The 52,500-nt window shown below is 41.8% G+C and overlaps 2 protein-coding genes across 3 annotated transcripts; one reads left to right on the top strand and one right to left on the bottom strand.

Annotated features, from left to right (window-relative positions):
• The first annotated feature begins 1,870 nt into the window (after positions 1–1,870).
• On the top strand, positions 1,871–8,579 carry LOC146574012 (twist-related protein 2-like). The gene is made up of 2 exons (XM_085273546.1): positions 1,871–3,021; positions 7,506–8,579. The coding sequence occupies exon 1, from the start codon at positions 2,141–2,143 to the stop codon at positions 2,711–2,713; it is 573 nt and encodes a 190-aa protein (XP_085129672.1). The 5' UTR covers positions 1,871–2,140; the 3' UTR covers positions 2,714–3,021; positions 7,506–8,579.
• Positions 8,580–8,664: 85 nt separating this feature from the next.
• Positions 8,665–52,215, bottom strand: LOC146574011 (histone deacetylase 7-like). Of its 2 annotated transcripts, none has more exons than XM_085273541.1 (25): positions 51,823–52,215; positions 31,637–31,821; positions 30,968–31,055; positions 30,409–30,523; positions 30,210–30,280; positions 29,191–29,304; positions 28,883–28,980; positions 28,335–28,433; positions 27,715–27,868; positions 26,223–26,449; positions 25,809–26,015; positions 25,095–25,293; positions 24,814–24,947; positions 24,603–24,723; positions 24,454–24,503; positions 21,789–21,896; positions 21,527–21,582; positions 20,326–20,413; positions 19,355–19,474; positions 16,853–16,950; positions 13,918–14,036; positions 12,646–12,779; positions 12,468–12,552; positions 10,904–11,051; positions 8,665–10,806 (listed from the first exon to the last, which is right to left on the bottom strand). In XM_085273541.1, the coding sequence occupies exons 1-25, from the start codon at positions 51,839–51,841 to the stop codon at positions 10,788–10,790; spliced, it is 2,856 nt and encodes a 951-aa protein (XP_085129667.1). In that variant the 5' UTR covers positions 51,842–52,215; the 3' UTR covers positions 8,665–10,787. The 2 variants fall into 2 exon arrangements, with proteins under 2 accessions (XP_085129667.1, XP_085129669.1); XM_085273543.1 differs by lacking the exon at positions 51,823–52,215 and adding an exon at positions 40,774–41,202.
• Between the last annotated feature and the right edge of the window lie 285 nt (positions 52,216–52,500).

Raw genomic sequence — 52,500 nt, 5'->3', positions numbered from 1 at the left:
TCTTCTCCCATTCTCTCCTTCTTTTTTCCGCCTCTTCTATGCGCCACGACATTCTTGTAGGCCTACCCGCTTATGTTTGCTCATTTTTTCCATGATGGTGGCACAGAGCCACGGCTTCGCTAAAGGTAAGCAGCAGCTTCCGAGATTAGCCTGAGCAACGATGACTTTCCTGTCCTTCCTTTGGCTCCACCAGAGGTCCCAGCAGGCCTCAGTTTTAATACCAGTTAATCCTTAAGTTGACTTGGCCGCTTATGTAAATGCAACCTCATATAATTCCCCGTTTCTGTCCACAGCCTTTTGCTTTGATGACCAGATGAGGTTTTTTTTTGTTTTTCTCTCTGTTTCTCTCTCTCTCTTCCAAGTTGATTGAACCCAACTGGGATTGAGCTACTTTCCGCTCTCTGTGAATGAAATGTAAACCAGTGCAATCATGGGGCTCATCAAAAATCTTCTGAACCACTCTCTTCGCATTCGATCCTTCAAATACCGCGCCAATCACATCCAAATTGTTGGCTTGAGGCTGTCGGGCAGCATATAGAAACTGATACGAGGTTTTAGTTACGATCCATAAAACCAGTGTTTGTAAATAATACCAGTTTCTGAGTGTCTTTACGCAAAGTTTCTGAAGCTTCAGAAACATCAAAGATGTAACCAGCTTTATGGAGATGGAGGTGTTGAAATGTAAAGGCTGTCGCTGAGCATGCTGTCATCAAAAAGTACAACATTTCTACAGCTCAGAGCGGCAGAAAACTCCCCGCAAGACTTCTCAGCAGTGATCCACAGATGAGTCACTCCAGTCATGACGCATGAAGGTATAAATGGTTTTAGCTGTTGTTGGGAAACTGACAGAGATTCAGAGGTAGATTTGCGCAAGATTTAGTGATGTGTCCAAATTGTAGGTTGCACACAGTGTACAACCTGTTGTCATTTTCTCACGCAGGGCCTACCTGCTGTGTCACGACTGCCAACGTGTGGAAAATGCATTTTAAGTGGCTGCAGACCCAGATGGGTTCGCGCTGTGGAGGAACATGTGTCGATCCCTGCCCCGAAGCCATGGATGGCACAATTAGGTGCTCCCTCACCTCTGCAGACTGAGGTCGCTGGGCCACTCAGGTCAGGGGGTTATTTAGGGTCCTGGCAGTCCTCCCTTCCCAACCTGACAACTGATGTCGGCAGCGATATTAATAAGCTGCGCTTATTTGTTTAGAACTTTTCCATCGATGTGTCACATTTGGAGGGAAAAGGAAGTTTGCAGAGGCTGGTATGCAGATTTTAACTTGCTGGCTGACAAAAAACATCTTTCTGAAAAATACCGCTGTACCTTTTGGCCTGTCATGGCAATGGGCATGATTTATAAACATAAATTCCACATCATAAAGTACATTATTATACCGATAAATTCTCTGCGGTTCTCTAATCCATTTGTTTTTTTAGCGAGCGTCTCATTGTCAGGATAATAAAGAACATGACCGACACATGCTTAGGTGAACTCTCTCACGTTTGAGTTTTAAAGGGAAATAAAGAGTTAAGCTTAAAGCGCCACTATAATCATAAAAGTATTAAAACGTTAAAGCTTACACGTGGTGACTGTCAGAGATGCAAGGTTTGTGTAGACACGAGGATGCAGGCGCTCTAACAGTCCAGCCCAAATCTGGAACCCATAAAGCCTCAGACATCTCTGCAACATTAGACACAGCACTTCTTATTGGCTAAGCGAACCACTTACCCCCTTTTCTCTATCACCCGCCCAGCTAATGCACACTTCCTGCTTTCCTGCCTGTTTCATACCCGGCCACACCCTCTGGAAAACATTCGAGCCAATAAGAGCTGCCCGCAGGCTCCGGGTTGGCGTTTGGGTATAAAAGAGGTGGAGGTGGACCTGCCTGTCAGATGGTTTGTTGTTGTTCTGTCTGGCAGGTTGAGAGGGGAATGTGAAAGTGAGAATTTTAACAAGGTAACCAGGAAACAGGACGACAAGGCGTCCAATCCGATGGAGCTTCAGCAGTCGTGACTTACACAAGCTTGTCAAGCTGAGGGTTTTTTTTGTTTTCTTTTTTGAAGCTGTAAGCTCAAGCGATAAAGAACCGCACGAAATCCAGTTTTTGTGTTGGTGGCTGGAAGGTTATTAGTGGACAGGAGAATGAGAGAAGAGGTGTCCTGCACCAACTCCCCTGAAGGAGGACTGGGGGCCAGCGAGGAAGAGCTGGAGAGAGGATCAAAAAAGACCCTTCAACCAGGAAATCGAAAACGCTCCCCTTATCCCAAAAAGGACAGCCTCAGTCAGGCAGAGGAGAGCAGCACAGGCAGCTCCAGCAGCCTGCTACCGTCTGGGCCAAAGAGGATGAAGAAAAGCCCCTCAACGGTCGTGTCATTGGCCCCGACGACTTTGGGCCCCAGGCCCGAGGCGCCCTTCGAGGAGCTCCACTCTCAGCGCGTCATCGCCAACGTGCGGGAGCGTCAGCGCACTCAATCCCTGAACGACGCTTTTGCCTCTCTGCGCAAGATCATTCCCACACTACCTTCGGACAAGCTGAGCAAGATCCAGATCCTGAAGCTGGCCTCACGCTACATCGACTTCCTCTACCAGGTGCTGCAGAGCGATGAGATGGACGCCAAGCTGGCCAGCTGCAACTACCTGGCCCATGAAAGACTCAGCTACGCCTTCTCCGTCTGGAGGATGGAGGGGGCCTGGGCCATGTCTACCAGCCACTAGGACCCCACTGAACTTCTCTTGTACACCCTCTCGTGTCCACATCTTCCCTCCCTCCCCAGCTCTGTCCGTGTCTGCACTCATTTCCTGACCTTTAAGCCTCCTTCTCCCCTCATGGTCTGATCTTAACCTTCTCATAAACCTCTGCAGTCCTTTCTCGTCTCACTCCACCTCCATAGTTGAACACGCTTTAAGTTACTGAAATCTCCAAAACCTAACCCTGTTCCCCTCCACTCTTTCCACCTCTTTCTCCCTTATCTGTCCCACAGTTTTTTCCCAGGGCTATGATTCGCTCCACTGCAGCCCTTCAGGTATGGATGAAATATGCACACACACACACACACACACACACACACACACACACACACACACACACACACACACACACACACACACACACACACACACACACACACACACATTCGTGCAGAGAATAGTGTCGAACATGTATGTATACACACACATGTGTACAGGCAGTTTGTGGCTCAACATTTAGACTAAGATTTCAGTGTAAGTGTGCTCTCTTCAATCGAAAAACACAAACTCGATGAAAACAAAATGAATAAAAATGGTTTGTTAATTTGATCAAAGAAGGAATAAATGATGTGGACATGATCTAAATTTTGAGAATGCGATGCACGCCACACAAAGGTGACGAAAACTCTTCTTTCGGAGTTTTATTATCGGAGAATTTAACACTTTTGCTTCATATAGTAAATGCAATCAGGAAGACAGGAATTGAATAAACAGCTTTTAATATATGAATCAAAATGTTACAGTGTAAATGTGAAGAGCTAAAATGTGTGTATGTCAAAACACGACAGAAAACGTATTTTCCGTCATGTGAAAAAATACAGTAGGACCAAAAGCGAAGAAAACTTTGCTTTACTTGTTTTAAATCGTAATTTCTATCAAAACATAGAAAAATGAATTCAAGAGCATGCTTTAAAAATGTCTGACAAAATAAGCTGCAGTGTTATTTTTCATGTAACTGTGATATCAGTCTTTGATTTCAGTGTGCATGTGTTTTCTTTAAACCTCAAATCTTAACTTAATTTTTATTAGCTAATCATCAAAACAACTTACCAGTTAGTATTTTTTCTTTGTTTGTTTCATTTTTAATTCATATTTTAAAAAGAGTAATACACTGTCAGTTATGATCTGTTGTTTTGTGTATAAATATTTGTCACACACACAAGAAATTCAAATACAACTCAATCCCACGTTGGTTTTGTGTAAACGGATCAGAAACTTTGGAGTAGGACTCTTAAAAAAAATACATTAATTTAATAATAGACAAAATATAAATTTAAAATAATGTAAAGTACAAACGTATGTAAAGGTAAAGTTATGCAAAAAGGAAAGTAGATAAAAGGAAAAAAAATTCTAAATTTAAAAATAGTTTAATTGGTTAAAAATTTATTTTCTATTTTCTTCTTCTAACACATTCAGTCACAAACAAAAATGTCTGCCCACCTCTTTATAATTTTTTTCTCTTTTCAGTGTAGTTGTCATTAACCACCCTCCATGCGTTTTCAAAATTACCATAAAAACACTTTCCAGCAGATAAGGTGAGGACGATTAGTGCACAGACTTAAATAAAACACAATCAGGGGCAGAGCGTTAATTTCAAAGAAAGAGGTCCTTTGAGCATCCTGGTTGCTTCGCTTTATAAACCAAAAATCAGCTAAAAGCACATTATCATCATCATCAACACTCCAGTGTTTGACATTCCTCTGATGAATGTAAGACAAATGTTTTCCTCTGCAGTCTCCAGGGCTTTTTTAAAAAAGACAAAAAAACCCCCCAAAAAACATTTTAAACAGACACCAGATTCCTGCACAGGTACAGCAAGGGGGTGGGGGAGAAAGGGAGAGTGGGTGGGTGGGTGGGGGGGAGTGAAGGCACATCACTCTCTCTCTCTTTCTCTCTCTCTCTCCCTTGCAGCCTTGCCCTCTCTCCTCAGGATCTTATATCGTGCAATCAGGCCTCGCTGGGGCCCAGACAAGCAGGAACCTTTAGATTGGAAACAGTTGTGAGGTATTAGGAAGGTGTGTCTACCGGGGTTAGGGTCAGCCGCACGGGGCTGTGTATGTCAGCACATGTTTGTGTGTGCTTGCTGTGTCTGTGTGGTTGTAGTGAGTTTTAATTAGCTGTGCAGCAGTGTGTGTGTGTGTGTGTGTTTGTGTGCAAACATGTGCATATAAGTAAACAGGAATACATTTGCAGATGTTGTTTCAGTGATTTTTATCTCTCCCATCTTCTGGTTTCAGTTTGGTCAGACTTAGTTATATTTCTTCCAAAAAAAAAAAAAAGGCCATGAAGGTCTTTGACAACATCAAAGGATTTATTTTAAAAAAAAAGATAGGCGGGTGAAGACATTGTGAGGAGCAAAGGCCGAGCAGAGATTAATCTGGGTTTCAGTGCAACATGCTTTTCTAACAGCTAGATCGCAGGTCAAGGTGAACACACACACTGCAAACAGGCACAGACACGGTTCTCTGATCAGGCCTTTAAATGATTACAAACATATGCAGCATTCATCCCGAATCACAAATGATACTACAGGTACTGCTGCACATGGGCTTCATACAACCCGTGCTTATACACATATATATTACACTGTCCAGACACACACATGCAGCTGCTGCTATGTGCACACCGCAGGTGTTCCACTCTGAGCTAACTCACCAGACATCATGGAGTGGAGCGGGGGGTTGGGGAGGGCTCCAATCAGCGGAAAGCCAAGGCCCCTGCTCGTGGACACGACTGTCCTTGAACGCATCGTTGTAGTTATTACCTACCACTTTGACTGCTCTGCCTGTTATCATCAGCTCTGCAGGGGCCGCCACAGAAAGTGCTGCAAACTCAAGGCCTGCGCCTGCATGACCAAAACATGCAATTTTAGGAAAGAGCTGAGGTTAGAAAGGGTCAGGACACTTCAAAGGCGGAGCGTGCACGTATGCGTGCACGGGTCCTAAAACAGTCTCTGTGTGTGTGTTGATGAGGCCATGTGTACTTGTTTTACTTGGTGTTGGACAAAATAACCCAAACAACTGACATCACATGACGTGCTTGTAATGTTCCCTTGTTTAAGGCTGTTTATGGTGTGGTATCAGATATCAGTGAATAATTGTTACATCCTTTATTTAAAGATGTTGAACAACATCAGTGCCTCTTCTTTAAGAATGACCAGTGTACAAAAATGGTTTATAGAGTTGGAGAGCAGACGGACAGTTAATACATAAACAGATAGTACATATGTAATTCATACATTATTCAGAAATTCAAAATTCCATACACGTACATTTAAGGCTTTAAAATATTCTAGAGGACTGCATAGTGTTCCTGCTTTTTTTCCTACCTCAGATTTTTTCAAAGAAATCACATAGTTGTTTATTTATTTATTTGTTCAATTGATGAGTATATTGCAACAAAAGCAAAAAAAAAAGCAAAGAAATAAAAAAACAAAAAGTTTATAAAATTCACTGCTTTTGGTGTAAAAGAACATTTTATATTTTATTTGGAAGCCCGCAGCATGTACACACGAACACGAATCGGCGCAGACATTTTTGTGCATTTTCATGAGCACGATTTTGAAGATGTGTGGGTGTCTGGCTCAGCGTGAGATGTTCAGAATGAAGCGATTGTTCAGTCTGAGTTGGAACAAACAAGACTCTCCCCTCTGTTTATACTATAATCACAATGCCTGTCACTGCTTTCCTGTGCCGGAACCCCTGGCTCTGCTGCATCTGTGCACATATGTGTGTGTGCGTATGTGTGTGTGGTGTTTTACAATTTGGACTGACCAGCTGTTGGACGCTCTTCTGCACATATTAAATATCTGGCTTTCGCTGTTGGCTGATCTGGGACCAGATGTAAAGTCCTCTGCGGCTCATCTGCGTTTTTAAAAGCCTCATCCAGAAGTCGTGGCTTCTGAGAGTCATCTTTATTTTTAGAGATCCAAACTAAGAGCTGAGTGCAGGTGGGAGGATTGTGTGTGTGTGTGCGTGTGTGTACATTTGACTGCTCCACGCATATGCGCTCGAGCGTGCATTCGAACGTGTGCTGGTCAGACAGCTGCAGGGATAGAGGAAGGTCTTCTGGTTTGACACGTAGGCAGCAAAGAACCACATAACACAAGCCCAGAGTGTATCAGAATCTGCACGCTTACACAATATAACGAAACAGAAATCGTTCAGTCATTTAAAAACATTAATAAGGACCGACCCCCACACGAAAACCTTTACATGTGCTTTCTTTAACAAATAAAGTTGGCTTGAATCCAGTGCAGGTGTACCAATAAAAACTATTTTCCAGAGACGTTACATAAATTAATCAAATACAAAAAAAGTGTGCATTTAAATACTGACCGGGCATGAAAATGTGAGGCAGGGTGTTTAATGGCTTTCCAGCACAAAAGAGGTGGCCCCACGCTCTGTGACTTGAAAAACAAAGCACCTTTTGGATGGGAATATGCACGCGGCATGCTTTCGGGGTACGATCAAAGTCATGTGACCCTAGCCCTAACACACACATACATCCGGCTTCCGCTCGCAAGACTTCTCGTGGTATCGCGGAAGGGCACGCTATAATTAGGGAAAGCTGAAAATGATCCAGATGAAATGTTTGCCTGTTAAAAGGAGAAGCTGAAGAGCTGTGGGGATTTTTCCGTTTTTGCTTGTCTGCGCTCACATGTTGTATCCTCAACACATTCACCCGGTCTTTAATTTGTGTGAAATGCTATAAAATGCCCATAATGCTAACTTGCCTTTTATGTTTCTTCTCCCTGCAGAAAACTGACAAATGGAAACTTCACTACACTCGAAGAAATTGGTTCCTGCCTTGACAAATATCTCCACTTTAAAAAACAAAAAAACAAAACAAAAAAAAAAAAGGAAAAGAAAACTTTCTCTTTCTCTGGACAAGTCTGGCCTCCGTGCCGTCGCCCGGCCTTCACCGAGTGTTCCCGAAACTCTGATGAAGATCCCTCGACGGCCCGACGAAGAGCTGAACACTTTGAACGATGAAACTGAAATGAACTTTTTAAAAAAATTAAAAATAAACAAAGATCAACGAACAGCTGGCCTGCGGTGACAATGAAACAAAATGGCTGCTGGTTCGAGTGCCTTCGGTTACACGGCGATAACCACCACGGCGAGATCCACCCAAGTCTTCACAGTGGATGACTCACTGCCAGACAGACATTAAGATGACTAATGATAATGGCACAGTGATGGTTAGAGGGCGGTCACAGCCAATGAATGTTTACAGCTAAAATGCTAATAAGCTAATCGCTCTGGCTCTGAAGACCCCGTCTTGAGGGAAGAGGAAGAGCACGAGGAATTTGGCGCAGATCTTCGACTTTGTAATAACTGGATCGCTTTCTGTGTATTTTGTGGGTTTTAGAGTGTATGTGAATCGGTATACGCACACTGTATTACTTTAAACTCTGCTTATCCTTTGCTCTCGCCTTTAAGGGAAAAAAAAGGAAAAAGTCTTGATACCACCACTGATCCCAGTTCAGCCCCCTCTGTTTTTCATTTTACTCTTTTCTAGTAGAAAGCTGCATTTTGTATTGCAAGAAAATCTCATTTAAGTAGTTTTTTTCTTTGTTTGTTTTAATTACAGCAGCTTTAAAATATCTTTGCAAGCTTATTTTCATTGAAAAAAACGCAAAAATAAAACAGCGGAAATTTTCGTATAAAATGTGCCAAAGTGGCGACAAAGTGATTTGAGCCACAACAGATTCATTTGTAACCATGTGGTTTAAAAGTGTTGCTTTTGTACTGCTTTGAATTTGCTTATGATCATCTCTCTTGTGTGATATCCTGTGGAAATAAATTTTTTTCCTCATGGCTGTACATAAGTACAATATTGTATTTTTGAAGGAGAATGGAGAATGGTGGGAAAAGAAAATGACCAAACAAAGAGAAAAAAAAAGTAAAATAGGAAAAAAGAAACAACTGATCTTTCTTAAAATGTACATAATTTACCTTTATTAGGTTTTTTTGGGTGAAAATAGTAGAAAAAGGCAAAAGTAAGACAACAAAACCAATGTCGCTATGTACACTGTACAGAAAAAAAAATCAAGACAGTCAGTTATAAAGAAAACTGGACTTGACCTAAAGTAAAAATTCCAGTTTGTTAAGGCTACCTTTACACAGGTTGGTCAGAACAATCCTTCGACTGATAATTTGGTCTCCGAGTATGCACAGGGTTCATTATTTGGGCTCAAATAAAAAAATAGATCATTTACACTGATTAAGACACGTGATATATCAGGTCGCTGTCGTGAACGTTCTTAAAAAACAAACAACGACTGAAAGCTACGCTCCTCCATCAGGATGTCCTACAGGATGTCTTTCGTTTTTCACATTTTCGTAACATCAACAAATGTCGGAAAGGCCGTGAGTTACATACAGAGTGCAACGTAAAATACAAACAAACTAAAAATAAAAAACAAACAATCAGACATACTGTATTAGCACCATCACAATCATGTTAGACATGCAAAGAGCACTTCAAAGACACAGAATCTGAATATATAAATAGGAGTCATGTCGAATTGATTTGCGTATATAAATGTCCTGCGTTTTTTTTTTGGTGCTTTTTGACTGTTTGGATTGAGAAAAGAAACATTCGCAAAGTCTTCAAAGTCTTTGAAGTTCTTCAGGCCATGCCAGTCCAGGGACAACACATTGTTCTCATAAGCTTTGGTTGTACTTAACCTGTGTCCAATTGCACTGTGTGGATGTTTAACTATCTCAGTATTGCTTCATCCTAACTAAACCACTATCATGCCATTGTTTGGTCCGGGGAGCGTAACATCTCCGAGGATGACAGTAAATAGACTGGCGCTACGTAGGGGATGAACAGAAGACAGATCAGATTAAAAAAAAAAAAAAAAATAATAATAATAGAAAAAAAAACATGTAACAAATACAGCAGGAATGCTCATCCACAGGTAGAAACATCAAAGTTCAGATTTTGAGACCCGAGTCGCTCTGACCCTCGTTTCCGAGGGCGAGATAAGTGCACTTTGTGTGAGTGAGTGTTTGGATGCGAGTCTCATCCAAAATGTTAAAAACTGATGTGCATTGTCACTTGTACAATCATTACTGAGTGGTTACACTGCATTGAGGCATCATGGGTGATTCTGTCTTATCTGACAGGCTTATTATCCCCCCTTCCCCCGAATATCAATACCACAGCGACTGGAGGTATCAGCTCTTCATTGTGACTAATGCTACCACCACTAACTACAGCATATCTACATATTTAAGATGCACTTCAGAGGAGCGATACAAATAACTGCAGCAATCCGAGGTCTTGCTACACGCGCTCGCCCTGGGTACGCCAAGAAAGAAATGATGAAAACGCTGAAAAAAAATATGTATGTCAGACCTCATTGTAGCTTCACTCATGATTCTTAAAAAACAATGTCATCCCCCCCCAAAAAAAGTGTTCCTCCGGTCAGATGAACTGATGATGAGAACAAACGTGCAGTGCAGGATGATCAGAAAAACCCGCTCGATCGCGGTCGCACGCAGACGAATGACATCGCGGCCGAGGGATACGTCTGCGCTCCATCACTCGCACGTACTTTTGGGGACGACTCCTTCTTCTCAAACTGAGTGGCTTCGATAAGCTGAGGCGACCTTTGACCCTTCCTTCTAACAGTCTTGGGGCTCTTGCTCAGAGTTGTGCTGGAGTCATTTTAATTCAGTCTGCAAATGTGCAGAGATGTGTTTTTCTCTCAAGGTGTATATGCTACATCACGTTGTTGCAAAACCCTTCATTAATCTGCACCTGGGTGTCTCTTTTAGCTTTAGCTCTCATTGCAGCGAGGGATGAGAGTGAGAACGCGGCCCAGATGATTGCCGGTCGTCGATGTGTGTGTGTGTGTTTGGATCAGATGGGTCAGAATTCAGCCAGTAGTAATACAGGTGGAGTTTTTGTGAAGTGACATCTGCTTCCAGTGACGATCCAAAGCGCTGCTTTGCGTGTTTGTGTGCGTGTGTGTGGAGTGTGTAGAGGCTTGAGTCTTTCTTCAGGGAGAATCACCTTTTCTCCATCATTTCTCAGACGGTTTCCTTGATGACAAAGAGAAAGATAAGGGTTAAACGTGCATAAAGTACAACATTATGGCAGTGCTAAAGCAGAAGATATGAAACACAGAGCTGCCCCTACCTGTCAGATGCAAGAGACCCCATCGACAGAGAGGCGATGGCGCTGACAGCCTCGCTGTCCGAGTCTCGTCTCAGTCTTCGTCTCTGCGCCTGCAAGTAGGACATATCCACTGTGGAGGCCGAATCCTTCAAACTCTGCCAGTACTCACCTGCGGGAAGCGAAGAATGGAAAAAAGATGGAGAGGAGGGAGGAAAACAGGAGAGAGAAAAGATTAATGGCCGCATTCATTGGTATTTCAGAGCTGTTTTCATCCTGAATTGTTCCTTGAGGGAAGGCGTCTCCATTATTAAAGAGCACTGCACGGTGTTTGATCCGCTAGTTGTAGCCGTTTGATCTGAATATAAGCAATGACTGTGACATAAACAGCCCGTGGTCTAAATATCCATGTTGATAATTTCACGAATGTAAACTCAAATTCAATCTGTTCTCTCAGGGCCTCGAGTCCCGTGTCACACAGCGAAAGGAAAAAAAATTTGAGTTTGCAAATGTGCTCATCTCTGAGCGTGTGTGTTCTGGCTGCGAATGCAACTCACATATATTTCACCCCGGGCCTAAATTATGGGCTTAACATTCTTGTGGCTATTCAAATATTTTTAATTAATCTAATTTGGTTGGGATAACATTTGTGTGCAATCAGAAGGGGATGTTGCGAAGGTCGTGTGCCAGAGAAGTGTTTGAAGATAATTGGAGCCAGGGCGGCTGTGTGTGTGCGTATGTGTGTGTGTCTGTCTGTCTGTGTGTGGGACGGCTGGAGGGAGAGATGGGGAGACAGGGGTGTAAAGGAGGAGAGGTGGTCGGACAGTAGGGGCGATGTGAGAAGACTTAGTGATGGAAAAAAATAGACATGTTTTATTTTAGCTTGACGAAAACGTTTTTAATGGAGCCGAAAAATATTTTGATGAAATTCCTTTCAAATAAAAATGCTAAATTGCTCTACAGTCATTAGAATTAGTAGCGTTGATGTAATTTCACTCTTCCTCCTCTGTTGCTCATCTTGAAGTGTTTCTTTTTATCCGCGGAGAGAGGATGCTGTAGCCGCACGGTGTGATTTTTGGGCCAATATTAAAACAATCTGACTTGACTTGAAATCCTTTCATGTATAAGGAAGTGAACATAGTGGTATAATTATTAATTTTGCAAGCAAGCCCTTTCTTTGATCTCATTTTCAAATAAAAGCACATATTTCAGCCCAAGGACCATTACTAACTTTCCCATTACAGCAACTTTCTTGAGAAACAATTCTGGAAGCGAGCACATCCAGTGACTGCTAGCCATCTCTTCCACTTCCACAAGATAATGATGGACATTTGTTTTTGATTTACTATTTCTTTTGACAGTTTAAAGGTGTTTATGACTCAAATAGCTTATGGCCAACCTTAGAGAGTAAGATACTAAAGACAACTGAGGCAAACAGTGGAGAATGAAGTTAAAAAAAACAGCAACAAAATCTTTCAAACTAATGAAACGAAGATTATTTTTTTAGATCAATATTTTCCACAAGTTTCACAAGACTGCTCAGTGTCATGTTGGTGATGGTTTTTGATGCTGCATGTTGTATTCTCACCATGAATCTGGATGACTTTCTGCAGAGAAAGCACCGCATTTTCACAGGGCTTCTGGTCCAACACCGACTGGGACAGAGGCTCCACCTGTGGCACATGTGGTCAGAGGTTAGAGAGGGAAACATGCTGTAGGTATCTGTGAAAAGACACATGTTCTGTATGCGCAAAAACACATCCAACCTCCATGCCCAGCAAGGCGCTCACACAGGCTTCGGAGGCATCGCAGATAGCTTTGAGGTCATGCCCACCCTCCAGAGCCATGACCACCTTACCGCCGGCCAGTGACATCAGTTGACGGGTCAGGAAGCCAAAACCTGGTGGAGAACAAAGCATGCACAAAACCGAATACACAAAGGTTAAGCCAGAAATTGATTGTATGGGATTATATCAGTGCTGTGGAAAGTTAGCCACACTTTGCACACCGGACTCTGACAAATTACTGAGAATAATTTCACAACATCATGTTGACTGGTGACATCATTTCTTATTTTGCAAAGGTCTGAAGCCTAAAAAATGAAGCCTATGCTGAAGCACTGAAAACTGCAGTTCCACTAATGTCCACTTGAGGCTGCCTGCAAAACGAGTCAATCTCCATAGACTCTCATATTAAAATAATTGCAGCAGAAATAAATATATATGAGTATACAGCCTGCTACAAAAACGGGTTTGGTCTATACAGCTCATTTCCATCTATATGAAAGTTTTACAGATTGTTTTAGGACTGGTTAAACTACATTTTTTGAAGTGTAAAATTAATATAATTGGAGATGTGGCAGGTACACTGATGCAGCTACTGTAACAGCTGCCTGCTTCACCTCCACTAACTGGACTGCACATGTAGACAGTGGTTACATGTGGAGCATTTTAACTATTTTAACAACTTTTTAACAACTGAAGAAGATCCCAAGAAGTCTGGGTCCAAGTTATAGTTAGTTTACTAATAATTGATTCACATATTAGCACCGGATAGCGGCTATTTACAGGTTTAGCTTGCTAACAGAGCAGATGATCTGGCTTGAGAAACTACTCAAAAAAGAACTGTCCATAATACTAAAATCTTCAAATTGGGGCTTAACAAACCAAAGAATGACATCACAGTGCCTATGTGCATTTTTATATACAGTCTATTATGGTGATGAGTTTTAGTTAAACATAAAGACTGGCTCATATAAAGAAACAGGTTCTACAAACAAACTTTAACTTCTCTACAAAGCTGCACTCTGAAAACTGCGTTACACATCAGTGATAATATCTGACATCAGCACTAAGTCTGCACAGTATAAGAGTGTTTATCTGTTTGACAACAGTCTGTGAAGGATAGCCAACCTTTGTAACTGTAATAATAAGAAATCTAACAAATGCAGGACATGCAAATATTTATTATAACTCATAAGGCTCATAAGAGCACGTTGATCAGGAAGTGTGCTGAATGAGAGGCTGGGTGAACCTTACACTTGGCTGTAACCTTGTATCCTCCGAGCGATGATGGATGTCCTTCGACAGCATCAAAGCCAGCTGACACGAGGACGACATCAGGGGAAAACTCGTGAGCGATGGGCATCACCACAGCTCTGAGGACCACAAAAGGAAACGCAATGGCGTAAAGCAAACACTGCGTGTTATGTTCTATTCATCAAGCAGTGTGGCCAGGCAGAAATTAGACAGCACATTTAAGAAGTAATTTTTTTTTCAACAGGTGTTCATGATTTGAGAGAAAATGAGAACTGAGGGGTGGGGTGAGTAGAACATAATGTGTGATCAAATTAACATCAGAGCAGGCTGTAACAGATTAATTATTGTAATGAAGAGAGTTTGAACAAAAAAAAAAAGAGTTGAAGTGACTGATTTCACAAAGAGCATTCATATACTTCACAACTTTTATCTGGACTGTTAACTGCAAACACTTACTTAATTGTAAGTGATTGCAAATAGCTCCACTATTTGAAAATCATGAAAAGAGAAATTATCAAAGGCAGTGCTCCAAGTGCTTCATCTCTGTTCTTGATCCACTCTTGGTAAGCAGCCAACCGTGGAAGGTGGGGCACCTCCCAGGTGTGAATGTGTGCAACTGTTTAAATGTGAAGCCGTTAAAAAAGAAGAACGAGTGCTCTGCATACCTTACTTGGCTATCTATCTATCTATATAGATATGGGTCTACAAGTGGGACACAATTAAAAGTTTTTCTCTGCATGTTACAAACAGGTAAAGGGAGACCCTTGACATAAATAGGCTGAGGTGTCCACAGACTGTAAACTCCACTCATGGGAGCCCAGCTTTCTTGCTTCTTTGCTCTCCTTCTTACTTCCTCTTGTCTCTAGCTGCCAGTTTTTTAGCAAGAGCACACGGCCCATGCCGCGTTTGATTCTTTCTCACTCTCCCCCACCACCCCCTCTCAGCGGCAGTTCAAAGACGTTTGTGTGCGTCTGGTTCCTATTAGGAGCTCGTCCCTCTTCTCACGTCACTGACAGCCAGCCATCTGGGATCCATTGGGCCTAATTACGCCGCCTTTGGATTCCCTAACAATGTACCCCCCACTTCTTCTCCTCTCTTCTGCTCTATTCTCCTCTCCTCCACAGTTCATCATTGGTCAGTAGCCACTTGGAAATACACAGGAAATGTATTTACATGCACATACACACTATGTACACATTGCAATACCTGCATATGCATGCTCTTCCTTTGAAACTGCAAGTTTGATTCATGGTGTGCTACTGGTGATTCGGCCGAGCTTAAATTCTGACCGTCTTAGTAATCCTCCACACAAATACGAAATGCATCATGAAGCTTAATCTCAAAGCAGCTGAGCTCTCTCTTGATTGTACTAGAGTCCCACCACCACTCCCGACCACAATATTCCTTCGATACACACCCAAAAACAGAGACACACATCATCAGTAACCGCACTCTGGCTAGTTTTCTGTTCCATCCCGAGCAGAAACACAGAGAGTCTGGAACACCCTGTCATCTAAATCAAATTGAATTACAGAGCTGGCACGAGGTTAGGTAGACTTAATTGCATAAACACAAATTCATGATGCATTAAATTTTGTCTGTAAAGCATGCTACGCATTTATTTGCACTGGTTAATTCACAGAATGGTGGCAAAGTTCACAGAAAAATGATTCAAACTTAATATAAGTTGTTCTTTGTTTCTAACCCCAAACCCAACCAATTATAACTGAGGAATTCTGGTCTCTCTGTGGTGACATATGATAAAGGTTGCCCCGGACACGGCTACACGGTATGTGCCTCCAACTGCCACGGACCACCACGACACTGCTGCGCTACAGAGCTATGATTTGATATTAGCTTTTATGTGTAACACACAATACAGTACAGTACTCTACTGCGGTTTACTAAGGAAGTTTTACACATGAAAAAGCTTGCCATTTCCCCAAACTGGATAAAAAATACCAAAACCAGACGGCTGCTCAGGAAAGGACCAGTTGTTTCTTAATTAGTATCCAGGGCTCCAGTAAACACTGGACTTAGTGTTTCTGAGGATGCCTATTGGCTGTATGGATTTTACCAGAATGGGTTAGCTCATTAGCATCTTTCCGTTGACGAGGGGCCCACCCACTGTGTCTGGTGCATGCAGCACCATGTAGAGAGCTTAATCATCTGGTGGCGAGCCAGTGTTGCTGACAGAAACATTCTGAGTTCATTACGTGTGTTTGAGAGTGTGGAGCAGAATCAAAGCATATTCATTCAAGAAAAATAGCTTGAATGAAACGAAAAGTGCTGCAAGACCAAAGGTGTGTCTGGGTAACACGCCTACGTAGGCCTCTGGAATTAGTTCAAAAATGATATCGATAATGTGTAATTACACATGTTATATAAAAAAATCATTATTGTTTAGCCCTTCCCATACAAAGTGTACTGACACTGGGTAGCAGCTGGCTCATAGTCAACATGCGTATTCGTGGTACTGTGATTTGAACAGAATGTGCTTTACCTGGGAGTGATCAGCTTGCGTATTAGAGATGTGTGTGGAGGATGCTAAATGACTAAAGTGCTTTCATAAGCGAGCTGAGCTGCATGCACAGCTGTTGTGTTGACTGCTGAAGGTTGATAGGCGCACTGACATGACGAAGGAGGAGATAAGTGTACCTTGGATTCAAAACTGAATATTCGGCAAGCAATTACGTGCTGCTTGCTGAGCTTTAAGCCAGAATGAGAGCGCAACAAGCGAGAAACACTGCTGGCAACACAATGTGTGACACTAACCGTAAGAGAAGTCAAACGTAAATATAATGTTCTAGGGGGGTGAACACCTATCTCAAGTTTTGAGGTCTATGCTACCTTCATTTTATTTTGGCAAGTATCTCAAACACCAGTATAGACCTTTAAATGCTTCATTACTACAGTATTATAGGAACTTCTTTACCTGAACGCAGCCAGGTATTCAGCATCGCCCATTGGAGGGTTTAGTCCTCCGGTCCATCCTACATTGACATTGAAGCCCTCACCTGGACCTGCACCCACCTGGATGAAGACAAACACAGAGGGGGAGAGAGAGGGGGGTGCGTGTGTCAGAGAGAAAGAGTGTCCGTCAATGTCGAGAAAGTTAATGAGTCCCAGCGAAAGTTGAGAAACTGTGTGACGTTGACAGATTTGTGTCAAATGTTCACAAAATCAGCACCGCTGTTGCAAAACTTTTGCATTGCAGCAACCGAGGCGAAGTGGCTGCATCTCTTTAAGGCAGCACGAGGGAGTGATTATGATTCCTAAATGAAAGACGGATGGCTGTTAATTCAACACCCCTGTCCCTCCATTTTGATTTTGATACAATTTGTCAAATGGCCTTATAAATCACCCGGAGCCACAACAGAGTTACACCCGTTAACGGTTCCCAAGATTTAGGCTTACAGCTATACTGGGAAGTACTTTTCATTTGGCAACTGTTGCATGTTATATAAAAAAAGACAAAAAAACAACTACAAATAAGAGTCACATACCGCATGTTGCATACTGTTTTATGTACTGAAAAGCTATGTGATTGAAATGACTGCATAATGTGCTTTTTTATATGGATGTTTAGAGAGTTTCATGTGTATGACATGTCAAATGAAAAGACATGACATACTGCGCTATACTGCTCATTTTACATGTTGTAAATATTTGAGTGATTTTTTTCAAGCTGTATTGGACTTGGCGTGTACTTGAAATTGCCAAGCAGAGTACACAAAGTCGAGTGGATCTCCTGTCAGTTTGACCTCAAATATTTTGGGGCAGAAAGTGAAGTGAGTCCCGGGTCTTTGGAAAGAAGGTTTAAGGATTCCTGCCTCTCTCTTTGTAGTCCTGCTAGCAGCCATTTAGCTGCTCTCTAGGCCTTTCACCATCAGTCAATGTGTCAGTTTGAAGAGAGATTGAGGCGGTTGATTGACACGCACTTGGCAAAGATGTGTGGTAATTTTCTTTGTGTGTGCGTACGTGTGTGTGTGTGCATGGGTGTGAGAGGATGCTTGAAAGAGAAAAGAATGCTGATGAGCATCGCAGAGCGTCTGTCTCCATTCTTCTCTCAGTGGACGGGATGTTCACAGGGCAAACGAAAAACACATGAGGCCTCCTGTCCTCTGCCAACTGGTAATGTACCCGCATGCACGCTCGCACGTGCTCGTGGACACACACGCACACACGCAACTCCTTCTATAGCTCCAAGTTTCTTGCACTCCCCTCTGTCCTCTTTCTCTCTTTCATGTTTCAAGAATTGCTGGACTGGATTAGGCCTGTGCTGGTTTCTGTGAGGTACTCGGCACTCTCTGTTATGCCTATGACATCACACCCCCTACCCCATGGTGCGTTATATACCTACACGGGGGACAGCGAGACTCCAGAGGTTTACCGCACTGTTCACCAGAGGTTGAGAGGCCACTTAAGGCAAAGCCACATCCAAGCCAAAAAAGCATTTTATGCCGCGTCCCCTCCTCGTGGGATTTTATGAGAAAACACTGACTATTTTATCCGCATTGTTGTTGGGGGAGATGGGCGAATATATGAGGGAATGCGAGTGACTGAGCGGGCGATGAATGCCAGCGTGGGTTCGGGTCAGTACATCTGCCCGAGGGCTGTCATCACACTTGGTTTCTGGTAAGACCACAGGCAGAATTCATAGGCATCTCAATATCCTGTATGCAAACATAGGCATGCAAAACCGTGCACATCCTGCTGGGAAGCTTCAACATCCAAAGACCTGAAGTTGCTTAAATACATTTGAAATTCGACGTAAACCACTCACAAACACAATGAGATGAGCACATGGTGAATTCAAAAGACATCTGGGCTATCCGTAATAGGTTGTCATGACGATGCCGGACTGACAGTTAACAAAAGTGAACCGTAACCTTCGTTGCTCAAATTATAGCGTCATGAATCCAGTTGTATTAGTAATGTAATGTAATTGTGATGTAATTGACTCTGACTGGTCATATATTTGACTCTCACATCCATACACTGCTGGAGAACAGATCTATAGTGCAGACTGCAATCGTGAAAAGTCAGTCACAACCAAACTGATTTTGCAGTTGGAAGTTTATATTATGCAGATAATTCCTTGACTGAATGGCCAATAATTCTTCCTGTTTTAGCAAGTAAATGTTAAACATAAGCGTTTGAGATCCCTAATATCCTAAAGGAATCACATAATTACCAAACATTTCTGTGCCAGCATATCTGTCTTCACGATGTCTTTGATTATATTGTTATAAACTGTCTCAGGCAGCCAAGTTAGTAATGAGAAATAGCCACATGAATGTCCACAATCAAAAAGAAGAACCTGTGGTCTTGTTAGGCTAATGTGTTCACTGTCATCAATCAGAAAACTGATACCAGGATTATAAGCAAAAGCAGAAAAGCACAGCATGGCTGTGGAGGAGTGTTTTGTACTTACCTCGCTGGGGTGTCCACTACCAGGAAAAAAGTTGCCATCGTCATAGCGATGTAGAGAGATGTACAGCACACTTGGGTCGCTGTAGAAGGCTTCCTGGGTGCCGTTGCCATGGTGTACATCCTGGAGAGTGATTATATGATTAGTTATGAAGCTGCCAAGGACTCGCGCTGTTATTTCACACAGAATTTTAACCTTGGCATTTTCAAAACAATTTGTATGTTTTATATTGAGCAGTGTATTTTTTTTTAAGTCAAAAGCATGTGTTAAACATATGACCCCTAACGCAGGAAGAAAAATCTGTAAAGCATTCATGCTTTTCCCTGTCAACAGGAGACGCATTTTAATTGTATTTAATAAATCAGGTATTAGTCAGTGCTGATGCAGTAACTAACAATGACAGAGCGCATGCAAGATCTTATACACACATGCTGAACAGAGGTGACCATGTGATAGTGGATCAATATCTGCAGATGTGAACTGTATAATGGGTGGAATAAAAAAATTATTAAATGTAGACTTTCATGTCTTTTTATGGAGTACCGGACAGAAGTAGTGTATAACTTGGAGATGGAGATGTGCGGCGATCAGGTCCACATCCTCCTATGTCTCTTATTAATAAAGGGATTTGTGGACATACATTGTTATGGTATAGCTATATTGTCAAATAACTGGCAGTTATATGACAAGATATATAACTGTTGTGTTATGCAAAAGATTGGTCTTTAAGACAAAGTCTAATATTTTACATTTTTTGAGTGAAGACCTCAACCCTGGTGTGAGAGCGTTCAGCTCACACATGGCTACCAGAGATAACAGTGTCTAATTCAATTAAATGATAAATAGCAGTGCTACTGCATCTGGGACCTTGTTTGTACCTACAACACATTTGTGTGCCTTTGCATCTGTGTTTTTGTGTGTTTATTCCTGTCCATGTGGAGACCAGTGATGCTGGTCATGCGGTGGGTCCTCACCCAGTCCACAATGAGGATCTTGCTGACGCTGAGTTTCTGCTGGAGCTGCTTGGCAGCGATGGCCACAGAGTTGAAGAAACAGAAGCCCCTGTGGACAAACAGACAGGAAGAGTGGCAGCCACATGTCTTTATCACGACATCTTCACTAAATTAATATCACAGAACCACCATATGGACCTTAGGAACCTCTAAGGAAAGGCTCCAGTTATCATATGGTGGCTATTTATTCCAGGCTGCGACAGTCACAGCGCTGACTCCAGCTTGAAAGTCACAGAGGGATGATCCTGCCACGTTAATGTTTACAGCAAATATTTGAGAAATGAGGACGTTTCAGTTCGAGCTGTTTCGTCTGCTGACAAACAAAAAACGTTATGCTGAGTAGAAAATCTCACACTCTTGAGAAATGCAGAACCCACAAATTCTCTGACAAATAGACAACCAAGGTTATCAAAAATAAAACAAAAAACAACCCACTCCTCATTCCAAATGATAGTGCAGCGAGAGCAGCGGGCAGGACGTGTGAGATCATTTTAGAGAAATGAACTCACAACTCGGTGCAGCCGATCCCTAAACACTCACTATCCGCTATAAAGGTATGCAAAAAAAAAGTGTTGATGTAGGAAAAACAATGGAGGAATGTTGGAAGTGGCAGTGTCAGCATGGGTCGTAAAGTGTGACTGTCTCTGTGAACGGTATATATTATAAGCTGTCTAAACTTTGCTCATCAAGAAAAGTCATTATCATCCCATAAATAACCAGTGACAAGCAATGCTGAGCACACACACAGATACAGACACACACGCATAGAGTCCCAGCTGAATGTGGTTACTTGGCTAATGCCTCTAATCAAAGACTGACACAAATTCATGCACGCAAGTATGCACATCCACACAAAGACCCACATTTACTGTGCACGCACATGTACACTGCTCTTCTGAGGTGCTTTGCTTTGTGCCTTGAAAGCTTAAAAGAAACTGAGTGGAGGAGGAAGTTTGCCTCGGGCGTCGAGCAGGTAACACACAGCACAGACTCAGACACACATACATTAAGGTAGAGAGAGCCGGGCACTCTGTCTCTCTCTCTTGCTCAGAAGTATAGCTGGTTTGCAATAAATCCTTTGAAACACTTTGCAGGCCTGCTGGCTCCTGGTATGTGTCCGTGTGTGTGTGTGTGGTGTGTGCGTGTACACTGCTGTACTTACAGAGGGGAGGAATGGGTTGCATGGTGTCCAGGGGGCCTCACAACTGCAAAGCCATTCTGTAAAAAAAGGCAGAAAAACCTTCAACACTTTGCTGCTTTTATAACGCCAGATCTCCACACGTGAAAAAGGTTCACGTCTTTATGTCGTTATAACCAATAGTGGGTGCTTTGCCAAGGTTTGCAGCACATTATGGTGATAGACTGCAGTTTTGAAATTCTTGACAAAGCCCATGGCATCGAGGTATTTGGTTATAAAGACACACCTTCAGCTCTCTTTGTGCCACCTTCAGTGCCAGGTCTGTGACACATCCTGCAGCAATGCGGGAGGCTGCTGATGTGTGATGTTCATTCCAGACTGTATCAATATCCACCTGACAGAAAAACGAGGAGAGATGCTTGCAGTCAGTTTAAAAGTCAGCTACAGATTTTAATCTGTTATTAGATTTTGCTCATCTGCTAAAAATAAGCTTAAACTTCTGTGTGCATTATGCCAACCATTGTTTAGAGACTTTTCTTTGTACATCGACTCTTTCTTTGTTGTTTCTGCTCTAAGTTAAAAAAAAATTTCTATGGTACTTGTTTGTCAGAAGTCATTTATTGGTGGCATGATGCTAGGAATGATGTCAGGAATGCCTCCTGTGAGATTCCTGACACCCCTCCCCCACCCATCACCTTCACTCAATACCAGGTTGAGATGCAAATGAGGAGACTTCACTCAGGCAAGTCTGCTGGACCAGACGGAGTGAGTCCCCTTGTCCTCAAGACCTGTGCCCCCCAGCTGTGTGGAGTCTTTCATAAACTGTTTATGCTGAGTCTGAGTCTGCAGAGGGTCCCGGTGATGTGGAAGACATCATGCCTCGTCCCTGTACCAAAGACGCCACGTCCCAGTGGCCCCCAGGATTACAGGCCCGTGGCACTGACCTCCCACATCATGAAGACCCTGGAAAGGCTCATCCTGGACCAGCTGCGACCCATAGTAAGACCACACCTGGATCCCCTTCAGTTCGCTTATCAGCCTCGTCTCGGAACTGAGGACGCCATCATCTACCTGCTCAATCGTGTCTACACCCATCTGGACCAGCCGGCGAGCACTGTGAGGGTCATGTTTTTTGACTTTTCCAGTGCTTTCAACACCATCAGGCCGACCCTCCTGGGTGATAAGTTAGCAGCGATGCAGGTGGATGCTTCTCTGGTGTCCTGGATTGTTGATTACCTGACAGGAAGACCACAATATGTACGTCTCCCACAGTGTGTGTCTGACAAGGTGATCAGCAACACAGGGGCACCACAGGGGACTGTCCTCTCCCCCTTCCTCTTCACCCTCTACACCACAGACTTCAGCCACTGCACAGAGACCTGCCATCTTCAGAAGTTTTCTGATGACTCTGCGGTGGTTGGATGCATCAGCAGGGATGATGAGACAGAGTACCGGGCTGTGGTCGACTCCTTTGTCACGTGGTGTGAGCAGAATCATCTGCAGCTCAACGTGGCAAAGACCAAGGAACTGATCGTGGACTTCAGGAAGACCAGGAAACACTTGACCCCTGTTTCAATTCAGGGGGTCAGTGTTGACATTGTGGAGGACTATAAATACCTTGGAGTACACATTGACAATAAACTGGACTGGGCTAAAAACACCACAGCACTTTACAGGAAGGGCCAGAGTCGTCTCTATTTTTGAGGCGACTGAGGTCCTTCAACATCTGCCAGAAAATGCTGAGGATTTTCTATGAGTCTGTGGTGGCCAGTGCGATCCTCTATGCTGTTGCATGCTGGGGGAGCAGGCTGAGGGTCGCAGATGCCAACAGACTTAATAAACTGATCCGTAAGGCCAGCAATGTTGTGGGGATGGAGCTGGACTCCCTCAAGGTGGTGTCGGAGAGGCGGATGCTGTCCAAGATAAAGACAATGTTGGATAACACCTCCCACCCACTCCATGACATGTTGGTCAGTCACAGGAGCTCGTTCAGTGAGAGACTGAGATTACCGAAAAGCACCACTGAACGACACAGGAAATCATTCCTGCCTGTGGCCATCTCCCTGTACAACGCATCCACTTAACACACTGTTTGCTGCTACAGCTACACATGTTTCTTTTCCAACTATTTATTTATGAGTGACTTATGTATGTATGTATGTATATATATGTATATATTGTACTATTCTTAGTTAGTGTATTGTCTGTCTTGTCTTAATGTTGGTTTAAAATGGAGCACTGTAACAAAAAATAATTTCCCCCAGGGATCAATAAAGTATTCTGATTCTGATTCTGATTCTGATACTGCTGGGGAACAATGAAATCAGAGGAATTTCTTTTATCACAGACTTTGCCATCTTGTTCCAATCACCCCTCTTTACCAGAGTAGCCAAGGGCCGGAAATCCAGGCAGATCAGTTCTCTTATCAACTGACACCCAGCCCCCTTCAGCTTTTCGTCTTCTCCTCTCCTAACAACAGTTCTTATAGCATTATAATCAATGTTCCCATATCATTCTCCGCTTTGTTCCTTTTCCCATAGTGCATTGTTCCATTTAATCTGATCTGCTCTCCTACCATTGTTTTTCTCTTAAATTTGACTTTTCTCTATCCTGATACTCTGTTTCCCCCACATCCAGCCACTTGGAAGTCTTTTTATGCAGTCTTTATGTTATCTTTTTCCTTCTCCTTTTCCTTTTTCTCACATCTCTATTGTAGATGAATATGCCATGAGCAATAACGATGTATGCAATGTCCTACATTTATATAATTTAGATTTTAAAGTAACCAAAAACAATAGCAATTGCAATTTGTAGTCTTCTTAGCTTAACTGTGTAATGAGGCATAACCTCCCATGCAGCTTTTGTTGCTCAGCATTGCAATTAGATAAGTGAAAAGATTCCAAAATGACTTGTTTAATTTGTGTGCTTAGGTGTGTGTGTGTAACACCTACCCCAACCCCTCCACATGGTAACATCAAAAAAACATGTTGAGACAGGATTCCTGCAGAGGATAATGTATAACACGAACATATTGTTATCATTATTACTATTACAATTGCGCTATAGTCATTGTGTTCTTCACGTTTGTTATTGATCTTACCAGCGAGTTTGCGGCTGTCCAGCTTGAGGCGGTTGAGCGGGTTGGTGCCAAATAAAAGTACGTGTTTTTCTGAATGGACTGACTGCAGCTCTTCTAGGGTTGCTTTTCTACTGCGGATGCGCTAGAAATAGAAGTATACAGATATATACATTTAGACTGCATGCTATGGTCATGGGGTATGCATCTGTAGGATAATGTGTGTGCACCATACCTCACACTGACTCCTTAGGCCCCTTTCATGCAGTCTAGACCAGATGCTCTGGATCCTTCCTGCATGCTCAGCGTGACGGCTGTTGTCCCCACAAATACACTGGTGCTTCTGCATCTGACCATCATATGCTAAACCTTAATGCACACACATGGAAACACATCATTTGACCATATTGTCCCTCTTCAATAATGTTGTAATACCATCGTCATATCTTGTAATCAAATTACATCATCAGGTAGTTGGAATGCTTCTTTTAATGTTGCTGATCAACTGTCACTCACCTGTGGTGAAGCGCAGCTGGGTGTCTGTAGCAGGGTTGGATAATGACATGGAAGGTATGGTGGTGGGTTGATGTGAAGCAGGAGGCAGGGAGGTGGAGGCGGGGGAGGACCGGGACCGACTGACAGGCTGGTGAGGCCAAATTAAGGATGGCACACCCAGCGGATCTATCTGCAGACTTGGTCTAAGGATCACCTGCCTCTGCAAGAACAGTGGGTGAAAAAAAGAACAGACAATAGACAAGAATATGTAAGGATTTATCAGCAGCTGCACATAGTAAAGACTCCCTGCAGGAAACCTGTCACATACACAATATGCTAAACTCAAATAAGAGACTTATTATTTGGTGTGTTTATTTCTCCTTCTCTAAAACAGACTGTTGATAAAGAAAAGTGAGCTCTTCCAAGAATGCTGAAGTGATACTGTAAATCAAAGTCTTCTGCTTGTATTAGCAAGGCAACAGTGCCTCCTGATGGCAAAAAGACGCTCCATTCGAAAGAATTCATTTATGTTACGGATGCAAGATAATGGTAATCATAATACTGTCTGCTAACCTGCTAACTAATACTCAATCATTAGTGGACCAGAAAGGGGCACTCATGATAAGATATGTTACTGATTAAGGTCATTAGAAGAGATTCACTGATTCATGCGCCAGTAGGCAATAAAAAAATAAGAATAATTTCTATGTGTGCACATGTAAGAGTGACTTTTACCTGATTGTAAGAGTAGGAGGGCTCGATCAAGCTCTCCCGGGAGGAGGTAGTAGACTCTGTGTCGTACACAGAGTCTGTGCTGGCGTTGCTCTGTCTCCGCCGATAGTCATCCTCACAAATTGATCCGGGCTCTGAGCCGCACACAGAACCTGTCCCTGAACCTGATCCCGATCCAGTCTCCTCTAGGTCCATGTCCTCTGATGGGATCTGTGTCAGAGGAAGCCTATTATCTATCTTTTTTTCCCAGCTCACGTAAGCTAGAACTTTTACAGTTTTCAATTCTTAAAATAAGGACTCTCTTTAAGACATATTTCAGTAAGACTGATCATGAAAAAGGAAATCCAAGCAGGTGCAGGTCATTAGTCAATCTGTTAGTACTAGATTATACTTCTTAAGAAATGAGCCTCCTTTCACCTTGCTCAGGTGTGAATTCTGCTTGAATCTCTCCACCCCGCTCCTGTGGTACTGCTGGTTCAGCGAGTGCTGGATGTGCGGGTGATGGCTGGTTTGCAGAGATAACTGTGAGTGGCTGTAGGGTGGCGGTTCTGAACGTGTTCGTTCCAAAGGTTTGTGACCTTCTCTTCTGGACAGAGTAGACAGGTGAGGGTGCTGCTGCAGAGAGATGGTGCTCAAACCAGGAACTGTGGAGAAGAGAAGAAACGTAATGTTTTAGAAAAGGTGAAAAACAAGAATGCAGGAAAAAAAAAATCCAAACTAAATCGATTATTGTTATTGGACTCAACTGTAGAAGGATGAAATATTCCACAGCTGTATTTCATATTAAAAACACTCAAAAAGAAAAATATTGAGAGCCATGCATTGCTTGCATGTAGAGCAGCACTTACAGCAGAGAGCGCCCTCGTGCCATTTTGAAAAATGATGCAACAAAAAACACAGCACAACACAGACAAGGTATCGATCTTCTCTAGATAGAGTCTTAGAGACCTCTCACAAACACACCTTTTTAAATGCAGTCATTTGAACTTGTTTTAGCATCAGTAGAGCGAGTCAGGATGGATCTGATGCAAGTCAGCGTCCATTCATAACTAAAGCTATGTGTACTTAGAATGGCAGACATTTATTTATATTCTTTTACTCAGATTTTTAGAGCTGTGCGCCTACACTACCCTACTTTATATATCTCATTCTTTGAGCCCGACTTCCTCTTCCATTATCAGTCATGAATGAACGGAGTCGGTGCCTTATTTCAGCATTAGCATATGCAATAGCTCTTTTTAAAAACAAAAAACAAAACAAATCTTGGGTTAAGATAACAGTAAAGAAGAAGCACAATTTCTCACAGGGTGAAACTGAGAGATTCACTACAGGAATAGAAGAAAAGGAAATGCTTATTTGTTGGGCTCAGTTCAGAAATCATGGATAAAAGAAAAACTATGGAAAGAGGTAATTAAATCTCTGTGCTTAGAGCAAAAGATCCTGTCAGAGGTTGAAATTAATTAATTAATAAAGAGTTTGACTATAAACAATGTGAAAAAGTGTGAAGTGCAGACTGTTATGTAGTTCTTTATAGAGCCCCCACTTTCCAGTTTTAATAACACAATCAATCAATATATATATATATTTAGCAAATGTCATACTGTGGTTGTTTTGTTAAATTCCACTCATCTCTGTTTCCAAGTTCACCATATTCAGGCTTAACTGGACTCATTCATGTGTTACGTCGTCATTATTTCATATTTTTACTGACTGCTATTTTTCAAAAAAGTAAAATGCACTGCTGTTGTATTGTATCTAGAATTCATATGTACATACATTTACTTACATTATATAAATAAAACAAACATAAACTCTGTGAACAACCATCCCACTGACTTGCCATTGAGTAAGCAATGCAAAGGAAGTGTGTTCAATATGCACATTGAGGAATAACAGGAATACAACTCACGAGAGACAAGCTGGGGGCGCAGAAGCCTGGTGTGTGGATCCAGTATGAACACAGGCTGTAGCCGCTGAGAAAGAGCTGGACTGCTTTCTTCCAGAGGCAAGTAAACCTGATGGAGACCAGATACTGCCAATGGCCTTGCTTCTCGCAAGTCAGCCTAGGGAAAGAGAAGAGAATGAAAGACGAGAGGAGATGACAGGAAATTCTAAAGCAATCACTAGTAATTTAATTTAATTTAATTTCCCTCTTATGGTAGTCTAAAAATGAGAAAAGCTAAGTATTAATGGATAGTTTAGGGGTTTGACAGCCTGTCACAGTGCATAGATGGACTGCTGAACTGTGTTATTGTAGTCAAAAAGGTGGTAAATTACCAAGAGAGACTCACAAAATATAGAAGTCGCACACAGTTCAAGAAGGAAGTGAAACCACAAGTTTCTATAAGTGTTCATGTGTGCAGGCACTATTTCAGAAACGATATCGCACTTGAATACAAATAGATCAACAGTATGAATGTTTATCTATGCAAGCTGTGTCCTTTAAAGTGGTGCTAGTTTCAGGAACAGGAGCAGCACAACCTCAATATTGTATGCAATGATTCTGGAGGAAATCCTAGCACTGCTCACCTGTGCAGGAAGTCCAGCAGTGATGTTGGGGATCCCAGGGGGATTGGAAGGCACGGTGAATCGAGCTAAATTACCATCCTTCAGCAACAGCCTCTGTGACTGAATGAGGAAGGTTATTTTCGTTACATTTTTAACATATTATTGATCTCTAAATATATCTACTTATCTAAACCTGAACCTGATTGTAGTAAAAGTGTTAAATACAGTACTATATATACAGTACTATCAAAACTATCAAGTCAAGGATAAATATGTTCAACATAGTGAAAAGAAAACTGCACAAATTTATTTTGACATCGGCTATTCGGCTATAGATGGAGGACCGAAAAGATCAAAATTAAGCATTTCAGTACTTCAAGTGTATATTTTTCTACTTCTCAGAACAGAGAGAAGTTGGATGTACTGTTTAAATTAATGCATAATGAAAAGTTTAAGAGAACCTTGTGTATGGTTAAATAGTTCACTGAGGATTCACTGTGCATTCATTATATGCTAAGGAGGACAAGAAAACCTGCTATATGTACTTATATATATACAAAAGGGCTTACCTCATGAGCCAGTGGTAAGGACCCATTATCTGAATGGAGGCTGTCATTTGGAGAGCTGCACCCTGATGCTGGATTGCTGCTGCCACTCTGGGAAGACTCTGCACGACAGAATGGAAAGAAACCTATGAGGCCCATCAGTATCAGTTGCTTACGCCATAATGGAAAATTGATCAAGCTGTGCTGAAATCTGATGGTGAGCGCTTCTGGAAGGTTAGAAAGGCGAGATCAAAGAAACTTTAACAAGAAACGGCTAACAGAGCCGAAGAATAAAACTCTGACAGAGATCCAAGTGAATGTAAATAGTTTACCCAGAGTTTCGGTCCTGTGCTTGACTGCAGGAGGGGCACTGATCTTTCGCTGCAGCGGGTTTGGCCTTGTGGTGATGAGTTTCTTTAACTTCCACTTCAGTGTGGGCTCAGACACTGCACACACACACACACACACACACACACACACACACACACACACACACACACACACACACACACACACACGTGAAGAAATGGGCACATAAGCTCTCATCAAGAGTAAAGAAAGGTATTTGTAGTTCTCAAACTCACATTACTATATCATTGCTTTATACATCGGCTACACTGGCAGGAAAGCACCGACTCAACAACGCACACACTATAATGACGTGCTCAATTTCTGTACCATAACCCCACAAAACAAATACCTCAGCCCTGGACAAGAGAATCAAAACGTCCATTGTATACATTGGTCAGTCCCAATAAACCTGAATAAAGTAATCAATCAGTGGCTGACTCAAAGTGGATAAAAGAAAAATTTGTGTTGTCACAGAGCCAACAAATGCACTGGAGGGTGTGTGTGTGTGTGCGCGCTGATGGTTCTAGGGTAACGCAAATAAATAATGGTACGTGTACTCAGAGAAATGTAGAGGAAGGCGTGACCACGCTCGCTCTCATTCACACAGTGATGGAGAACTGCTCTGGACTCTCACGCAGTTCATTTTACACATACCTTACCAAGTTATATAACCGCTCAGGTCTTTGTGTCTCACTGTATCTATTGTTTTTTGTTTGTTTGTTTTATTTATGGCTGTTCAACCTCTCTTTGACGCTGCAGGGCTGATGTAAAAATGAGTTTCTCTCATCTCAATGCAAAGGACACGCCTTTTCTCCCTCACTTTTTCCATTATTTGGACAGGTCAGTGACAATGAAGACAGGTTGTTTAAACATTAAGTGTTAGAATTGCAGGTGATTTCAGTCTAGCAGACTTAAAATTTAAAATCACATGACCTCTACAAATTTAACCTCAGGGTGAGAACCACAATCTCAGACACGGCTACAGCCGCAGGAGTCTCACCTGTTCTTCTCAAGGCGCGCTGGTCACAGGGTGTAGGCTGAGGCTTCGGGGACATATCAGGAACCCGGAGCCTTGTGACCAAAACAAAACAACAGACTGTGTCAATTTTAAGTAACCACAATAAAGTTTTTGCTGAGCGTGTGCTGTGTTTGCATTTGTTTTGTGTTTGTATCAATGAAAAATCATTGATGTCTCTCACCCGAATCCTGGGGCAGGACTGCTGTGGTTGGGAGTCACTCTATCATGGGTTGGCTGGCTCTTCATAATTATGTGTTCCCGAAGTTTCTGCTTTACCAGGGGACTGGCTATAGCACCTGTCAAGAAAGAAAAAGATCATACACAGACAAAGGGCAGGTAGATATATGTCCAAGAGTGTGGATGACAATAAGAAATAATAGTGATTTAGTATTTAAATAGTCTAATTACAACCGTTTTCTATTACAACTTCCCATGAAGCAGTCAAGAAAATTCAGAAGTAAGAGCCAAGATCCTCTTTGCACTCTTCATTTCCTCTACATTGTAAAAATAAAAACGCTTTCCTAAAACAAGCTTGTTTGTTTGACTTTGGTTTGATATGAGTGCAAATTTCCCTGGAATCTGAGAATACCTCACAGTACTGCTGGAAATCCCCCTCTTTTTCAGTAAAACATACAGTGTGCTATGACTCAGAAGAAGAGCATGTAAACCACCTTATGGTCGCTTAAAGAACTGATGAAAACACATGACAGTGTGGAGAAAACAGAAAACACAGGACTCACTCTGCTCGTTTTTACTCTTTTGAATCAGCTGATGTAGCTCTTCTCTTTTCTCCTCACTCATCTCTCTTTGCCTTTGTTCGATGTTATACTGACGGAAAAAACACAGAGAAATGCATTTTTAAAATCTACACAAGCAAAGGACAAAAGCTGCAACTGTCAGTCTCTGACAAGCACATAAATACACACATCTCGAATAAGATAGCTTACAAAAATAGAAGAAAAAAAACAGGATACTGAAGTGTTGCATCAGTCAGTTAATCTGTGACAAGTGTCAATAACAAATTAAATGCCGAGAAAATGGTTTGTTTATAGTAACCTAAATCTGCTTCTTACTCATTTCTGAGGAGTCCTGCACAGTACCTGGTTAAAGGTCTGCGGTGAAAGCAGCTGCTTTTTTCTGTGGCTGATGTGGCAGGCGGTCATTATCTTATAGTCAGATAAATAAATGCCAGATGTAGCAATTTTGGAACAGGGGCAAAATGTCATGAGGGTATTTGGTCTCTGTTTCCATGCTGAATTTTGAAGAAACAGAAACTTTCAATGTAACGTTTTAAACTGGCTGATTTCAGCCAGTGCACTGATCCATGCTATGTCCAATTCATGCTGAAGCTTCATTATGTCACTGTCCAGCTCAACTAGGTGAGAACTGACATCTGAGTTTGACCTCACCTGCAAGTGCTGCTGGGAGAATTGGGCACAATGTTGAGCGGTGAGGGATCCCATGAAGAAAGGAGGGCGGGGGGCCAGCATGGCCGAATCTGGGCCTGGATGTAACAACCTGCGGGTCACACTTAGGTCCATGGGTGGATTCCCATTAACGGGCAAAGAAACCTGCTTACTGATGATCACATCCACTAAAGATGGAGAAAGAGAGGCAGAGAGAGAGAGAAACATATTATGTTGCTGACTGTGCAAATAGATACTGTTATGTAGGTAGCAGATGAAAAATCAGAAGGCTTCTCTTTAACATTTCTTGCTTCATCTGCATCACTTGTTCTGAGTTTTGCCTGTCATAGAGAGATCATCACCACATTCAAGTTTTCCCGCTTCAAGTAAACTGCTCATTATCCAAAACTAAAGCTTCTTCTGTCTGCTCCCTTAAGCACAAGGGGTTTGCAAAAGCGGATGGCTCCAAATTTGTGTCTCCTCCCGGTTTATACCGAGGACATTACATTCAGAAAGCACAAAAATGAAAGATTCTTGTATATGCTGGCGTTGGAGATGCATAAAAGAAGTGAAAGAAACAGGGTGGGAAGTTGTATTTTAACGTTGTGCGGTTAAGTCGTTTGGATCAGGCACATGAATCTGTCGTCACCCTTTCAGGTTTTGCTAAAAGCGAAAGAAATAAAAGCCTAAATTAGCACGAGCGAGACATCTGAATCGGGTCTCGGTGTCCTAATGAAAAACAGATGTCTTTTTAAAGGTGTGTGTGTGCGGTGGGGGGCGGCGCAAAAATGTTTTGATCAATTTATGCACTCTTAAGGCCACCGAAAACATAAATATCATGTCTTATTTTACTTTCGCCACAAATCATTTAACCATAGCATGCATGGCCCAATGTGGGCCTGATGGTATGACCTGGAAAAGATAAAACACACATGGAGGCTAATTATAGCTACAAGTGAGAAAGCACCAAGCTGAAGTTTGTCTCACATTTTGCGATTACAAACAAAAGCGTTCACAATGCATGGCCTCAGGTAACTTCATACTGTTCTTACGTTTCAATACAACTGACACATGAAACCAATGAACGTGATGAGGAATGTTTCGGTACTGATACAAAAGCATAGAGAGATACAGTATGGAAGGAGACACCTTGCTCCCTCCAGGGTAAAGAGCAATGGGAGGGATGTAAGAATGAGGAAATTTACTGAACCCGTATGTCTGAATGACTGTAACCTAAAATATTACACAATATTACTCACATAAGTCCTGTAAGTGGACATTTTTTTCCCTTCTTTCTTTACTGGTATATTGTGTTAAATTAGAGTAACTTTTGTGGAAAGCACAGTAGAGGGAGTAGCAAATTTCTCTCATGTCACAAAATGTGAGAAGATCTTCTTTCACTGCAGCTATTCAGTTGTTATAGGAGTTGTCAATTTAACAAATAGGATCACACAATGAAATCTACTACACTGATAACGCACCCTAAAAGATTCAGAAACACTGATTTCTCTGTCTTAACCTCCAGCGTGTGTTGAAATTAGGCTATTAGAATCCACAGCAGCTGCAGTTATTAGCTCCAACCAGCCCAAAACAAAACTACAGGCTACACAGTTCTTCTCAACTGGCCTCCATTCTCAGCCACAGCCCTACATCTGCAGACAGCCCAGACAATGTGGTTTGGCTGTCATTCCTCACAGCAATCCTGACTCAGAAGAAAATAATCATGTGTGTGAAAAGTATTTTGAGTTGACAGAATTCCTCTGAAGAAAGAAACACTCCCACACTCTTATGACTGCAGGCTATGTGGCTCATTAACACATAAAGGAAAAAACAAACAAACAAATACAGGGTGGGAATTAATATTCAGTAAGTTCAATATAGTACTTTACAGTTTAAACCAAATGGTTTCAGTTCTGTTACCCTGCTTGATAGCAGAACTCTGAGCTCACTATAACACTTTCTGTTCACAGGGACAGCCTTGGGTTTTAATATTTGCTGTATTGTAACGCACAGATGAGCTTTTGTGTCACGGCTAAAACCCACGACAGCAGGAGAGATAAAGATGGGACAAAAAGGTCTCTAGGAAAAAAAAAATGAAGCCTGCATTTTTACAGGCTTCTCATCCGTGCCTTACTGGAATCCTACCTTGCAAGTTAACTCAAGTAATCTGTGACACATCAGACAAAACTTCATCTCTGACAATCAGAAATATCTGGGCCTCCCTCCACTGTCATCTGGTTCATACCTTTTGCAATAGAACATTATGCAACACTGTTAAAATTCAAGGGGCTTATTTTCTTAAGCTTCTACTGTAATAATAAAGCAAAAGGTGCAACAGGAAGTACCAGTAGCTGCAGCAAAGTATGTATTACAAGAAGAATGGCTGTGTGTTTTCAAAGGAAATCAGACAATCACTGGAGGAGCGGGCCGGCGGTGGTGGTGGAGACTCAGACAAACTTGCACACACGTACACACACCCACGCTCACATGCGCGCGCGCACACACACACACACACATGCTCATCAAACGAGTGAGCTCCCCTGAGAAAGAGGAAATGATCAGGAAGCCAATCTCTCTTCTAAACAGAAAACAAACACCTGTGGCACATTTTTCATTTCGCAACAGCCATACATCTCTGGCTTCAACTCACTTTCAACATCACCCCAATGTTATTTATATTATATTTACAACATTTACAACTTAAAAAAGCCAAATTTCCAAACAAATGTGGGGTTTTTTTTGTACTGACACTGAAGCTGTTCCTTTAGGCAGCGTTACAGCGTGACTCATTATCTGACTCGACGAAAAAAAAACCGCAATGTACATTTAAAGAGTTACCTAAACAGTTAAGGTTTCTTCTATGCTGACCCTGAAGGGTTCCAGCAACTCGTGGTTGCTTTCTATCATATTACCAACAGAGCCTAAAAGAGGAGACATACACAGCACACACTTGTTTTGGCATGACAAAAGCAAGAATAAAGGTGTTTTTAGCCATCGTCATTTGTCGCAATGTTTTATTTCTCATCCTAAAACAATGCAAGAGCTGCATAATTACAAGACAAAAATCTGGAGAACTTTATAATAAAGAGAAGTGCATGCCGATAAGATCTGTGTGCGTGCTTCGCTGTCTCTCTTTTCAGCGTTGTGCTGCTAAAAATAGACAGGGGACAAACTTCTGGTTTCTGTAATAGCATATTCGTTTCACAACCACCATCCTCTTTCTGTGGGCCCTACTGCAGCAACATGCTGATGCACTGACACACACACACGCACACCTGCACACACGCATACAATTTACTGGAGCACACGCTCGCGCACACACACAGGCACACACTCACAAAGAAACAGTGACTTCCTGTTTCTAAAGTTAGTCTTCACCATAACATCCTCTTGGTTCATTTAGGCAAGCAGAAACTGCTATTTTGGTTGAATGGCTTCTTTGCAGCTCAAGAGAGCTACAGATATCGCTCAGTAGTATTTATATTCACGCTGTGGCTAAAATGTGCTTTGTTTATTGCTGGTTTAGCCTGAACTCCACAGTGGTATTGGATGGAGTTAAGCCTGGATGTCACACATCATGTTAAGTGCTAGTTACTGTTACTATATACATAAACACTAGCAGCAGGCGTGAGGTTTATGCTTCGTTAGAAGAGCAACAAAGCAGAAAGAGCAGAAGTTCAGAGGAAAAATACATCGAAAGGAATAAAAGAAACAAAAATATATATATGAATACACCGAAGCCTCAAATATGCCAGCCTGTGCACTCATAATGGAAAGAAAATGACATCTTCTCCACCAAGCGGGACACCTTTAGCAGCCCCCACTCCTGCCACCTATCCCTCCACCCTCCACTGCCTCCCTTCCTCTTCCTTACGTTCATAGGAATCCACAGCTGCTGCACACATTCTGTCCCCCACTTCCGAGCAGCTGGAGTATCAATCTCCTTATGTGTTCATTGTGTGTGTGTGTGTGTGTGTGTGTGTGTGTGTGTTTGTCCATCCTATGCACCCTAAGATATTAATAGCTTGCAGTTGTTTCTTTTGAGTGTACACAGCAGGTCTTTGTGTTTGCATAAGAAGAGTCTGCTTGTGTGACAGTTGAGGGTGCATACACGGCTAATAGTGCTTGTGTTGGTGTATTAAGTGTATTAATAATGCCCATTTGTTTCTGCTGAAGGAACACTGTGGCTCTCTGAGCAAGTTTCAGCATATGTAACCGTGCCAGTTTATTTTTAGTGTCACCTGTCATTTAACACTTGTGTTATTGTGTGTAATCAAGCAAGTGCATGTGATTGAGGACAGTGCCGGTTTCTCCACATATTAATAGCATCGCACCACTTGCTTTAATGAGTGTGTGTCATGTGTGTGTGAGAGAGGCTGTGTGTGCTTATGTGTGTATTAATAGCATTCTCATCTGCCCACAAATGTTTCTGTGTATCTGTGGCGTTCGTGCGTCTGGATCTCAGTTAGGCCGAAAGATGATTTGTCACATGAGCATATGTCTTGGGCAATATCAAGAATTTTCCCTTTAGAGATAGGCGAAACTGTGATCACAGTATTAGCTGTGGACGTTGTCGCATGTAACATCGACTCAATGCTAAAGGCAGAACCCACAAATCTCTGTGGTTAGTTTTATCTTTGATTTTATTGTGAATGTTCGGACTAGATTTTATTAGTCCTTTATTTATCCAGGTAAAAAAAAATCTCATTGAAATTAAAAATCTCATTTCCATGAGAGACCTGGCATCATGGCAACAAAAGTCAAAATACACAGGTGATGATTTCTAAGCACAATGTTGATGCTTCTTTCTGGCTACTGCTATTTTTCATCAGCTATCAATTATACCCACCACGTGCAGTTTTCCCACTTGAACTCTGTGATAACTGATAAAACTTTAAGTTCATGTAGGGGGAGAAAAGTTTGGACGGCACAAATTTATAAAGTCCAGAATACGCATCCCTGCTGTCAGTAGCTTCAACCTAATTTGAATTATATCAGTCCTATTGATAGATTTAATGTGATTTCTGAGTAAATGTCCAAACATTATCAGCAGATTGAAAATATTGGTTCATTGTATGAACAGTTGGCAGCTTTTGCAAGACAAACGCCAAAATATGAAATAAATAGATGTCTTATAGGACAGAAATAAGTTCAGGTATCTCTTATTGTGATTTAAGTTCAATAATTGGTATTTATTAGTGAATGAAGTTTGCTTGCAGTAAATAAATTTGCTGTTGTGTGTATTTCTAGATTAGTTGATCAGTTGTTTGGTTTTTGTTAGCTGTCATGTCAACATTGAGATTTCCAAGAAGCTACAGCAGTTAATTTAAATTAAATCCCAAAGATGAGGGTATTCAGTCCTACTATGATAGAAAATGATGAAAAATGTAGGAAACTGGAACCATACAACTATACATTCAATAACTCAATCCAAGGAAAACATGTTGAAATATCTGCAATGTATGTCTGTATGTCTTTGGCATATGTTTCATAATGAGATGTGTGTAATTATTCAAACATGCCCACAAAACTGAGTTGGTGGAAACATCTGGAATCAGTAGTACAGCAGAAGGAGTGACGATTAGCCATTTGGCATCATGGGTGGGATTAATGCCATTGTTGTGTGGTTGTCAAGCGTTGTCATGCTGTGCGGCTCGACACAGATATTTAAAACAGCCCGTGCTCACTTTTTAAGCACCCCTAAGGCATAGCTACTGATTGAGAAACTGAACAGGCTTAACTCCTCTTACTGTGATTTGGTTTGCTCTTTAAACCCTGGCAAACTTAACTTAACTTCAACAGGACACAAAGCAGATGCAAATATGTGAGCGCGTCTTTCTGTCATGGCCATCAGTGCTGCTTTGGCGACTGTTCCTTCAACACTCCACCATAACATAAGACTTTTCTTAGTGATGATGTGTTGCTGAACTGGGGTGGAAAAGGTGAGGGGTCAGCAGTTCGCTGCAAATGGGAGGATATAACTCCCATAGTGTGATTCTCCAACTCGACGTCTCACAGACAGACAATTGTTGAAATGGTTTCATTATTTCTCTTCCAAGACCTCCAAGAGGTCATTGTTTTTTGGAAGAGGGGGAAAAAAGAGATAACTTTTGGCTGGGATGAGTCCGAAATTTGCCTGAGGACACACACGGGACACACACAAATGCGCACATGCACGATGTACCTCTCACTCAGTCCTAATGAGGCTTTAAAGCTCTGAAAGGTGTTGGCACACACATGTCTACACACATGTTTACATAACTCTGCCCTTAATCATGCAAATGAAGGCATGAACCACTGTTTGACCTGATGGGAGCACCGACTGACTTGCTTTACGTACTTCAAAAGAAAGTACTTCAGTGACTGATCATCTGAGCATAGTCTGATTCAGATCAATAGTCTGCACAACCCATCTCCACCCACAGACATTCATCCTACTCTGTAATCCAGATATTACCAGATGTTATGTGACGGATCGTGGCCTTTACACGCCCACACATGCAGAAATATAGGCAAACATCTTTTTTTTCCTGTAAAAGCCAGCACCTGGCATAAGGCTGATTTGACTGAGAAAACAGGTTCTCATATTGACTTCCTACTCTAATTCGCTCGTGTGTCTGTGGTATACTATGTATCGCTGACTGTTATTGCACACTAATAAGAAGACTATGTACACTGAAGGGCTTCTTTGTTTCAAATACACCCTGCAGTTAGTAAGAATAAGCTTACTGTCTTCTGGTACAATCTAGCTTTTTGCTGCTGCTCACGGTCTTTGATTGAACTTTGATTTCCCTATTACGCTTCATTTTATGCCTGTTCTCTCTCACAAACAAAAACACGAGTTCACATGATAAACAACAGGGTGATGGTCCTGTTACTGGTTTTTTTTGAGGAGCAGAGTGTATCAGTAGTCAGCTGAGCTGATTTTAAATCAGGAACAGGAAATGTGATCTGGGGCTCTGGCCAGCCCAGAACACTGTCCCTATTGTCAGAGCTCACACAGGGAAAACACTCGGGACTTTTAAAGGTTATCTGTCCTGGGAAAAGGTTAATATTCTCCTCCATAACTACCCTACAAAGGACAAAGAGACACCCAAAATGGATACTGGATGATGACCCTATCACTAAATATGTCTTTGTTGTGCCTCTTACTATAAATGTATGAGTTTATTTCCAATCAAGAGGGGTCAGAAAAAGGTTCTCTATCAGTGTTTGCTCAACTGTTTTTAAACCACTGACGAAATATACTGGAAAGACGTGAATAATGCTGGTGGTGGAAGATCCCTAACTGGTCAACTTAGTCATCAATGCAGCATGCAAAGCGAAAATAAAACATTTACATGGTCAGTTTATGATCTCTGCTCGATAAAATCAATACTACAGCTCCCATTTAGACCATAAATTATTTGCTGGTTGACAATGAAAATAAACTGGCGACTACCATGATAATCTATCCAGTGCGTATAATTCACGAAAAGAAAAGAAACAACTGGAAAACAACAGTTCCTTTGTTCTGTGTGATAGATCTCTATCGCATCATCTCAACATGAATGAACCAATTAGGAATTCAAGAGAAAATGTATCCACATCTACTTTGATAATCAAACACATGATCTTGGGCTCTTCAAACCAGGCTTTCATTAAGACCAATGGTTCCTGTTATACTGTATGTCCCACTGGGTTTGTGGGAATCAAGTCTATGACGACTAGCGTCCCCTATAAGATGAGCCAAACCAACTGGTTAATCGCTAGGTTAAATAAATAAATACAGTGATTTAGTATGTTTTAAACCACCATTTATTTCTATGACCCCCAATGCAAAGTGAAACTGGGCTTCATGCTGCAAAACCAAACAAAACAACACTGACTGATTTCAGCCCCCACCACAGATAGGCTACTTAGACCAAAGTGTCACTGTCAGTTCATGTTTGCTGTGTGAGAAAAAGCTAAAGTTAAGTTGACTGCGAAAGGCCTCGGTTTACCATAGGCAGACAGTAACACAATTTCTACATCAGCATTGTAAGCGTGAATCATCTTTTCTTTTTGTTCTCTCTGCCATAGAAGGCCTAGTCATAGTGACTAACCCATGTGCTGCCACAGCCTGTGGGCCAAAGGGAATAGTTTAGGTAAGGTGATAAGCTAACAGCAAGGCCTGGTAAATACAATATGATCAAAGTCTTTATTCAGGGATACACTTTTGTAAACACAAAGGGACATAGATGCGAGCAGAGAAATCTAAAAGGCAACAGAAAGGGGCCGCGGGGTGTAGGTGGTGTCGATTCCTCTGGCACGGCCCACATTAAACTAATGTAACTGTATCTCTGTAACAGCACTAAAGGCTATGACCTCATCCCGTGGTGAGAGAGGGAGCAAACCTGGACACATGACACCATTACACCAGCATGGCTGCTGTGGGTGTGTATATGTGGGTGTGCTTTTATTTTCCCTGGATTGAAGGGGCTTGGGTGGGATTGAACTGTTTTCTTATTCCACGACTTCTCTCATATTAAAGCACATCAGCCCACAGTCCATCATACAACCAAACATTTGTTTCCTAGTAGTGAATGAGCAGTGGAGTTTGTCAGCTATGGGCAGATATAGATCCAACAGGAAATTCTACACTCACAATGAGGCCTTAACGCCATAATTGCACACTTATTTGCCCCATTTAATGCCCTAAAATAGTCATGTTGTCTGCCAGATTAGATTACCGGGCCACCTTTTGTTACACATTCAGTTCTTTGTTAAATACTTCCATAGCAGGGTCATGATCTCGAGACATGGAAACTCACTTTATTTAAAATAATAATGATAGTAATTTAAGCAGTTTTTAAACAGTTGTACACCAGCGATTTTTGAAGTGTATAACCATCACGGTCATGTTAGGATTTACACCTGCAGATTTTGGACTGAAGTCAAAAAAATTTTGTTGCAGTGTTTTTTGTTTTGTTTTTTTTAAACAGAGGAGCTGAAATTGAATTCACATTTTCACAATACAACAGTGTGGACACAGTAAGTAGTTCGGCACAAGAAAGTAATAAAGTGACAGTGGTTTTTTTTTTTTTTTAAAGTAATTAGAACATTTACCACGTTTTCTAGCTACTTTTGCAGAACACTTTAAGAAAGTAAACACCGCCTACCTTTTGGAGGTGAAGTTCAAAAGCGACGTATTTGAAACTTTCAAAGGCAGGTGGGAGTAAAAATCCCGTTACGAGGCAGCTACACCAAGTCGGGCGAACGTAAGCACAGTCCAACAGCCTATCCTCGTCATCTTCGCCGGGGTTTTTCCTCCGTTATTGTGACAGTTATCTGACTGCGCGAGGTAAAAATATCAAAAGCGACAGCTCCAGCCGTGAGCGCGCGCCGCTGTCTAAGCCGTACGTCCGTACGTACAGTATAACATCACCTCCGCGCTCCGAAATGTCTCGGTAATCAACTTATGTAAGAGAAAGCGAGTGTGCACGCACTGCTTTCTATTTATCTGTCTCCTCCTCACCGAGTTCGTCTGTCGGTGTTGAAACTGCTGATAAAACCAGCTTGAAGTCTCACTTTCATCCGCGTGTGTGCTGCTGGTGTGCGGGCTCCATCTGCTGAACTCCGCGGGGTAAGGGAGATGCGGATATGTGTGTGTGTGTCTGTGTGTGTGTCTTCTGCTCTACGTCTGGCATAAATGTGAAAAAACGTACCAATATATCCACAGACCGTTTCATCATAGATTTATAATCAGTTTGAATCACTTTGTTGTTCCTGTACTTTATGCTATATTGCAAACTGTTGTGCTACAAGTAAGAAACACTCACTGTGTACACGTTGCTAGTACAGAGTTGGACCCTGTTTTACCTTCAGGACTTCCTTAATTCTTCTTGGTACACATTCAGCAAGGTTTTGGAAACTTTCCCTGGTCCGTACTGACGTGACAGCGTCACACAGCAGATTTGTGAGCTGCTCAACCGTGACTAGGGTTGCCAACTCCCTGAAAAATAAATAAGGGACACCTCGTGGCCAGGGCCGGGCGACCCAGTTGTCTTCACCCTTCCCAGTGTGGTGAATTTTCTAGCTCTTTTTTTGTGTGTGAAATAATTTTTTTTAACCATTTGACTTGAAGTTGATTTAAGTAGATGCATATTCTATTCTTTGTGATATGAACACATGTGAAACAAATGATCATTTAGCCATTTATTTTTAGCTCAAAATGACAACATTAACACAGTAAAACAGGTCTCTTTCTTAAACAGAAGCCTGTCATGCTTAACTTTTGAGAATATAAGTAAATCTTTCTTTAAAAGAACTCTGTCCTGCTTAACTTAAAATAATAGAAAACAATAGAAAGAAAAATATTCTTGTAACAGTGCACATTTAGTGCATTTAGTACAATTGGCTTCAGTTGAGGTATTATTTCAGCTTTTCTAATGCTAATCAGCTGCTCCTGTTTGTAAACCCGCTTGTTCCCATGATTACGCATCTTAACTCATCATCATTATTCATCTATGTATTACTTTTATGTATTAGTGATCTATTTGTTGTAATCATCTATCCTTGCAGTTGTTTATTACACAAAATAAATTATATTATCACACTTCTGGCCACATAGCGCTGATATTCACTGCACATGCCCATATTAACGTTTTCCAGCCAGGTGTTTTCCTTTTCCCATTCTTCCCTTTCTCTGAGGGGAACAAACATTGCTGCTCTAATGCTGGGCTCACACTGTGCGGTTTTTGGCCCATTTTGAGCCGATTTTTGAGTGATCGGACCGATTTTGGCCTTCATTGTGCGTCGTGTAGTATACGTGGGGTAACGAGAAGTGATTAACACCTCACGACCAGCTCCCGATCATCAATCGCTCGTGAGCCGCTCACACTGCTCGCGCGCAAACACGTAAACGTTGGTGAAAAAGACGGCGCAGCACAGCTGTGCAGCGTGTGATCTGGACACAAGCGATGGAGGCACAACTTGTAGAACTTTGGAAAGCTCATCCGAGCCTTTTCCATGTGGCATCACAAAATTATCACGACCACAACAACCGTGAAAATAGTTGGATTTACACTGCTGCTCAATCACAGCTGCCTGATCAATGTTTTTCATTAGCAATTTAGCAAAGTTGATGGTAGTGGTGTGTCTGTGTGAGTGAAAGACAGAGAGAGCGAGCGACAGATTTTCTGTTATAACCTTCATTTTATGGAGGCACAGTGTGAGCACTCAGGTCGCATCAGAGCATCGGGCCGTATAGTGTGAGACCTGCATCGTGACCTATGAACGTCTAACCCCTGTGAGTCAATCGTGCAGTTTGAGCAGGAGCTGAATAACGTGACTGAAAAAATCGCACAGTGTCTGCCCAGCTTTAGGTGTACTGTCATCCGAGACTTGCACCGCAGAGTCGGCGTTTGTTTCCCTGTTGGCCATGCTTCTTGTTGTGGTCATCTGTTGTCTTCCGGTATTTTCTCCGCAAGCGACCTTTCCTCGACCAATGAGATGAGCGGTAATCTGAATTGTCATACTCGAATTGTCATAAGTGTGCTGTCAGCTCATTGGTCACAAAGCAGGAGAGGGGCTGGGAATTATGTTTTCAAACAAAGTGTTAATTCCATAAACATTTATAGACTACTTTTGATTCTCACTGTATTACGGGACAAAGTGCGTCCCTTATTAGCTCAATACGGGACGTGTACTTTTGTTTCGAAATACGGGACGATTCCGTATTTTAAGGGACGGTTGGCAACCCTAACCGTGACGCAATCTCCACATCCCAAAGGTGCTCTGTTGGATTGAGGTCTGCTGAGTGTGGAGGCCAGTGAACTCATTGCCATATCCAAGAAACCAGTTTGAGATGATTTGAAGTTTGTGACACGGGGCAGGAGGCAGCCATCAGAAGATGGCTACACTGCAGTCATAAAGGGACTGACCTGGTCAGCAGCAATACTCTGATAGGCTGTTGCCAGTTGCCAAGATAATATCCTCTACACATCGTTATGCCACCAACAGCAGCCGCAACCATTAACACATGGCACGATGGATCCATGCATTCATGCTGTTTGCAACAAATTCTGACCCTACCATCAGATTAACACAACAGAAATCGAAAGTCACGATATTTTTCTAATGTTCTATTTTTGTTCACTTTTAGTGAGCCCATTTGAAGTGTAAACACAGTTTCCTGTTCTTAGCTTTCAGGCGTGGCACCCTGTGTGGTCTTCTGCTTCTGGTTATTTCAGTTACATTGTGGTACTTTTCCTTTGACTTCTGACATCATCGAGGCATTTTCAGTCAAAGACTAACTGGATGGTTTTTCTCTATTTTTATTTTTGTTGATTGTTCCCTGTAAACCCTAGAGATGGTGTGGAATAGATCAGCAGTTTCTGAAATACTCAGAAAAGCCTGTCTGGCACCAGCAACCACTTCACATTCAAATGGCTGATTAGACATTTGTGTTAATGAGCATTTAAACATGTGTACCTAATAAACCGGTCAACGAGTGTATCTACTGTACACTGAGTGAAAGCTAGTTAAGCCAAAGTAGACAATCTTGTTCTGAAACTGTGGAAATGGTAGAATTGGTCTCTATTCTATTGTAGGCTAAGCAGACTTCAGTATTCTCTAAATGTCAGAGTGAACTTTGTTTTTCATAGCTCCCCCCTCCAACCACCAAAAAATATATAACTTGTATTTAAGATATAAGATGTCATGGCAGGAAAAGCAAAGGAATTACTTACATTTTTGTGTGCGAGACATGAGAGTCTGACAGCGTGAACACTGCAGTGACTGATTTTAATAATGACACCCGTGCTTTTCTTACCGTGACATGTCATCAGTCAAAAAGACTTGTAGCTACAGTCATCAGGCTAAAAATGAAAAAAAATAAAATAAAAAATACACGCATGCATTGTTACTAAGTTCCACTTCCAAAAACAGAAGAATGCAGGTATCGCAGTAGGTAACAGTTGACTGAAATACAATAGGATGAGTCACCACTGGTGACATAACAAAAGCCACGCTACACATCCCCACAGCAACAGCATAATTTAACAATGAGTAAAGTGAAACTACCGTAACGTTGATTAACACGATCCTTAACGACTTTCACAATACATCTATAAAGATGAATTACTCTCTGTGTTTGATGTGCAGTTATGTAGACACAGCAGTTACTGATTTGCTGCAGGACGACAATGCAGGTGAAATGTTGTTTTTGCCTTATTAATGATCATATTGTGCAAATAGTTAAACAGTTATTTTGAATGTGTCAGTTTTATAGCAAATACATCGTGCACATCTGGAGCAGTTTTATGTTATCTCACATGTAAATCTGACCACACAAATGACCTGGAAGCCATGAAAGTCTGTGTTTAGCTAACTGCTAACTGCTAATTTTACTTTTTAATTTGTCATCTGACCACCATGTGAACCTCACTGGACAGTAGATATATCACATTGTATAATATAAAAGTAATAGACTGTGATATCGTTGCTACAGCAACACCATGCATTTGTGCTCCACGGTCCTCACAACAATGGGACAAGCCCAGGTATCTCTGACAGCAAGAGCCAAGCCTCCGATGATGATTTAGTACCTAAAAAAGGAGCTAGTTGAACAATGCACTGGACTCTGAAAAATATGCAAGAAAATTACTCCTGCTAAACACACACCAAGCTGTGAAGCCATGAAAAAGTCAATACCATATGTCACCCCTCAAATGTTTTTCTTTTGTTTCCAAGGAGCCAAAGTTTTATTTAATTTTTTAAAGTGAGTCTTGAGCAATAGTTCTCCAGGCTTTCAAAGGTCTTTCAGAATTTTTCTTTGGACATTGGCGGATTTTTCCACTCATTTTCAATCCAGTCCTGATCATTTTCAGGTGAATGTTTTTTTGTTTTTTTTTCTTAAGCCGCTTAACACTGAGCCATTCAGGCATAAAAAGGCACCTTTCACAAGAGATGAACCAGTGTTGTTTCTACGCATTGCAGACAACTTATCAAAGAACCAGTTTTAAATTGTGTTTTTAGGCATTTGTTACTAGCAGCCTGTTGGAAAAATATACAATCTGTACCAATTTCTTTAGCTGAATCGATGAAAAATGCCAAAGACAACAGTTTAACAGGCATAAAATAATAATTTTGCACCAACAAAGTGATTCCCAAAGAACTATTAGCTGAAAACTCATCTCAGCATGTTGTGCAGTGTGTCCTTAAAGTGAAGGTAAAACAAAAAGAGTTAAAAATAAAAATCCAGCAAAGACTTGAGATATGCACCTGGCCCTTCACTTGATGCATTTGCTGTTCATTGAAGTCTTACCAGAAGCTTTCAGTAAGCCATTCTTACAGATAAGAAACAGGGAGTAAAGGCTGAGGTATGCTAAATTACAAGAGAACAGAACTGAAAATCAGTGGCAACAAGTCTAACGGAACGAAAGGCAGCAATCATCCAAATAAGAGCTTTGAATGTCCTTGAAGGAGCCTGGAGAACTATTCCTGAAGAGTACTTAAAGAAATTATAAGAAGTCTTGTCCACTAGAGTGGAGACAGTGTGGAAGACCAAAGGTGGCTTATTGAAAAACCGACTTTCAAGCGCATTACAATTGTACAAACTCTGTGTTTGCCTTTTTGCTGTATTTCCATGTATGATTGCTCATGTTTCAATGAATCACTGCACTTATCTCCAATGTTCCTTTCAGAATATAAAGAAATGAGGGATGACTAAAGACGTTTGCCTAGTACTGTACTAGCAGCTGGTGATGTGTGACCCAAAAAGTACACAAATGAGTCAGCCGAGCATCGCTAGCTGCACGCGATAGTTGCACTCCATACAGGACGAGCAAATGGTGGATGGAAATTACTGCCGTGTTTAAGCAACTGGTTAAAAGAGCTCGACCCGGGACACAACATCCCAGGTAGAAAATATTCTTCAGTTTTGTCATGCGACAGTATTGTGTAGGCTAAGCTTTATAAAGTTAAGTATCTTTAGTGATTAAACTAAAAAGCCATGTTCTTACTCTCCTTAAAATTTCCAGGGAAATTCTCAGTAGATTCCCATTTTGATAGTTTATTTATTTACATTCACCCATAAATGCTGCTGTCCCTGAGCTGTAAGCATCAATAAAACATTGTTCAGCAAGTTTTTTCTCTATATCATAAAAAATACTATCGAGAATTTTCTTGAAATATCTGCCGTTATGTCTCTTTCTCTCCTCTCCTGGACAGCAATATGCGAGTTTATCGCTAAAAATACTCACACGTTCTTTTGCATCCATGCTCATCCAGATTAAGTCAGCATAACTGGAAAACCTAACATAAACTAATCACAGAGACAACAACTGATAACTGTCAGCGAACTAGGTCAGTTCTATTTTTTTTCCATTTCATGTGACTCAGACTGGTCCTATGATGGAGTCAGTAGATTTGAGGTTGTTAAATTATGTACCTAAAGGGAAAATTGTGGCCTGAGAATTTAAAAAAAAACCTCCTATCAACAGCACTTTGTGCTTTTCCTTGTACTCTTGGCAGGTTTTACCAGTCCATCCCAGAGTCACGGGGCTGACTGTGGCCTGAATCATTTGAGATGCGTTCGAGCAAATTGAATTTGATTCGAGTTTGAACAGCACATGCTTCAGACAGAGCTTCTCCTATTTACAGATATAGAGGTCATTTGGAAACGGTTGCTACTAAAATTACATTTGCCAATAAATTAGCTTATTTTGGATTTATTAAATCATTCCATGAGCTGTTATTAAAACATCATTATTCATATTAAGGAGGGCAAAAACAGGCTTCTTTCAGCTGGCAGTGATCACTGTCAGCTGGAATTTGCAGCCTAATACGGTTGGTAATGATTTTATTTTTTAATATTTATGTTAATACATTGTCTACAGATGTCAGTAGAGCTCTCTCTTCTTACTTTCCACCCTCACAGCATCACTTTATTGCCTTTGCAGTCAACGAGCACTCTGGCTGCTGGTAGCACTGAGTATTTAGATTTCACCATGCAAACCTTTTGGATTCTGGACAGTGGGGTCTGACTAGACCCTCCAGTAAAAATATCCTAATGTCAGCGAGGTATCGGGGCTCAATTTTCCCCCAAATTTCCAAAAGGATATTAAAACGGAAAACACTGGTAGGGAGCGATAGAGTGAAATGGCACACGGGATACATGGGAAGGACTTCAAGGTGGAGGTTTGTGGCCGGTGGGGCTCGCTCCTCATTCAGTCACAGGAAGCCGGTAGGAATGAGAGGAATGCAGTCAGGCAATACGGTGATGGAGGGAGCAGCAGTTGCAGGGCAGATTGCCAGAAAGAACGGAAAAAGGAAAAGATAGGAAGAGTGAAAAGTGATTAAAGGGTGAAAAAAATGGCAGGTCTCATTTACCAAAAACAGACGCCCAGTGGCAATTTGTTGTTGCTCACCGTGCAAGTGTAACTTCTTTGTCTGATACTGACCACAGGATGCGGATAATGTGCATGATATTGGAGGGGTCAGGCACGGAAATACCTCAGTACATTATTGGGATTGGGATTGGAATGTGTGGAGTTATCAGTCGGACAGATTTCCTGAAAATGGATGGAAGCAGAGGATCCATAAACAACAATAAATGATTGTTTTTTTGTCATCCTACCTTAGAGACACATCTGTGCAGACAGAAACGTGCTTCGACATGAAGGGAAACATGCACGCAGGTGGCGCTATGTGCAGTCTGTTTTACTTATCCAGTTTTCTCTTTCATTCTGATATGTTTATTTTTTATGTTTGCTCCTTTTTTTTCTCACTACTGTGCCAGTTATTCCAGTTTTCCCACAAAAAGACTTTAGCAGACGCAGTAAACTGACAGAAAGCGTGCATGAGGGGATGGTAAACAGGATGCGCTCAAGCAGCACAGGATTGGATATTTGCTGTGTGCCACCTCAAATGAGGTGCTCACTTCCAACCTCTGCAGTCTTTAGGCTCATTGTTTTGGTTTTGCACCACTTTCCTGTTTAGATTAACGCTAACTCTCATTAGCCTCTTTTTCATGTGCAGCTGTATGTTATCATAAAAGCTAACATGATCTACTGTTAAGTACAAATGCAGGAGCATCAGATAGATAAAAGTTAGCCAATGAAGATGCTTCAACACTTTACAGGGCGGTGCCAAACATAAGGCCCGGGGGCTAGAATCGGTCTGGCAAAGACTCCAGGCTGGCCCACTGGAAAATAGGTAGATAAACAATTAAATGACAGAAAACCTCCTATTTTTTCACTATCTGCTACAGAAATGTGATGTTAATTTTACACATTTATGTCTCACAATTTAAGCCCCAAAATTTGACATACTGTCCAAATTGTACTTATTTTTCTTGTATTAAGAAATCTGATAGACTAAATTTTAGTTTAGACAGAAGGAGTTTCACTGGTCTGGCCCACTTAAAATCAAAGTGGACTGTTTATGGCCCACAGTGTAAAGTGTGATATATTAGTGTTGTGTTTATAGCTTGCTTTGTTTCCTCAAAGTGGCTAAAAAGATCAATTTAGCATAATTAATGGTGCTTTAAGCTGTTAATGTGGTTTGCAAAACCGAGTTAAATGAAAGCCAGTAAAAATGAAAAAGACAAAAATCGTGTATTCAATGTAAAATTGTGGTTTTCAAACTTGTGTCATAAACCATAGCACGTGTTCAGGTGGGCCTCGCTAAGCTTGAGCTAGCAGCTGTGTGGTAACTTTGAACCAAGGGAAGCTGCTGGAGGCCGCTCGCAGCGGCGGGTGCAGCCTCTAAAGCCTTTCCATTCCCGACAGCAAAGCGTAGGAAAGCCACAGAGGGGAGCGATGGCGCTCATCGCTCGCCTGGTTTCTTGGGAAACTGTCTGTGACACTGGAAAGTGTCGCTTTGTGACGCCTTCACACTCCTCTGCGAGCGCGTGTGAAAAACATTTCAAAGTTTGGAGCAGTGTATAAACCTCTGACAATGTGTTCAATGTGGCTTTTAACGCATTTTGCATATCAGGCTGCACAAACCCACGAGGTGGTGATTTTACTGAAGGTTCTGTAAACTTTGCTGCTCTTGAAAGAAAGGTCTTAAGATGTGGAACTGTGCTCGCAGCGGCCACAGTGCATTTCTGAAAATCCTCCTGCTTATAACCCATGCTGTTGCCTACATAAAAATTTAAACAGAGAGGAAAGCAAAACCCTTAAGATATATAATCTTTCCTGCTATGAGGGCTTTTTGGATCTAGTCTTGAAATTTTTGAAGCTCTTAAATGAAACTACTTCCTCCAGTTCAGCTCAACACCGCCACAGATCAGGCTCTTACATTAAAAGTACACTTCCACAAGATAGTAGTATAAATATTAATGACTGGGTCATTTGTTTTTATTAATCAAAACAAACAACAGCCTGAGAAGACGACCTGAGCTTACAAAAGGACACTCACTAGAGGGTCTCTACACGTCCTTCCTCATTGCTTTATAGTGCTCACTTCACTCCAGTTTGCAGCCTCTCCTGTCATGAAGAACCCTCTTTAGACCAGAGCCGGCCTGATGAAAGCCGCTCTGATTTGCTGCACTTCTGGCCTGCCGTAAAGCCAAGTTATGGTACTCTCAATCATCAGCTCGGAAAATGTAATGGGCTGGTGCAAATCCACAAAAACAAATGATGTGTTGTGGGTTTGATCAGAAAACAAAAATTATTGGTGGAGATTTCCAAAAATAAACAATGACCTCAGGTGAAACCTTTAGAGAAAGCCACAGCAGACCGCAAGACTAATATCGCAGATGTCAAAATGAAACATTTTTAGCAGTCCTTCCTTTGGCCTCAGACACAAAGTCTGAAACCGAGAGGGAGAGTGACGTCCCAGAAGGCCACTTTTAGAAGACCGTGGCCTCTTAACTTGTTGCCCCCCGACCTTTACAAACCAAACAAACCAGAACTCTGATGATTTATCACAGCACCAGAAACACAAACTACCAAGTTCATCTACTTGTTTGTCTTCTCAAATTTGATTTCACATTTTGCACTTTGTTCTTCTCCAATCAAATCAAATAGGTTGTCACGTTCCAATACACTTTAAAAATGGCCACAAATATCCATTATTATTAATTAATCATTTTGTCCATGAACTTCCACATGTTGCTATAAATCCTCAATTTAGAAGTTTTAAATTTCTCTTTTAATTCAGCCAAACAAAACTATGTAAAGAGCCGTCATGTCCCCCATTACTTTAAAGACAGCAGAGCAATTAAAGTCTGATTTATAGTCCTAAAAAAACACGTAGCGGAGTCTCTAAATGTGTAGCAGCACATGGGAGTAAAAATAGAGCCAAAGTTTAGTGCTTTGAGCGAGAGAGGAGCCAAAGGCCGAAGCCAGCGTTTCATCTTATGCAGGAAGATTTACTGTATGTAGAGTCACAGTGCACGAAAACAAGGAAGAGGTGGTGAAAAGCTAAACCTGCTGTACAGTGCGCCCCCCTATCTTTACCTGCGTTCTACAAATGAGCCCCCCCCCCCCAAAAAAAGCATGCCATGTTAAAGCAAGATTTGTCATGTCAACACATTTTCAATGTTCCTTTACTCGTGATATCCTTGGTTGCTGTGCTGCCAGTCAACTCTCACTGTCAAACAAATCTCTTTCCACCTTTTCGCCGTCTCTTCTCTATCGCTCTGTCTCCTCCAGCAGTTCATCGCAGTGAGGGACTGTTGTTTTCTGTCTACTTGTTTCAGGCGCTCTTATACTTTTCGTGGACACACTAAGTCTCCAGGGTGCCTGCTCTGTTTCCAATTTTCTCCCCTTCCCAATCCTGAGAAACAGCACGTCCAAAACCAAACAAATAAAGCCAGAAAAAAACAAATCAAATGGAGTAAGAAATCATTTATCCTTGTTACCCAACCGCAGTGTCCTTCCCGGGCATTTGATACACATGTATGATCTTAAAGTGTTTGCATACATTACAGTGTGTGTAATAAATTAAGAACAAACTCAATCTTCTCAAAACTCACAGCCAAACCAAAACTCTTAGCACTTAAAACCACTCTCCAACAACTGGACCAAAAAAACCACGTCCACATCTGCAAGTTTAACTAAAAATCCACTCCTAAGTTCATGAAAGGCTGACATACTTTCCTGGTGATACATTTACGTTCAGTCCCTGAAGAAGACTCTTTTTTTTTTTTTTTTAAACACAGCTGTTAATTATTCCTTCACAGATAGATAGAAAATAGAAAATGTGCAAAAGCTCACCGGCTTTCTGCGCTGACATTCAGCGAGTGGTCCTTCTGTGCTCCCACAGCGAGTCCAGTCAGTCACAGGAGGCAGTGGTGGGACGGAGTGGAAAGCTCAGGGAGAAGATAGCTCCTGCTCTGACAGGGGAGTGGTGGTGCTGCAGCGCCGGAGCCCAACCGTGCGCTCACAACGCGAGTCACAGTCAACTGCTTGACACAAGCAGCTCCCTCTGACTTTTCTGTGTCTTGCACTTCCTCTCATGTGAGCTGAACTATCTCGCTGTAGTTTTTTTTCTTTTTCTCTCTCACTCTTTCGAAGTCGCTACCCTTAATTCTCTGTTTCAGAGAAGACACAGTTGCTCTGCCCTATCACACACACACGCACACACACACAAACTAACTTATTTGGCAGGGCTCCCCTTGCACCAGAAGCTCCAGAGAGGAGGGAGGGGATGGGGTTTGTGGACATTGTGTGTGTGTGTGCACGCGTGCAGACAAAAAGAAAGAGAGAGCGACAGATTGTGTAGTCACTTGCGTCTGACAGACAATAGCAGGAAGTGTTGCTTTTGGATGCACAAAGTACACAAGAATGAAATAAGAAAACTGCGACAAGCGTGAAACTTTAATGATTTTTACTTTTAAACATTACAGTGGTGCTTATCTCTCAAAGTGAAGCAAACACCGAAGGAATAACAGC

Source organism: Mchenga conophoros, linkage group LG5 (genome assembly GCF_057382185.1).
Source record: "Mchenga conophoros isolate Kocher_MC1m ecotype Shallow Benthic linkage group LG5, M_conophoros_male_GT1.1, whole genome shotgun sequence".
Taxonomy (NCBI): Eukaryota; Metazoa; Chordata; class Actinopteri; order Cichliformes; family Cichlidae; genus Mchenga; species Mchenga conophoros.
Note: the sequence above shows the minus strand (reverse complement) of the source record. Positions and strands in the feature narration are given on the sequence as shown.

What these genes read in the sequence shown, in the direction of transcription:
- LOC146574012 (XM_085273546.1), top strand. Translation starts at nt 2,141, where the DNA reads ATGAGAGAAGAGGTGTCCTGCACCAACTCCCCTGAAGGAGGACTGGGG.
- LOC146574011 (XM_085273541.1), bottom strand. An exon ending in GAATACCTGGCTGCGTTCAG is followed by an intron (nt 14,037 to 16,852) that starts GTAAAGAAGTTC and finishes TGTGGTCCTCAG; the next exon opens with AGCTGTGGTGATGCCCATCG. An exon ending in GCGCCTTGCTGGGCATGGAG is followed by an intron (nt 12,553 to 12,645) that starts GTTGGATGTGTT and finishes CATGTGCCACAG; the next exon opens with GTGGAGCCTCTGTCCCAGTC.